Genomic DNA, 72,089 nt, shown 5'->3' with positions numbered 1-72,089 from the left:
TGGAACATTAAGCAGTTTTATCTTAATGAATTGATATATAGTTGGCATGATCAGTTTCATTTATATCACTATGTTCTATATTAGCATGTTTAATCCATGAATAATTGTTGATTATTCAAAATCTCCATAATCGGTTATGTTATGGGAATAACATGAATTAAGATTAATATGAAGTTTTGGTTATATTTATTGATGATAAATAGTTAACTTGTTGAGACCAAAATTCATATTTATTCATTGATGATGAATGTTGGAATGACCCATCCGAGATGTCACTACATGGATCATTGTCAGTTGATAATGCTAAAAACGAACATATATTTCATAGCATTATTCCTCAAGAAATACAAGCTTTTAGTTGCAATTGTTCTATTTAAAAGTGATATTCGTTTAAATAATAAAAGGTGAAGACAAAAGACAGATTCGACGAATTGAAGACGCAAACGACCAAAAAGATCAAAAGTACAAAAGACAATCAAAGAGGTTCCAATTATTGATAAGAAACGTCTCGAAATTACAAGAGTACAAGATTCAAAACGCAAAGTACAAAATATAAAATTGTACGCAAGGACGTTCGAAAATCCGGAACCGGGACCAGAGTCAACTCTCAACGCTCGACGCAACGGACTAAAAATTACAAGTTAACTATGTATATAAATATAATATAATATATAATTAATTATATTAATTATATATATATTATATATATATTATAAACCGTCGGCAAGAAAGACTCCAAAAGGGACTGAGCTGTAATTTCAAACTCCGCGACTCGCGGAGTTTGAAGGCAAAAATGCCGCGAGTCGCGGAGCCCCAAAAGTCGAAAATCCCTATAAAAGCAAACGAATTTTGATCGCAAAAATGACCAAAAATCCATCCATCTCTCTATCTATATCGTATATATTTATATTTATATTTTAATTTTAATTTTAATCCTAATAATAAGGGTATGTTAGCGAATGTTATAAGGGTGTAAGTCAAAATTCTGTCCGTGTAACGCTACGCTATTTTTAATCATTGTAAGTTATGTTCAACCTTTTTATATTAATGTCTCGTAGCTAAGTTATTATTATGCTTATTTAATCCGAAGTAATCATGATGTTGGGCTAATTACTAAAATTGGGTAATTGGACTTTGTACCATAATTGGGGTTTAGACAAAAGAACGACACTTGTGGAAATTAGACTATGGGCTATAATGGGTTTTATATTAAACAATACCTTGTTAATTTAATATACAAACTTATAATTTGACGTATTTATATATAACCACATACGCTTGACTGGGTACGGTGGGCGGGATATCTATAAATACCAATAATTATTCATTTTACCGGATACGGAACTGGATTAATAGTTAATAAACTTGTTGAAACAGGGGTGAATTACATTCAAGGGTAATTGGTGTAATTGTTAACAAAGTAGTAAAACCTTGGTTTACACGCAGTCGATAACCTGGTGTATTCATTAAACAAAGTATTAAAACCTTGTTACAATTTGAATCCCCAATTGGTTGGAATATTTGACTTCGGGAATAAGAATAATTTGACGAAGGCTTTCGCTCTTTATATTTATGACTGATGGACTATTATGGACAAATTCGTATGGACATATTAAATAATCCAGGACAAAGGACAATTAACCCATGGGCATAAAACTAAAATCAACACGTCAAACATCATGATTACGAAAGTTTAAATAAGCATAATTCTTTTATTTCATATTTAATTTCCTTTATTTTATATTTAATTGCACTTCTAATTATCGCATTTTTATTGTTATTGTATTTAATTGCACTTTTAATTATCGTACTTTTTAATTATCGTAAGTTTATTTTATCGCACTTTTATTATTCGCAATTTCATTATCGTTATTTACTTTATGCTTTAATTTAAGTTTTGTATTTATTTTTAATATTTTACATTTGGTTTTAACTGCGACTAAAGTTTTAAAATCGACAAACCGGTCATTAAACGGTAAAAACCCCCCTTTATAATAATAATATTACTTATATATATATATATATATATATATATATATATATATATATATATATATATATATATATATATATATATATATATATATATATATATATATTTGTATTTTTATAAAAGTAAACTAATATAGCGTTAAGCTTTGTTTAAAAAGATTCCCTGTGGAACGAACCGGACTTACTAAAAACTACACTACTGTACGATTAGGTACACTGCCTATAAGTGTTGTAGCAAGGTTTAAGTATATCCATTCTATAAATAAATAAATATCTTGTGTAAAATTGTACCGTATTTAATAGTATTTTCTGTAAAAATATAAGCTATTTTATATACTACTCTGCTAAAACATCAAGTATTTTTTGGCGCCGCTGCCGGGGAATCTCTTAAAAGCCGGAAGCGCAACGCTACATAAAAAAAAAAAATTATGTATTTTTAAGATTTTGTTAAATATTTAAGTTTTATAAAGTTTCTTTATTTTTATATAAGTTTTATTTAAGTATTTTGTTTTTATTTAAAAACATATAAAAAAAATATATATAAATCTAGTTTTAAGATTTTTATTTATAAAATTATAAAGTAATTCTATTTTTATTTAAGTTTTAAATATAAGTTTTTATTATACACATATTTTTTTTATATAAACAGAAAAAATTAAAAACAGAAAATAAAAAAAAAATAAATAAAGAAAAAACGCGTAAATTTTAAACTGTTTCAGAGTTGAATTTCTGAACCCCGCGACTCACGGGGTTTACTGCCTTGAATACCGCAACTAGCGGAGTAATCCTGACACGCTGACAGAAACCCTAAACTGAATTAATTACGGGGTAATTAATTATTATTATTATTATTTAACCCTAATTATTATTATTATTATAATTAGTTTTATTTTAACTTTTACTTTTTATTTAATTTATGTATTTAGTATTAATTAGTTTTATTAAATTGTAAAATTAATAGTTTTAATAAATAAATAATATAAAAATAATATTTTTATAAAAATTGTAATTTTTACAACTTTTTGTATATTTTTATATTTTGTCCCTTTTTAATTGTTTTACCGTAATATTTGTATTTTTAGCTCATATTTAGTTTTAAACTTAGATTTTGCCATAGTTATTTTTACTCCTAGATTTTTAGTCTTTGCCGTAGAATTCCTTAAGTGCTTTTTCTTTAGACTAAGATTTAGGTACTTTAGAATTTTGCGACGCCTTTTTAAGTTTTAGTTTCTTTTTAAGTTATTTCCATTTGGGATATAGTTTTACTTGTAAGCTTTAATATTTTTAGACGACTTTTACCTATGTATCAATTATCATTCCAATTAGTAATCTCAATTTGCGATTATAATTTTAAGTTAGTTGTAGTAATAAGGTTAGGTTAGTCAAGTATTTTTAAGTTTTATAAGTTTCTTTTATTTTTCCGTCACCTTTTATTTTTCAACCATTTTTCTTTTTCAATCTTTTTCCGACGAACTCTTTTTCTTTCTTATTTCTCGCTATTCTAGTTTTTAGGACATAGATTTTTATTCTACTTCTTATCTAAATTTCTTAAAATTACGAAAATTTATTTTAAGTGGTTAAATTGATAGACATAAAAATTTTCTGGTTCGTAGTAATAGTTGGATTTGTACGTAGACCGGGTTATTGGAGCCAAACAGTCCTCAATTATATTGAGACCAAACGAATCCTGCCCCTCTGCTGCATCTTTTGGCTATTCGAAACGTGGGTAAAATCAGAAAAGTCTATTGATTGGATAACTTATTATAATTTTTCTTTCCTTTAAAAAAAAAAACTAATAGGATATTCAGTGAATGCACCGAGCAAGACGTTCACCACCTTTTGTACGTTCACCACCTGTAACTAGATCAAGACATTTAGCAAATATTACTGCCGTTGATTTTTCTTTAGAATCGTCATCCAGTCGACCAAGTACTTCAGTTCAAATTTCCGATAATCCATTTTTTGAACCCGACCTCACAATTGAGAATCCGGAGAATATTCAGGAACGATTCGTAGATCCTGAACCACTAAACTTTCCTCCGGAACCACCAATCATTCAAACAGAGATTGTTGAGGAACGAACCATTAAATCAGAATCCTCTAGTGATTCTGATTCAACAAATTCAATTATGGAGAATCTGGAACCTTTAAGTATGGAAGACCGAATGAGAGCTAAACGCACTGGCCAAGGTCACGCAATTACTCATCCAGACATTAATGCGCCAGATTATGAAACCAAAGGACAAATTCTACACATGGTGACTAATCAATGCCAATTTAGTGGTGCGCCGAAGGAAGATCCAAATGAACATTTACGTACCTTTAATAGGATCTGCACACTATTTAAAATCCGAGAAGTGGAGGATGAACAGATATATCTCATGTTATTTCCCTGGACTTTAAAGGGAGAAGCCAAAGATTGGTTGGAATCGTTACCTGAAGGGGCGATCGATACATGGGACGTTTTAGTTGAAAAATTTCTTAAACAATTCTTTCCTGCATCTAAAGCCGTAAGACTTCAAGCAGAAATTGTTACGTTCACACAGAAACCGAATGAAACTCTATATGAGGCATGGACTAGATATGGAAAGTTGTTAAGAGGATGTCCGCAACATGGTTTAGACACCTGTCAAATAGTACAAATATTCTACCAAGGATGCGACATCACTACAAGAAAAGACATAGATATAGCAGCTGGTGGTTCTATTATGAAGAAAACCGAAACTGATGCTTACAAAATTATTGATAACACTACTTCCCACTCACATGAGTGGCACCATGAAAAAGATATCGTTAGATCATCTAAAGCAGCTAGAGCCGATTCTAGCCATGACTTAGATTCCATTTCCGCAAAGATAGATGCTGTGGAAAGACGAATGGAAAAGATGACTAAAGATATTCACTCAATACGAATTAGTTGTGAGCAGTGTGGAGGACCACATTTGACAAAAGATTGTCTCAGTATTGAATTAACAATGGAACAAAGAGAGAATATTTCATACATAAACCAAAGGCCTGGAAATAATTATCAGAATAGTTATCAACCGCCAAGACCAATTTACAATCAAAACCAGAATTATAACCGAAATATTCCATACAACAACCAACAAGGTCCTAGCAATCAACAAGTATCCAATAATACTTACAATCAGCAAAGACCTAATTTTCAAAACAAGCCACCACAACAAACCTATGATAAAAAGCCGAATTTAGAAGATATGATGACAAAGCTAGTTGAAACTCAAACACAGTTTTTCACATCTCAAAAACAAACCAATGAACAAAATGCTCAAGCATTTAGAAATCAACAAGCTTCTATTCAAAATCTGGAACAAGAAGTAAGTAACCTAGCAAGGTTAATAGGTGAAAGAAAACCGGGAAGTCTACCTAGTGATACAAATGCTAACCCCCGGAATGAAACAGCTAAAGCCATTACCACAAGAAGTGGTACAACGCTTAAACCACCAGAAATACCTGTAACTTCTGATGAAGCTATTCCTACTCCACAAGAACCACAACCTGATCAAGATAAGGAAAAAGAACCGGTAGTTGAAAAGGTTAATGAAGATAACACAGTTAAGGCTAAACCTTATGTTAAACCATACCAACCACCACTTCCTTACCCGAGTAAAATGAAGAAAGAGAAACTTGAAGCCGAGCAATCCAAATTCTTAGATATGTTTAAACAGATAAATGTAAATCTTCCTTTCATTGATGTGATTTCAGGAATGCCTAGATATGCTAAATTCTTGAAAGATCTAATCTCAAATAGAAAGAAAATGGAAGAACTCTCGGCTGTTACTATGAATGCTAATTGTTCAGCAGTGCTGTTGAATAAGATACCAGAAAAATTATCTGATCCAGGAAGTTTCACAATTCCATGTTTTCTGGGTAGTCTTAGTTCAATAGAAGCATTGGCAGACTTAGGTGCTAGTATAAATCTAATGCCGTATTCACTATACGCTAAACTAGACCTTGGAGAATTGAAACCAACCAGAATAAGCATACAACTAGCCGATAGATCAATAAAATATCCTAGAGGGATAATGGAGAACATGCTAGTTAAAGTGGGTACTTTAGTATTTCCAGTATATTTTGTTGTTTTGGACATGGAAGAAGATTCTCAAGTTCCTCTCATATTAGGAAGACCATTCTTAAACACGGCTAAAGCAATGATAGACGTGTTCGGTAAGAAATTGACCCTAAGTATAGAGGATGAGAGTGTTACCTTTTCAGTTGATAGAGCAATGCAACAACCACAATCTGCAGATGATACATGTTATTATATTCAAACTATAGATGCACATGCAGAATTATTAGAAGAATTTCCAGAACTACAAGGAACAGGAGAATGTTCTTTAGGAGAAGGTAATGAACCAATTGATGAAGCTGAAATGTTAGCTACACTTATAGCTAATGGATATGAACTAATAACAGAAGAAATTCAAATGCTAAAAGAAGAAGACAGATATCGATACAAATTATCAATAGAAGAACCTCCGAAATTAGAGTTAAAGCCACTTCCAAACCATTTGGAATACGCTTATTTACATGGTGAATCTGAATTACCTGTAATAATATCGTCTTCTCTTACTGAAAATGAGAAATCACAACTCATTTCTGTGTTGAAAGCTCATAAACCAGCCATTGCATGGAAGATTCATGATATTAAAGGAATAAGTCCTTCGTATTGCACACATAAAATCCTTATGGAAGAAGGTCATAAAACGTATGTGCAACGCCAACGAAGACTAAATCCTAATATGCAAGATGTAGTTAAGAAAGAGATTATTAAACTGCTAGATGCAGGTTTAATTTATCCAATTTCTGATAGTCCATGGGTAAGCCCAGTTCAATGCGTGCCTAATAAGGGTGGCATGACTGTCATTACAAATGAGAAAAATGAGCTTATTCCTACTAGGACTGTAACAGGATGGCGTGTATGTATTGATTATAGAAAATTAAATGACGCCACCAGAAAAGATCACTTTCCCTTACCTTTCATAGATCAAATGTTGGAAAGATTAGCCGGAAATAGTTACTATTGTTTCCTAGATGGATTTTCCGGATATTTTCAAATTCCAATAGCACCCGAAGATTAAGAGAAAACCACATTCACGTGCCCTTATGGTACTTTTGCTTACAAACGCATGCCATTTGGACTTTGTAACGCCCCTGCAACCTTTCAAAGGTGTATGATGGCGATTTTTCATGACATGATAGAAGAATGCATGGAAGTATTCATGGATGACTTTTCAGTCTTCGGTGATACATTTGAATCATGTCTAGTTAATCTTGAACGAATGCTTATTAGATGCGAACAATCAAATCTAGTACTTAATTAGGAGAAATGCCATTTCATGGTTAAAGAAGGCATCGTTCTTGGACATAAAATTTCAAAAGAAGGAATTGAAGTGGATAGAACTAAAGTAGATGTAATTGCTAAACTTCCACATCCCACCAATGTTAGAGGAGTTAGGAGTTTTCTAGGGCATGCCGGTTTTTACCGACGTTTCATAAAAGATTTTTCTAAAATTGCCACTCCTATGAATAAACTCCTAGAAAAAGATGCTCCATTCATCTTTTCAGATGAGTGTATCAAATCTTTTAATAATCTTAAAGAGAAACTCACTAATGCGCCGATCATGATAACACCAAATTGGAATCTACAATTTTAACTAATGTGCGATGCAAGTGATTTTGCAATGGGAGCCGTTTTAGGACAAAGGATTGAAAAACGATTTCAACCTATATATTATGCTAGTAAGACGTTACAAGGAGCACAAACGAACTATACAACTACTGAAAAAGAACTCCTTGCTATTGTCTTTGCTTTTGACAAATTTCGATCATATCTCGTTCTAGCAAAAACGGTGGTCTATACCGACCATTCTGCTCTTAGATACCTATTTTCAAAACAAGATGCTAAACCAAGATTAATCCGTTGGATCTTACTCTTACAAGAGTTTGATATTGAAATCCGAGATAAAAGAGGAGCAGAAAATCTCGCCGCTGATCATCTTTCTCGTCTTGAAAATCCTGAGTTAGAAGCTCTAAATGAATCGGCCATACAAGACAACTTTCCTGATGAATATCTATTGAAGATAGATTATAATGAAATCCCATGGTTTGCAGACTATGCAAACTACTTAGTTTGTGGATTCCTTGAGAAGGGATTATCGTACCAAAAACGAAAGAATTCTTCAGTGATATAAAACACTATTTCTGGGAAGATCCACATCTGTTTAAAAGTTGTCCAGATGGAATAATACGCTGATGTGTATTTGGAGATGAAGCTAGTAAAATTTTAAACCATTGTCACACAGGACCAACAGGAGGGCATTATGGGCCTCAACTAATAGCAAGAAAAGTTTATGATGCTGGATTCTATTGGCCTACAATTTACAAAGACGCACACCTACTTTGCAAATCCTGTGATGCTTGTCAAAGGGCCGGAAAAATAAGTCAACGTGATGAAATGCCACAAAATGTCATCCAAGTATGTGAAGTATTTGACATTTGGGGTATTGACTTTATGGGTCCATTTCCAAAATCTCATAATAATCTATATATACTCGTAGCCATTGATTATGTATCTAAATGGGCGGAAGCACAGGCTCTCCCAACTAACGATGCACGAGTTGTAGTCAACTTTTTAAAACGTCTTTTTGCAAGGTTTGGAACACCGAAAGCTTTAATAAGTGATCGGGGTACTCATTTCTGTAATAATCAACTTGAGAAAGTTCTTAAAAGATATGGAGTAACTCATAAAATCTCCACCGCATATCATCCACAAACAAGTGGACAAGTTGAAAATACCAACCGAGCTTTAAAACGTATTCTAGAGAAAACCGTAGGATCAAATCCGAAGGAATGGTCCATTAAATTGGAGGATGCACTCTGGGCTTTTAGAACAGCCTACAAAACTCCAATTGGAACCACACCTTTTAGACTTGTTTATGGAAAAGCATGTCATCTTCCAGTAGAAATTGAACACAAAGCATTTTGGGCTTTGAAGACATGTAATCTTGATTTACATGAAGCCGGACGTCTACGATTAAGTCAACTAAATGAATTAGAAGAATTAAGACATGAAGCATACGATAATTCGTTAATCTATAAAGAAAGAACGAAGAAATGGCATGATAAAAGAATCAGAAGTTCAAAAGAATTTAAAGAAGGAGACAGAGTTCTTCTTTTCAATTCACGATTCAAGCTATTTCCTGGAAAATTGAAATCAAGATGGTCTGGACCATTTATAGTCAAAAGAGTTTTCCCATACGGAACAGTAGAATTGATAAATTCAAATGGGAATGAATTTAAAGTTAATGGTCACAGAGTTAAACATTACATACATGGTCCGATGGAAGTTGACAACGAAGTTAATCACAATTTCGACACCACAGCTAACTAAGTGTGGGGAGAATCAAGTCTTTAAAGGATAATATGTATTTCTGTTAGAGTTAGATTATCTGTTTTCGTGTAGTTCTCGAAAATGGAACCCGAATGGTCTTTCCCTAGCAGACCCTAAAGAACTAGTCTTCTCCCCCCATTCTGAATTTTTATTTTTTTTTAGGTTTTTACAAAATGAAGACTGCATGTGAACTAAACCATGGTCTAATGCTACACGCTTTGATCACTAAACGAAATAACGTCGCAGTACCATACCATGGTAGACATCCACAGGTTGAGAGAAACCAACAGCAAGGTAATGTAGGAGGGGGGAATGAGATGCAAGAAATGCAAAGGTTTATAGCTTCTCAGGAGTACGAAAATGCTAGACAGAGAGCATTTGAAGATTGGCAAGTTCATCAGAACCAAATCATAGCTCATTACCAACATATAGGTAGAAACTATATTCCTACACCGAAACCCATCTTCCCTCCCTGGTCTATAGAGATGCAGCCACCGTATCCTACGTATAACCCTGCCGAAGCATTCTATAGCACCTATGGTTATGCCTGGAACCCCTATTGGTACCAGTATCATCCCTAGTATACTTATTTTTTTTTATTTAGTAATTTGTAATGATTGATACGTTTAATACTTTTGTTAATATTGTAATAGTTTTTATAATTGTCTAACTTTTATTCTTAGATTTTAATAATTTTTGAATGTGGGGTAATATACCAAACTTCAAAAATATGTATATATGTTTGCAGTTTATCTTATGTACACAACAGGGTAAAACAACGCATTTTCAAAGATTGGCATTAAGTTCAGCAAAAGCAACTAATTTTGACGACAAGATGCAAAATATATGTGAAATAACAACAAGACGGAATGAACAAATGATGTGCACCATTTATCATTCAGCAAACAAACGCCAATATGTTTGGAAACTTTGGTAAAATTTAATCAATTTCACACAAATCACCCTCAATAATTTAAATTGTTACTGATTTCTTGCAAATGAGGGCATTGCAAGATCTTAAGTGTGGGAAGGGGTTAAATTCTTTCGGATTTTAAAATTTTTTACTTTATACACATGGTTACCATTAAAAATACTAGTAAAGCAGTAGTTGTATTAGAATCTAGTGCTCTCCGATAACAAAGAACAGCCCTAGTCTTATATACTGACTACCCAATTCTAGTAAAATTTTTAAAAATTTTCAATTAAATGAACTCAAAATCATGTTTATACATATTTATGAACGATAAAACTAGGTTTTAACACCGAAATTATTGTTACCTCAAAAAGGACATAAATTGAGAAACAAACCAAAATGTTAAAATTCATTTAAAATGGAATAGGGGACGATAAAAAGGAAAATAAAAGCCAAGTGTGGGAATATTTACCAAGTTATCTTAAACATATGTCACATATATCTGTAACAAATAACTGAAAATACTTTTGCTTTGGACTAAACTAAACTGTTTTACCCGATGAAAGAAAAGAAGAGATGGATCTACACGATGAATCAATTCCATCATTAAAAGGAAGTAAAGTCTTCCGAAAAAGAAACGCGCTTCTTGATTTAGGTCATGAAGTTGTCGTCCAGACCAGCTGTAGGTTGACGAAAAATCTAGAAAAGTCATCACTAAAATCAGTAGGAAATCCACGGACCTCAGCATTAAACAGGGTCGCCAAGTGGTCAGATTTATCCTAACCATGAGAAGGATTTATCTCGTAAAATGGGGGGGCACCATGCAAATTAGCTTGATAAGACTAATGAATCAGATCCCCAGAAAGGATAATCTCCTTAAAAGATCAAAAATCAGCTTTTAAGCCTGATATTACTCAATCCTAGAGATTGACCTTAAAGATTGAGAATTCAAACTCATGGAATTCAATGATATCTAAACTCGAGCTTGAATGAGAAAATATTTTGATCAAAATTACAAACCGATTTGTTTTCTGAAAACCCATTTTCAATGCGTTCATTACCATTGAACGTAAAATCCTAGGAATTCACCTGGAATTCATTAGGTCACCTGAACTAAATCGGGTGTCAACCGTAAGAACGGTGGTTGCATAGTGGTCAAAGACAGTACCTTGTGCCATACCGAAAAATTATAAGGGTGAGCTTTACTATTGCTCCTACCAAGGATAGTAATTGCGTCCGACACGTTATAGACCATAATTAAAAGCATGTCAGGGGACATTGCCTTAACAGTTGCTTGTTTAACGCTTTCCTTTACAACCGGACGGTAGTTTACCGAAAGGTAATATACGGAGCAAGTAAACTGGACGTGTTGCTTCCCAAATACAAGGTTAGCAAGTGGGTGACACAAAACCGCAAGTTTTGAGCTAAAATTTTCAAATCTGAAACCCACTAAACCCACAAAAATATTTTGCAAACACCGGTAAAGGGTTATTCCGGAAAACTTATCTAGGGTAAAAACTAGATTTAATTTTCAAAAGATCAAATGTTTTCATAAAGATCCAATTTCCTTAATGGATCTAAATTTTTATAGTCATGTGGGACTGTAAACCATATCGTTACTACCATTGTTCATACCACCGTATAGAAATCACTGATGTACAAAGTGTGAAGAATAAAGAAGTGATTCTAGTATTTCAAGACGATATTGCTTGAGGACAAGCAACGCTCAAGTGTTGGAATATTAGATAATGCTAAAAACGAACATATATTTCATAGCATTATTCCTCAAGAAAGACAAGCTTTTAGTTGCAATTGTTCTATTTAAAAGTGATATTCGTTTAAATAATAAAAGGTGAAGACAAAGACAGATTCGACGAATTGAAGACGCAAACGACCAAAAAGCTCAAAAGTACAAAAGACAATCAAAGAGGTTCCAATTATTGATAAGAAACGTCTCGAAATTACAAGAGTACAAGATTCAAAATGCAAAGTACAAAATATAAAATTGTACGCAAGGACGTTCGAAAATCCGGAACCGGGACCAGAGTCAACTCTCAACGCTCGACGCAACGGACTAAAAATTACAAGTTAACTTTGTATATAAATATAATATAATATATAATTAATTATATTAATTATATATATATATTATATATATATTATAAACCGTCGGCAAGAAAGACTCCAAAAGGGACTGAGCTGTAATTTCAAACTCCGCGACTCGCGGAGTTTGAAGGCAAAAATGCCGCGAGTCGCGGAGCCCCAAAAGTCGAAAATCCCTATAAAAGCAAACGAATTTTGATCGCAAAAATGACCAAAAATCCATCCATCTCTCTATCTATATCGTATATATTTATATTTATATTTATATTTTAATTTTAATTTTAATTTTAATTTTAATCCTAATAATAAGGGTATGTTAGCGAATGTTATAAGGGTGTAAGTCGAAATTCTGTCCGTGTAACGCTACGCTATTTTTAATCATTGTAAGTTATGTTCAACCTTTTTATATTAATGTCTCGTAGCTAAGTTATTATTATGCTTATTTAATCCGAAGTAATCATGATGTTGGGCTAATTACTAAAATTGGGTAATTGGACTTTGTACCATAATTGGGGTTTGGACAAAAGAACGACACTTGTGGAAATTAGACTATGGGCTATTAATGGGGTTTATATTAAACAATACCTTGTTAATTTAATATACAAACTTATAATTTGACGTATTTATATATAACCACATACGCTTGACTGGGTACGGTGGGCGGGATATCTATAAATACCAATAATTATTCATTTTACCGGATACGGAACTGGATTAATAGTTAATAAACTTGTTGAAACAGGGGTGAATTACATTCAAGGGTAATTGGTGTAATTGTTAACAAAGTAGTAAAACCTTGGTTTACACGCAGTCGATAACCTGGTGTATTCATTAAACAAAGTATTAAAACCTTGTTACAATTCGAATCCCCAATTAGTTGGAATATTTGACTTCGGGAATAAGAATAATTTGATGAAGGCTTTCGCTCTTTATATTTATGACTGATGGACTATTATGGACAAATCCGTATGGACATATTAAATAATCCAGGACAAAGGACAATTAACCCATGGGCATAAAACTAAAATCAACACGTCAAACATCATGATTACGGAAGTTTAAATAAGCATAATTCTTTTATTTCATATTTAATTTCCTTTATTTTATATTTAATTGCACTTCTAATTATCGCATTTTTATTGTTATTGTATTTAATTGCACTTTTAATTATCGTACTTTTTAATTATCGCAAGTTTATTTTATCGCACTTTTATTATTCGCAATTTCATTATCGTTATTTACTTTATGCTTTAATTTAAGTTTTGTATTTATTTTTAATATTTTACATTTGGTTTTAACTGCGACTAAAGTTTTAAAATCGACAAACCGGTCATTAAACGGTAAAAACCCCCTTTATAATAATAATATGACTTATATATATATATATTTGTATTTTTATAAAAGTAAACTAATATAGCGTTAAGCTTTGTTTAAAAAGATTCCCTGTGGAACGAACCGGACTTACTAAAAACTACACTACTGTACGATTAGGTACACTGCCTATAAGTGTTGAAGCAAGGTTTAAGTATATCCATTCTATAAATAAATAAATATCTTGTGTAAAATTGTACCGTATTTAATAGTATTTTCTGTAAAAATATAAGCTATTTTATATACTACTCTGCTAAAACATCAAGTATTTTTTGGCGCCGCTGCCGGGGAATCTCTTAAAAGCCGGAAGCGCAACGCTACATAAATTTTTTTTTTTTTATGTATTTTTAAGATTTTGTTAAATATTTAAGTTTTATAAAGTTTCTTTATTTTTATATAAGTTTTATTTAAGTATTTTATTTTTATTTAAAAACATATAAAAAAAATATATATAAATCTAGTTTTAAGATTTTTATTTATAAAATTATAAAGTAATTCTATTTTTATTTAAGTTTTAAATATAAGTTTTTATTATACACATATTTTTTTTATATAAACAGAAAAAATTAAAAACAGAAAAAAAAAAATAAAGAAAAAACGCGTAAATTTTAAACTGTTTCAGAGTTGAATTTCTGAACCCCGCGACTCACGGGGTTTACTGCCTTGAATACCGCAACTCGCGGAGTAATCCTGACACGCTGACAGAAACCCTAAACTGAATTAATTACGGGGTAATTAATTATTATTATTATTATTTAACCCTAATTATTATTATTATTATAATTAGTTTTATTTTAACTTTTACTTTTTATTTAATTTATGTATTTAGTATTAATTAGTTTTATTAAATTGTAAAATTAATAGTTTTAATAAATAAATAATATAAAAATAATATTTTTATAAAAATTGTAATTTTTACAACTTTTTGTATATTTTTATATTTTGTCCCTTTTTAATTGTTTTACCGTAATATTTGTATTTTTAGCTCATATTTAGTTTTAAACTTAGATTTTGCCATAGTTATTTTTACTCCTAGATTTTTAGTCTTTGCCGTAGAATTCCTTAAGTGCTTTTTCTTTAGACTAAGATTTAGGTACTTTAGAATTTTGCGACGCCTTTTTAAGTTTTAGTTTCTTTTTAAGTTATTTCCATTTGGGATATAGTTTTACTTGTAAGCTTTAATATTTTTAGACGACTTTTACCTATGTATCAATTATCATTCCAATTAGTAATCTCAATTTGCGATTATAATTTTAAGTTAGTTGTAGTAATAAGGTTAGGTTAGTCAAGTATTTTTAAGTTTTATAAGTTTCTTTTATTTTTCCGTCACCTTTTATTTTTCAACCATTTTTCTTTTTCAATCTTTTTCCGACGAACTCTTTTTCTTTCTTATTTCTCGCTATTCTAGTTTTTAGGACATAGATTTTTATTCTACTTCTTATCTAAATTTCTTAAAATTACGAAAATTTATTTTAAGTGGTTAAATTGATAGACATAAAAATTTTCTGGTTCGTAGTAATAGTTGGATTTGTACGTAGACCGGGTTATTGGAGCCAAACAGTCCTCAATTATATTGAGACCAAACGAATCCTGCCCCTCTGCTGCATCTTTTGGCTATTCGAAACGTGGGTAAAATCAGAAAAGTCTATTGATTGGATAACTTATTATAATTTTTCTTTCCTTTAAAAAAAAAAACTAATAGGATATTCAGTGAATGCACCGAGCAAGACGTTCACCACCTTTTGTACGTTCACCACCTGTAACTAGATCAAGACATTTAGCAAATATTACTGCCGTTGATTTTTCTTTAGAATCGTCATCCAGTCGACCAAGTACTTCAGTTCAAATTTCCGATAATCCATTTTTTGAACCCGACCTCACAATTGAGAATCCGGAGAATATTCAGGAACGATTCGTAGATCCTGAACCACTAAACTTTCCTCCGGAACCACCAATCATTCAAACAGAGATTGTTGAGGAACGAACCATTAAATCAGAATCCTCTAGTGATTCTGATTCAACAAATTCAATTATGGAGAATCTGGAACCTTTAAGTATGGAAGACCGAATGAGAGCTAAACGCACTGGCCAAGGTCACGCAATTACTCATCCAGACATTAATGCGCCAGATTATGAAACCAAAGGACAAATTCTACACATGGTGACTAATCAATGCCAATTTAGTGGTGCGCCGAAGGAAGATCCAAATGAACATTTACGTACCTTTAATAGGATCTGCACACTATTTAAAATCCGAGAAGTGGAGGATGAACAGATATATCTCATGTTATTTCCCTGGACTTTAAAGGGAGAAGCCAAAGATTGGTTGGAATCGTTACCTGAAGGGGCGATCGATACATGGGACGTTTTAGTTGAAAAATTTCTTAAACAATTCTTTCCTGCATCTAAAGCCGTAAGACTTCAAGCAGAAATTGTTACGTTCACACAGAAACCGAATGAAACTCTATATGAGGCATGGACTAGATATGGAAAGTTGTTAAGAGGATGTCCGCAACATGGTTTAGACACCTGTCAAATAGTACAAATATTCTACCAAGGATGCGACATCACTACAAGAAAAGACATAGATATAGCAGCTGGTGGTTCTATTATGAAGAAAACCGAAACTGATGCTTACAAAATTATTGATAACACTACTTCCCACTCACATGAGTGGCACCATGAAAAAGATATCGTTAGATCATCTAAAGCAGCTAGAGCCGATTCTAGCCATGACTTAGATTCCATTTCCGCAAAGATAGATGCTGTGGAAAGACGAATGGAAAAGATGACTAAAGATATTCACTCAATACGAATTAGTTGTGAGCAGTGTGGAGGACCACATTTGACAAAAGATTGTCTCAGTATTGAATTAACAATGGAACAAAGAGAGAATATTTCATACATAAACCAAAGGCCTGGAAATAATTATCAGAATAGTTATCAACCGCCAAGACCAATTTACAATCAAAACCAGAATTATAACCGAAATATTCCATACAACAACCAACAAGGTCCTAGCAATCAACAAGTATCCAATAATACTTACAATCAGCAAAGACCTAATTTTCAAAACAAGCCACCACAACAAACCTATGATAAAAAGCCGAATTTAGAAGATATGATGACAAAGCTAGTTGAAACTCAAACACAGTTTTTCACATCTCAAAAACAAACCAATGAACAAAATGCTCAAGCATTTAGAAATCAACAAGCTTCTATTCAAAATCTGGAACAAGAAGTAAGTAACCTAGCAAGGTTAATAGGTGAAAGAAAACCGGGAAGTCTACCTAGTGATACAAATGCTAACCCCCGGAATGAAACAGCTAAAGCCATTACCACAAGAAGTGGTACAACGCTTAAACCACCAGAAATACCTGTAACTTCTGATGAAGCTATTCCTACTCCACAAGAACCACAACCTGATCAAGATAAGGAAAAAGAACCGGTAGTTGAAAAGGTTAATGAAGATAACACAGTTAAGGCTAAACCTTATGTTAAACCATACCAACCACCACTTCCTTACCCGAGTAAAATGAAGAAAGAGAAACTTGAAGCCGAGCAATCCAAATTCTTAGATATGTTTAAACAGATAAATGTAAATCTTCCTTTCATTGATGTGATTTCAGGAATGCCTAGATATGCTAAATTCTTGAAAGATCTAATCTCAAATAGAAAGAAAATGGAAGAACTCTCGGCTGTTACTATGAATGCTAATTGTTCAGCAGTGCTGTTGAATAAGATACCAGAAAAATTATCTGATCCAGGAAGTTTCACAATTCCATGTTTTCTGGGTAGTCTTAGTTCAATAGAAGCATTGGCAGACTTAGGTGCTAGTATAAATCTAATGCCGTATTCACTATACGCTAAACTAGACCTTGGAGAATTGAAACCAACCAGAATAAGCATACAACTAGCCGATAGATCAATAAAATATCCTAGAGGGATAATGGAGAACATGCTAGTTAAAGTGGGTACTTTAGTATTTCCAGTAGATTTTGTTGTTTTGGACATGGAAGAAGATTCTCAAGTTCCTCTCATATTAGGAAGACCATTCTTAAACACGGCTAAAGCAATGATAGATCATGTACGTGGACCGGGTTATTGGATTTGTACGTGGACCGGGTTATTGGAGCCAAACAGTCCTCAATTATATTGAGACCAAACGAATCCTGCCCCTCTGCTGCATCTTTTGGCTATTCGAAACGTGGGCAAAATCAGAAAAGTCTATTGATTGGATAACTTATTATAATTTTTCTTTCCTTTTAAAAAAAAAACTAATAGGATATTCAGTGAATGCACAGAGCAAGACGTTCACCACCTTTTGTACGTTCACCACCTGTAACTAGATCAAGACATTTAGCAAATATTACTGCCGTTGATTTTTCTTTAGAATCGTCATCCAGTCGACCAAGTACTTCAGTACAAATTTCCGATAATCCATTTTTTGAACCCGACCTCACAATTGAGAATCCGGAGAATATTCAGGAACGATTCGTAGATCCTGAACCACTAAACTTTCCTCCGGAACCACCAATCATTCAAACAGAGATTGTTGAGGAACGAACCATTAAATCAGAATCCTCTAGTGATTCCGATTCAACAAATTCAATTATGGAGAATCTGGAACCTTTAAGTATGGAAGACCGAATGAGAGCTAAACGCACTGGCCAAGGTCACGCAATTACTCATCCAGACATTAATGCGCCAGATTATGAAACCAAAGGACAAATTCTACACATGGTGACTAATCAATGCCAATTTAGTGGTGCGCCGAAGGAAGATCCAAATGAACATTTACGTACCTTTAATAGGATCTGCACACTATTTAAAATCCGAGAAGTGGAGGATGAACAGATATATCTCATGTAATTAAGAAGATACTTAATTAATTTGGTGATCTAATTCAGTTCTAAGATCGAGAAACAAAATTGTTAAACAAATGAGAATGACCGATGATCCATATCTCAAGTTTAACTAAAGTATCTGAAACAAAAGGACGAATGACATTTAAAACTTACCATAAACAGTTTTGAGAAACTACCCTCACATGAATTTGGGGACAATGACGTGTTGCTAGACGCTTACCATTGTTTGTATAGTTACTTGGTGTTGTGTCATGCACAAGTGGGAGTCTGTAGGATTAATGTGCAAGGTACAACATATAACTATATGGCCAACATCATTTGAGCCTTTGGGGTCACACACATATACACCGAGACGTCAAATAAAATATATATATGATGTATATATATTACTCAAGTAACAAAATAGTAAATCGAAATTAATTCATTTACTATTCATATGAAAAGTAAATGAATTGAAATTAATTAATTTACTATTCACATGAAAGCGACATGATAGAAATTATTAATTATAAGTTACATAACATACCCCTGAAGTATTTGAGAAATACGACTTTATGATACATATATTTCGTAATTTGAATTCACGGGTTGATTTAAAAAAAGGTTCACGGGTGAAATATTAAAATAAAATATATATATGTATATATTGTACCATATTAATTCATATCTCATTCTTCTTTCGATGAACTAAAAATTTTGATTTCATAATATTAACCAAAGGTTGATTAATATTACTTGGGTTTGGACTAGCATCCATTGACGGTCGTTTGAAGTGTAGTGTGGACTATCCAAAGAGACGGTCATACTTTTGATCGTAAGTTTCTCTCCGTCTCATCACTCCAAGAAAGGTATATCGTCAACTCCTCTTCTGTTTTATATTAATGACCATTATTATGGTGTAACTGGATCATTGGGAAATATTAATCGTATGCATGTTTCATTAAATAAGTGAATATTTATCTTGTAAAATTTCGCTCATAAAATAATAAAAGATTATTATTTTAACTATCCGCTGCGTTAATCTGACTAAAAGTACACACGATTTTACATCATAGGTGAAGTCGAGACAGATCCAAACAATACATACAAACTAAGACAGACGAACTAAACGCGCGATCTTTTTTTTTTATGTTTGTTTTTTCTACCTTTTTTTTTTTTTTTTTTCTTTTTAAAGCCTTCAGTTTATCTCAAAAAGTGTTGATTAAACCATTTTTAAGAGCGTGACTTTTATGGGCATCAATGATGTGGAATTCAAGTTGGCAGGTTGGTGACGCCTCTAATGGACGTCACTCGTTACATTAAATGAGTGTTAGTTAAGAATCTGACAAAACGAATTGGCGTGAGATTTTTCTCAGCCAACACACACACAAACACAAACACACACACACACACACATACACACACACACACACACACACACACACATATATATATATATATATATATATATATATATATATATATATATATATATATATATATATATATATATATATATATATATATATATATGCATATTATAATTTTTTTCTCACCAAACTTTCAATCAAATTTTCCCACATCGTACAAAATCTTTTTAGTCAAATTTAACACTTACTATTATTTACCTTGACTCCATAACATTGCCACATCATTCAGAAAGTGTATTTGTTGGTCCCTTGATTAACAAAATGAGTATTGTAGAGGGGGTGAATACAATTCTTTACAATTAACTTAGGTGTTATGTTAATTAAGTATTCAAACAGATAACTTAAATAAGAGTCAAGGGTAATTTTCAACGATTATTCTTTGTTGATATGAATCACAAAGAATCACAACTGTTCTTGGCGGAATAACAGTTGGTTGATTACAGATTAGACCTAAATATAGCTATAGAGGATATCTTAAAGCTATTACACGTTTGGACTCCATTTAAATAAACCCACACCACTACTTGTTACAATAGTGAATACTTCTATTTATAGTAGTCCTTTGATCCATGTAATTGATCTATTGTCCACTGGTACATAGGATGCCTGTACTTGTGGGGATAAATGCATCAAAGAGAGTGCTCTCTTCTTTCCTCTTTGGTAGCTATTTGTAGGAGCACCCCAATTCGGTTTGGCACCACTATTTTAATAAATAAATAGAATGTTATGTTCCCTAGGTGTTGACAAATAATTACACTTGTATGCACATGCATTAAACTTCTGCATTCCTACGTGGTCTTGTAAGGTCACTTGTCAGCCGTCGACAAGTGTCCTTTTCTGTTCAACTTTGTCTTCGAGTTCTGTTGAATAGTACCATTGATGTAGACCACTCAGGAAACTACTATGCTTGTAATGGAGCATAGCTGTCTAAGTGTTGTATACTGCTACCAGCTATGCTGGTTCTTCTATACTGGATCACTTGATCTTCATAATTTTCTGGGCACTCATCCTGTGCTAACTGAAGAATACTGTCTACCTTGTGCTGGTAGACTAGGCAGTATAAACGAACACTCGACACAGCAACAAATGTTGTCTATACATAAATAAACCTATGATGGTTGCACATAACATTTTAGTGTACATAATTGTTGTTTTGTCATAATTAAATCCTTAATTATTTTGGGGACTCAACAATCTCCCCCAATTTGATGACAAATAAAGAAAACATTAAAGCCAGCACTAAGGGACTTAATGAAAATAGGTAGTAAATTTGTCCCTTTTAGGTTTGTTTTGAGATCGTTTGCTGAGTTATCTATATCTTATAAATTGATATTATTTTGAAGATAAACTCATTTCATAATCATTATATGAATATATACAGTATTTACAGACCAATACAATGAATATGAATTTATCAAAAGATACAATTAACAACGGAAGGCTATCTATTTTTATCTTTCTCTTTTTGTCTTTTCTCTTCAGATAACTCTTCTTGTTTTACCTCCCAGGCTTCAGGAAACAGTTCAGGCTGGTCTTTAATCTTGAAAACAGGAATTTGAGGAGGTAGAATGATTGGATCGCTGCTGTGTGGGCCAGCACTAATAGATTCTTTCTCTTTTTCTTTTGAGATAGTACCTCTTCTACTATTACCACTGGTGCATTCCCATACTTAGTTGCTTTGTCAAATAGATCTTGTAACTCAAGCTTCGGTGTATCTTTGAGATTACTTTGACATTTATCAATGAAGTACTGCAGCATTTCTATCCATTCCTCAAATCCAAAAGTTCTCAGATCTCTATAGTCTACCTTCTCATGAACATTATTATCTCTGCTGTTACTGAAGGTTCTCTGAGTTCCTTTGTGACATTTGATTATCTTACCAAGATTAGATCTTCTAGTCATCACATCAACATATTTGCTTCTGAAGAACTGATCAGATAGTTCTTTTGTTCGTTCAGTCTTAAGTGGAGTCACTTCAGGTACCTTTTCAGCAGCTTCAAGCTTGTCTAGAACCTTGTCCTGTGCTTTGATAATGGCTTTTGCTAATTTGATTGATTTTGCTTCTTGTATCTTATCAGCAGCCAATTTTACTTCCTGTTCCTGAAGCCTCATTCTTTTAGCATACTCAACATCATCCCTTCTTTATCATTCTAGTTGAATACTTGTAATGTACTCAGATCTCTATAGTCTACCTTCTCATGAACATTATTATTTCTGCTGTTACTGAATGTTCTCTGAGTTCCTTTGTGACATTTGATTATCTTACCAGGATTAGATCTTCTAGTCATCACATCAACATATTTGCTTATGAAGAACTAATCAAATAGTTCTTTTGTTCGTGCAGTCTCAAGTGGAGTCACTTCAGGTACCTTTTTAGCAGCTTCAAGCTTGTTTAGAACTTTGTCCTGTGCTTTGAAAATGGCTTTTGCTAATTTGATTGATTTTGCTTCTTGTATCTTATCACCAGCCAATTTTGATTCCTGTTCCTGAAGCCTCATTCTTTTAGCTTACTCAACATCATCTCTTCTTTATCATTCTAGTTGAATACTTGTAATGTACTCATTTACAGTAATGTTCATGGAACGTGCTGAGTGAATCAATTCCCAGACCTCATTAGTAACCATGAGGTTGCAGTATTGTTCTAAATCCATGCCCAGCTGCATAGCTCATAGAAAATTACTTTTTTCTATCATTATGGAGTCTCTGGCCACTATTCCTTAAGTACTTGCCAATGTCAATGTTGTAATCCATAGCATTAATTTAGAATTATTGATCCAAAGTGTTGGAATTCATCATATTAACAAGTTTCATGTAGTGCATGTCAAAACCGATTTGAACATAAAGCGGAAGCATATTAATATAAACAAATTAATATAAAGTTTAACCTTTTAAACATGAATTCCAAAACCATATCAAGTCAAGAAAATATGCTTACAAATGTAAAAGAGCTAGATTAGGATGTACCTACTCCAAGTTAGGAGGTAAAAGTGGATGAAGATGAAGATGATGAACTAGCAAGCTTCTTACTTGAAGCCTCAAGTTTTGTATACCCACAAGCCTTTTGTATCAACACCCTTGAAACTAGGTTAGGATTTAAACACCAAATGAAAGTAAAATCAAAATGAAGAACACCTTGTTCTTCCTCCCTAAATTTCGGCCAAGAAGAGAAAAGGAAGAGAGATTTTGATTTTCAAAAATCTAGTAAATGTGTGTGTGAGAGAGTGCAAGTAAGCATGCATGTAGGTAGAGTGTGTTATTAACTAAAAGCAAGCATGGGGTGGCTCTCTTGGAGTCCCCAAAACCGCCACCACCATCATCATCCTTTTTTTTTTTTTGCTTTTCCTTTTAATAACATAAAACTTGCACTCTTTGTTTATTTAAATACATGCACATAATTTTATCTTTATAAACCACTTATAAAGTTCAATATGTTACTTTCACATTTAAATATAATTTTATAAACCACTTTATAAAATTATAACACACATATAAGTTTAATCATATAAATAATTAAACTTGCACTTATAAATATCCAAATAATTATTTCTTGCATTTTATCTTTAGAAAACCAATTTCTAAAGTCTAAGTGTCAAGTATTCATTTTAAAGATCCACTCATTAAAACAAATACATAAAAGTGTTGACGGCTTGTTATTGGGTATGACCCGACTTGGATCATAACATATTGGCCACATTAATTTATTATGTCTCTCGGGCATATGAAATACCTTCAATCTCCCACTTGCACGAGAAACATAAGGAATTAATGCAAGTGACGGATACCACCTAACGACCGTCCATCACCCCCAATGTGTTATGACTTGGTGCCATTCAATAACATCATCCCTTTCGAGTTCCCATCTCGAACATGATTAGGTGAATCTTTCAATATATCCTTTTAACCTAGATGTCATGTTAAACCCAAGAGGCATAGAGCGATCACCCTCTTATAGATTTAACTTTATCAGGCCTTAGACATCTGACTCTCAACGAATAAGAGGGACAAATTCCATCTTGACTACATACGTCCTAGACACTACACTTCGTACCATACCTGAAGCCTCCCTTATGAGCTACCTTTTCAGAATAGCGAAGGAAAGAATCAAGGCACGATATTCGGTGAATATCTGAACCCAATATGTATCTCAGGTCAGAGGATACAATGATATTCTCCTTTTACTCAAGATTACATGTGATCAACCACAAAGGCTCCATACTGTAAATCTTGAGAGCGGGTCTTCCAATATTTGTGTCCCACAAATATCTATGAACCTTGGTTGCAACCTTGCCCCACATTCACTATTTGAATGTTAACCAATCCAAGTTCATAATAGTCTAGACCTCACACTTGTTCCCACAAATGTGATCAACTACGGAATTTAGAATAATTGTTTATTCTTGGATAAAATATGCAAAATTGGAACATAACTCAAAATTAAATTAATACCATAATTATATTAATGAGTTTGAACTAATTCGTTCCGTTACAATACATAAAATAGATCATGTCCAATCACTAGAATATCGAAGCCCTAATGCACAAACATGTCCCTCATGTTTTGGACCATGTAAAAGCTTCGTGAGTGGATCCGCAACATTATGATCTGTGTGAACCTTGTGAATACATATCTTTCCCTTTTCAACCTCATCCCTGATGTAGTTGAATCTCCGCTCAATGTGACGAGTCTTTTGATGAGCACGAGGTTCCTTGATTTGAGCAATCGCACCCTCGTTGTCACAAAAGATCTCAAGAGGGTCCTGAATGGAAGGGACCACTCCTAAGTCGTCGATGAATTTCTTCATCCATGCAGCTTCCTGAGCTGCCAGTGAGGCGGCAATGTACTCCGACTCTGTAGTGGATAACGCAACAACATCCTGTTTTGAACTCTTCCAAGAGACCGCACCACCATTTAACATGAAGACATAACTGGATTGTGATCGAGAATCATCTCGATCAGTTTGGAAGCTAGCGTCCACGTAACCTTTTACAGCGAGTTCCTCCTCACCAGACCCATATATTAGAAACATATCCTTAGTTCTCCTAAGGTATTTCAATATACTTTTAGCAGCAACCCAATGACTGTTCCCTGGGTTATTCTGGTATCTACTTGTCAAGATTAGAGCGCATGACACATCCGGTCTAGTACATATCATTGCATACATGATAGACCCAATAGCAGATGCGTATGGGACATTTTTCATCCTCTCTTGTTCATCTTTTGTGGTGGGACACTGAGATGAACTTAGAATGGTTCCTCTTTGAATAGGTACCAAACCTTTCTTAGAGTTTTCCATCTTGAACCTTTTCAAGACCTTATCAATGTATGTACTTTGACTTAAACCTATCAATCTCTTGGATCTATTCCTATATATCCCTATCCCCAATATGTATTGTGCGTCTCCAAGATCCTTAATGGAGAAACAACTCTTTAGCCAAGTTTTGACTTCTTGCATTGTGGTTATATCATTCCCAAATAATAATATATCATCCACATATAGCACAAGGAACATAACAGAGCTCCCACTAGCTTTCTTGTATACACAGGCTTCATCACCATTTTTAATGAAGCCAAATTTCTCCGCCTCCTTATTAAAATGATGATTCCACATTCTAGATGCTTGTTTCAATCTGTAGATTGATTTCTTTAACTTGCGTACCTTTTTAGGATGTTTTGGATCAACAAAACCTTTGGGCTGCACCATATAGACATCTTCCTCAAGATATCCATTTAGGAAAGCGGTTTTGACATCCATTTGCCATATTTCATAATCATAATGAGCAGCAATGGCAAATAATATCCTAATAGACTTTAGCATTGCCACAGGCGAGAAGGTTTCATCATAGTCAACTCCTTGAGTTTGAGTGAAACCTTGTGCCACAAGTCTAGCTTTGTATGTATCCAAGTTTCCATGTATGTCGGTTTTCTTCTTGAAAAGCCATTTGCAATCAACTAGCTTAGAGTTACGAGGTTGCACAACAAGTTCCCAAACTTGGTTTTCATACATGGATTGCATCTCGGCGTTCATGGCTTCCTGCCATTTGTCTTTATCAATCCTTGATAAAGCATCTTCGTAGTTTGTGAGTTCATCCAAATCCACCATATAGAAACCATCCACGAGAAAACCATATCTCTCAGGAGGATTACTAATCCTACTGAATGTCTTGTGTACTTTGATCAACCACTTGATCATTCTCAACATTTTCATGTTGAGTGCTAGGGTCAACCAATTGTGTATCATCTATTTGATCTTGAACCTCTTCAAAATCTATCTTCCTTTCACTATTTCCTTCCATTAGGAACTTAGCTTCTAGGAATTCCGCCTTTCAAGCAACAAATACATTTTGCTCGGTCGGATCATAGAAATAGTATCCCATATCATCCTTGGGATATCCTATGAAGATACACTTCGTGGATCGAGCATGCAACTTATTAGCATTATAGCGCTTTGGGTAAGCTTCACATCCCCATACTTTCAAGTATGAAAGAGAAGGAGGTTTACCAAACCACATCTCGTGAGGAGTTCGTTCCACTTTCTTGGTTGGGGCCATATTTAAAATACGGGCCGCGGAGCTTAGACAATAACCCCAAAATGATAGAGGTAACGAGCTTCTTGCCATCATAGATCGAACCATATCCATTAGGGTTCGGTTCCTCCTTTCGGAAACTCCATTTAGTTGGGGTGTTCCGGGTGGAGTAAGTTGTGAGATAATCCCACAACTCCTAAGATGATCTTGGAAAGCATCGCTTAGGTATTCACCTCCTCTATCGGTACGAAGTACCTTAATTGTCTTATTGAGTTGATTTTGTACTTAGTTTTGATATTCTTTGAATGCTTCAAAAGTTTCGTCCTTGTGTCTTAATAAGTAGACATATCCGAAACAACTAAAGTCATCAATGAAGGTAACAAAGTATCTTTCACCATTCCTTGTCATGGGCTTAAAGGGTCCACACACATCCGAATGTATTAATCCCAATAAGTCTTTAGCCCTTTCATAGGTTCCTTTGAAAGGTGCTTTAGTCATCTTGCCTTGTAAACAAGACTCACATACATCAAACGAATCCATTTCATTTGATTTCAAAAGTCCATTCTTTTGAAGTTTATGCATTCGGTTCTTGTTTATGTGACCAAGGCGACAATGCCATAAGTAGGAATCACTCAAATCCCTTTTGAGTTTCTTGGTGCTAGTATGGTATATTGAGCTACTAGATGATGTGTCATCATGAACCAATTCATAAATTCCATTTGAAGGCGAAGCCTTGAAATAGAATACATTATCTAAATAAACGTGGATATCATCATTAACAAAATTAAGATTAAAACCACATTGTTTCAAACGGGAAACGGAAATAATGTTTCGACATAAATCGGGTGCATACAAAACATCATTCAAAATAAGTTCCAAACCACTTGGAAGTTTTAACTCAAAGTCTCCTTGAGCCTTCACCTGCACTTTGGCTCCATTACCCATGTAGAGACTTGATGTTCCCGTTTGCTTGCTACTTCTTTTGAACCCCTGCAATGAATTGCAAATGTGAGTTCCACATCCAGTGTCTAATACCCATGTATTAGAAGAAGTAATACTAAGCTCTATATATACCATATATATATTACCTGAGGATTGCCCCGCATCCCTCTTTTCCTTCAACTCCTTAAGGTAGACCGGGCAGTTTCGTTTCCAGTGACCCATTTCACCGCAACCGAAACATGGGTCTTCCTTGGGGTTTGCTTGTCCGGCAACCTTTTGCTTCTTGTTCTTGTTTTTGGTTGGGGTAACCATCTTCCCCTTTCCCTTGCCTTGATGGGCGGGTCCTTTCCTCTTAGCCGCCTTAGGCTTAGAGGTGTTATTACCTTTGGACCCACCATCATTGATCATTAGCACGGGTGAAACCCTTTTACCCATGCTAGTTTCGGCCGTCCTTAACATGCCATGAAGTTCACCAATGGTCTTATCCATCCCATTCATATTGTAATTAATTACAAATTGGTCAAACCTCTTTGACAAGGAGTTTAGGATAAGATCGGTGGCTTGCTCATTAAAAATGTTAAGGTTAAGACGGTTTGCGCGATCAATGAGGCTTTTCATTTTGAGGACATAAGAGGAGACGGATTGGGTGTCATCCATACGACATGCATGTAGCGCTCGAACCGTTTCGAAGCGCTTGACACATGCTTGTTGAAGGAACATCTCCTTCAATTGCGTAATCATGTCATATGCACTATGATGTTCGAAATCCTTTTGGAGTTCGGGTATCATAGTCCCAAGCATTAGACAAGCGACTTGCATCGAATCGGCGCAATACTTGTCATAATAAGCCATGCCCTCTAGATTTTCCTCATCCGGTTGGTCGGGAATAGGGTCCTCCAACACATACGCTTTATCCTCAAGTTTGAGGACAATCCTAAGATTACGGAACCAATCCATAAAGTTTGTATGGTTGAGTTTGTCTTTCTCGAGGAGAGACCTTAATGATAGGTTGTTTAGGTTAAGTGGTGCATTTTGCATGTTGTTGTTATTGGCGGCCATCTACAAAATTTAACAAAGTTCATTTAAGTATCGATTTTAAATTTAATAAACAATACCCTTTTATATTATAATTGTCTTATTAAATATTAGAATCCAACGGTAAATCAAATTCCGGTTAGGTGACCTTTATCCCGTTATTTGATTTAGCTAGGTAGTCATTTATATGACAATTGAAATCCTTTTGAAACTTCTAAATTATGGGATCATGCAATCCTTTTGCATGGCATATTTATCCCATCAACGCCTATTTGTTCCTCATGCTTCGGTGACCCTAAGTTCATGATTCCCAAATCAAGTCATCCTACTTGTGAAAACATGTAAAATTAACACACAAGTGGTTAGGTGACCTTTATCCCACAAGCAATCCGAATTTTACCTTAACCATATTAGTTAGCTCATAACGGTTAGGTGACCTTTATCCCATCATGAGTTTCCTACTATGTTCAAGTGTCCCACAAAAGGATGGCGTTTAACTTGTTTACCTTGTTTTCGTAAAGGGATTTTAAGTTTTCATTAATTCTAGTTTAAGAAAACATTTGCCATACACCAACATGCATTTGTTGTATAGTATATTATGCAAAACCAATTTTCATGTCATATTAGTAAAGCCAATTACTTGATATAAACCATTTCATATACATTGTCATCATGTCCTTAATAACCATTTATTAATGTCCTTTTGTTGTTTTAATTATAACCAATTATAATGTCATTTTGTAAGTTGTTTTATGTGATATTCATGTATCAACCAAGCATACAAACACAATAATCATACAAGCATGCAAAACAAGAATGTCCACAATCAAGCCAAAGTGGTGAACACTGGTTTAGCCGAAAACAAGTGTTACCGGTAAAGGGTTAATCCACAAAGTAAGAGATTTACAAATCTCCCACTAGCTCTTACATCCTTCTTGTGTTCTTCATTCATCTTCTTGAATCTTCTTTTCTTTTACAAAAAAATATACAACCTAATACATTTTTTCTAGGAAAAGAAATTACAACCTAATCTATTTTACATACCAAATATAAAATAAATTACATTGCCAAATTACAAGATTATTACAAATCAAATGAATGAATAATTATTACAAACCATAAGAATGAATAAATCAACCAAATCATACACACATGCAACCACAAGGCCAAGGCTTGATGGTGAACAACAACTAACAACAAAACTAGACCAAACTTGAAGTTCCAAATCCATTTTGGAACCCCATAAATTCGGCCATTTTGACATCCCACCCAAAACCCAAAATTTTTTACATTCTAGTTTCATGCATGTTACTAGATTGTAGTCAAAATGGGTTTTCAAGCCAAATACAAGAAGCATAATTCTATGACCTCGGCTCTAGATACCATTGTTGGAATTCATCATATTAACAAGTTTCATGTAGTGCATGTCAAAACCGATTTGAACATAAGCGGAAGCATATTAATATAAACAAATTAATATAAAGTTTAACCTTTTAAACATGAATTCCAAAACCATATCAAGTCAAGAAAATATGCTTACAAATGTAAAAGAGCTGGATTAGGATGTACCTACTCCAAGTTAGGAGGTAAAAGTGGATGAAGATGAAGATGATGAACTAGAGCTTCTTACTTGAAGCCTCAAGTTTTGTATACCCACAAGCCTTTTGTATCAACACCCTTGAAACTAGGTTAGGATTTAAACACCAAATGCAAGTAAAATCAAAATGAAGAACACCTTGTTCTTCCTCCCTAAATTTCGGCCAAGAAGAGAAAAGGAAGAGAGATTTTGATTTTCAAAAATCTAGTAAATGTGTGTGTGAGAGAGTGCAAGTAAGCATGCATGTAGGTAGAGTGTGTTATTAACTAAAAGCAAGCATGAGGTGGCTCTCTTGGAGTCCCCAAAACCGCCACCACCATCATCATTCTTTTTTTTTTTTGCTTTTCCTTTTAATAACATAAAACTTGCACTCTTTGTTTATTTAAATACATGCACATAATTTTATATTTATAAACCACTTATAAAGTTCAATATGTTACTTGCACATTTAAATATAATTTTATAAACCACTTTATAAAACTATAACACACATATAAGTTTAATCATATAAATAATTAAACTTGCACTTATAATTATCCAAATAATTATTTCTTGCATTTTATCTTTAGAAAACCAATTTCTAAAGTCTAAGTGTCAAGTATTCATTTTAAAGATCCACTCATTAAAACAAATACATAAAAGTGTTGACGGCTTGTTATTGGGTATGACCCGACTTGGATCATAACATATTGGCCACATTAATTTATTATGTCTCTCGGGCATATGAAATACCTTCACAAAGGATGATACAACATTCTGATTTGGCGTATTCTTTCTGTTCTCCTTGCTGCCTGTATGCTCAGCAATTCATCAACAGAAATTTCGAGCCTATGAGCCTTCCTTTCATATGGATTCGTCTTCCTAGGATCAGACCTCTTGTGTACAGCTGGTTCATCTTCCCAAATAGTATGTTTATCATTTTTCTTTAGGGAAGATGGAGGATATTCAAATGGGAACTAGGGATGAAGATCACCCAGTGTCCTATCAAAGTCAGCACGAATGACTATAGGTAGTGGAGATAAAACAAAGGTTGAGTTACCACTACCCCAGACAGTAAAATCAGCAGCAGCAGACTCATTATCAGTTTTAGCTCCTAACTCATCCTCATTTGCTGGGTCTTCTACTCTTCTATTACCCAGCAGCACACTTCTGGCTGGGTCTTCTATCACATCACTCATTGCTGTGTCTTCACTACCAGCTGACTGATTAGTATCAGCTGGTATAACAATTTCCACAGTATCTTCATCAGCTGCCTCGAATAAGGGATCTTTCCTTAGGGGTTGGTTAACCCTGGGGGTTGATTTTACCCTTTATTTAACAATGGGATTGGGTTCAGCTGATGGTTCTTGTGTGGATACTGATTCTTGTGTAGGCAGTAGGGGAGTTATAACAACTTTCTCCCCCTCAGTAGCAGATAGATTTGTCTCTACTGGCTTCTCTTATTCGTCAGATAGATGAATCACTTCTACTAGCTGTGGTTGAGTTGCTGGTTGAGTAGGGACTACTGGCTGAGAGGATTTACTGACTTGCATCATGCTAGCTAGCCATTGTAGGAATACATTAGTCTTTTCTCCTCTGGACCTATCAGAATCCATATATTTTTAAGTCTTGCAGCAGTCATATTTCTTATCTTTTCAGCTCGCTCAGCATACATTTTAGCTTTTTTCCTGTCATACTTCACCATAAACTTGGCCTTTCTTTTTCTTTCAGATTTCTTGTGTTGCTATTCATACGATTCAACTCTCTCTTCCCGCATCCTATTCTCTTCATTCAAGAATCGAAACCTTGACCTCTCAAGATCCAACTCTGCTTGAACTCTGGTGATATGATCAGTATATTCACCAGAGAGACCTTTTCTATGCTCAATTTCCTTGTGATGACCCGTCCAAATCCATTTGGACGAATACATTATTCATCGATTTTATAGTGAGATACTGACCTCTACATGATACGTTTTGTAAACATTGCATTCTTTTGAAAAGGCACACCATAATTGAATATCAAATTCCAAGGTTTTTGATGTTTGATGATTTCTACATATAGACAATCACCGTAAATAATAGTTTACAATACTACATCCGTTGATAATGCAGTCAAAATGAGATACATGGTGATGATTTTGTGAATGCAATGTTTTCTCGAATAATGCATGTATGACTCTATGCACATAGCTTGTATCACATATAAGCAAACAGAGGAAGACTTTTAGGAACTTGAGAATAAACATGTTTAAAAGTGTCAACACAAAGGTTGGTGAGTTCATAGTTATAATGTTGCGCATAATCTGTATATAAAGGTGGATCACAAGATTTCAGTTGTTTCATCCAGAAATGTTTATCAAAATATTCTACAAGATTGAGCACCCTGGTAACTAAACTTTAACGTTATAATAAGTACCCCTGTTTTAACATACATGCAACCAACATGTACAATACATGCAATCCAACGTGTACTAAACTCAAAAAGTATACATCTGTTTTATAGTTCATGCTAGGGTTTCTATACCTGAAGCAGACGGGGATGTCAATCCCTATGGATCCATATATAACTACTCGCACCCACCAGTTCTTATAACTGGCGGTTACTAGTTACCAAAGCTAAGGGATTTTCGGTTCAAACTCAGTGTAGAATTTAGTATGTACTTGTATCCATTGCGTTTAAAATAAAGTGCATGTATTCTCAGCTCAACAATATAGATTTCAAAAATAATTAAAAAGGGAGCATATGAAACTCACCTTAGCAGCACATAAGGTCATTCACCGAAATGTGACCGAAACTCGAAATGCAAAATAACCTTAGATCTCAACCTAGAGAACATATCTTGGTCAATACATGTCTAACAAGCTAGGTCAAGTCATGGTATATCACAATCCTAATGCTCGAGACCGTCATACAAAAGTTAACCAAAGTCATCTTAAAAAGTCATCCTGACCCAATATGATCTTTAAATCTATACATGTTTATTATATTAACATATTATAAGTCTTGATAGTTGAACGAATTTATAGTTTATCAAACTCAAAACATTATTTATTTCAGGAGTTATATTATATTTGAATGATCATGGCAATTGAATATATTTTAGCATTTCATATAGTTTCCCAATACTCGTAAAATCAGACTATAGTTTTTATAAGGCTTTAAAATATGATAAAAACAGTCAACTTGACAATTGTTCAATGAGACGTGTCTTATATAAGAATTCATTTACTCGACTAATAATATTTGGAAATTCAATTTATCAATCTCATAAACAAGTTGTTTAAATATCAATTTACAGTTTCAAATACAATTTCAATTAATATTAATCATAATTCAGTTGACCATAACTTTTAATCCATTTATCGAAAACACACGATTTCTAAATGAAAAGTTATTAATTTTTCGACAGCTTTCCAACGACATGTATATCATATACCTTATATCAATAACACATGTATCAAATTCGTGATTCATCATAAACTATCTAACGACAATATTAAAGCATACAAGTATGCATAAGCATATATACTCGAGCACTAGACATGGATACACTATTAAATATATAAAAGATAGGATATGAATGCTCACGTATCAATATTGTGATTCAATATTGCAGGAAAGTACGTAGACGCAATGGAAAAGATAAATGCTAGGTTGACCTTTGACTCACGATCATAATCGATAACCTCCTTAGCGATAACCTAAAATTTTCTTAGCTTTGACTTGCTTGAAGACTTGTTTAGAAATCGTTTGGGCATAACCTCATCGTAATATTTTATGTATAATAATAATAATAATAATAATAATAATAATAATAATAATAATAATAATAATAATAATAATAATAATCCTAACTATAAGATTAGTAATAATATTAATCTTAATAGTATTAATAATAATAATAATAATAATAATAATAATAATAATAATAATAATAATAATAATAATAACAATAATAATAATAATATAAATATATATAAAGAGAGCAGAGAAATGTGAGGATATGTGTGTGTGTGTTCGAGCAAAAACGAATTCAATTTATAGATCAGTCCTGAAATCTGACCCCATGCGATCGCATGGGTTTTATGCCCATTTGCCATGCGATCGCATGGCTGCTCCTGCCAGCTCATTTGTGTTTTGTTTTCTTGTTTGTCGACATATTATAATATATATATATATATATATATATATATATATATATATATATATATATATATATATATATATATATATATATATATATATAATTTATATTAATTATATATATTTTATTATATTCATGTATATAGTTGACTTGTAATTTTAGTTCCGATTACTTGTATGTTGTCATTTGACTTATGTCCTGGTTCCGGATTTTCGAACGTTAGTTCGTATGTTTTAATAACTTGTACTTTACGTTTCGTGACGTGTACCTTTGTCAAAATATAGTCTTACATTACCAATAACTATGTTACCCGAAGTGTATATTGTACGTTCGAGTGTTTTGGTCATTTGCATCTATAAATTAACGTCTTAATATATAATAATATTATTTTAAATCAAAACATTTTATATCTAAGTTAATATTATATTTTATAACATTTGTAAAATATATATACATTTTCATTTTGAAATAGTGTTTTACTGTAGCAAAATGATATTTACTGTAGCAAATAGTGGTTTTCGAAAACACTGTAGCTTTTCGGGTACCGTTGCAATTCGAAAATATTGTAGCAAATTAGTTTTTTTTACTTGTTCATCTTAAACGTTTTAGTTAACTTATCTAAATATCAATCGAATCAATAAACGAATGTTACTATCGTTTACTAAATAACTTGAAATTATATATATGTATATATCTTTATTTAATATACATAAATCAGTTTTTAAATACACATTGCTAGTTATTTATAATTAATTTTTAATAATTAATATTCCAACTTATTGTATATATATATATATATATATATATATATATATATATATATATATATATATATATATATATATATATATATATATATATATATATATATATATATATATATATATATATATATTGTTCGTGAATCATCGGTCAATAGTTAAAGGTTAACTGAATATATAAAATTAGTTCAAAATTTTTGAGAATCAATATTACAGACTTTGCTCATCGTATCGGAAACATTAATCATTTAAAGTTTAAGTTTAAATTTGGTCGGAAATTTCCGGGTCGTCACAATACCTACTCGTTAAAGAAATTTCGTCCCGAAATTTGAGAGGGGTTTTCATGGTCGACAGTTAGAACATTTTTCATGCCGAATACGAGTTGATAAGTAGAATTTTATTACGATTGGGTAATATGGATAAAACAATTCGATTACTCGAGGCGTATGAAAGAAGTTATCGTAAAAGACTAAAATAATGAAATCAAGGTTCGTCTTAACTCTGGACGTAGTCATGATTGATTTCCGGATTTCAAGGAAACTTTCATAATCTATATAAGATTTGATTATCCGAGAATTAAGGAGATTAATATTTTCTTTGATTAAATGCGTAATCTGCCTCGATTGCTATGTCTGATATTTCGCTATAAATTAACCTCTTCCGTTCCATTATTTTCATCACTCCTACATCTTCTTCCTCATTTCATACTTCCCAATAGGTTGTGAAAATATTAAATCCAGTCCTGATTCTTGATATTTTCCTGGCTATCGTATCCTTCATTCTTCTTTTTCATTTACCTCCCGAGGAAGTTATTTCCTTCTACTATTACCTTGGGGTTATAATGTTTTTAATTCTCCAGTGTCTTTATGTTACAATACGTATTGATATACACGGTTTGTAATTTAGGTGTTGTTGTCGGGCTTTATCTTTTCCTTTATATTTCGGAGTTCCATGCTTTTGTTTCTTCTTCCTGACTTCAAGTCAAGCGAATAATGGTCCAGAATTCGTAGGTATGGAGTTCTGAATGAACATAATATACAAAGTAGAAATGAAAGGTAATAGCACGATTTAATTTGTCAAATTACCAGAATATCAAAGACCGAATCATCAAGAATAATATTTTCTTAATAGTTTAGAGGTTAAATAGAATGAAAGAGTTATGTAACATGGTTTATGATGAGGGTATGATCTGTGAACCTTTATCACATTCCATTAGAAACTCAGCATGACTTACTGTAATATAATCACGTTGATCAAGTGTCATTATATTATACTAACTCATGCTTCAATTCCCAACATTACTTCAAAAACATCCATTTTTTGAATTTTTTTCAGAATTTAGAAACTAAAATAGTTTCTTTTATGATGTAACACAGATAGCGCGAAGAGATAAATAATTTTGGATAATAATAGTTATGAAGATATCTTCAGAAATATAGAAGATATTTATAATGAAAGATATGATGATATCTTAGAATTTCTAATATCGAAGGATGATGAAGAAGATTTGTTCGTAAAGGCTTAGAGTCAAGAGCAAGGTATTCGTTAATGATTTCAGCAGATACTGAATCATTTGGATTCTTTGAAGGCAGGTTTAGTCTTTGTGATTTGTCCACAGCCTCCTTCATGGTTTGCTCAATCCGTTTTCTAGTTCCAAACCTTCTCTTTTTCTGAGCTTTAACAATACACTATTCTTTATCATCAACCTTCGACTGTTAAGGTCGTTTATAGTTTTTGATGCTTCCTTTAGCTTTTTCAACATTCAGAGTATTGATTCGTAGATTGGGTGCTTTTCAGAATTTCAGAATGAAAGATCATAATTCTAAGAGATGAATGTTATATGTATACATATGATGTTCTAGTGCAGTTTTGAATTCAAAGTATGGCATTTGAAAGATGTAAGAATCTAAGAGTGATATTTTCTATTAAATCTTGGCTTGGATTCTGATTTTTCAAAATCAGAATATGTAATCAAATTTGGATGCGAATGGTTGTTTTGATTTCTAGGAAAGAATGTATATCGTTGTGAAAGTAGTGAGTATAATTGATGATTTACTAAATCAGAATCGAAGAATGTAACATATTAATTGTGAATTTATATATCTTTCGAGTATTACCTACCCGTTAAAAGTTTCACAAGTAATATTTTGTACCAGAGAATTTTATTACAGTCTTTATGAAAATATATGTATGTATATTTTCTTCAGATGTAATACAGATTTAATGAGTTAATATCCTATTAAGTTCATTTGATTTTCGGCTGGATTAGAAATGAATAATCTCTAAAACATTAAAGATTTAATAATCTTCGCGGAGTATTTCACTAATGTAATCAATACTTCGTTATTCAGTTTTATTGATATTTCCTCCGTGAATCATGTTGGTGCTCATGGAACTCTTGCTAACGTCGCAAGGTACGAATGATATTTTCTGGAAAGTTTCAAGTACATCGAAAATAAAAGTGTAAAATCAAACATGTATTTGAATAATACACTTGATTTATTATGAAATGGAATCTATTAAGTCGAAGCAGAGATTATAGTTAATGATTGTTAAGTCATTAATGAAGGATGTACATCATAGCATATTAATAACATGAACTAACCGAGTAGTTAAGATTCACATGTAATAGCTTAGTACGAAAAAATTTATTTTGATTTAAAAATTCATATTTATATAAAATATTCATATAATTTCTTTAGGGGAAATGAGTTAATAATTCATAACTCGTTGATACGATATACGCATTGTTGATTTGTGATGATGTTGGTGATTATGGAACTGGCTGAACTTGTGATGTTGTAGATGCTGCTGGTGCTGGTGATGCTGTTGGTACTACTCGTGCTGCTTGTATAACAAATCTATTTTGTAACGCACGCACCATTCTTGTCAGAGTTTCTATTCTCCCTTCTATTATCTCTATCCATCTGCTTATCTTGATTAACGATTATGATTAGAATAAATAATATCTAAAACTTTAGAGATTACATAATCACCGTATAATATTTCTCCAATGAAGTTATGAATCAATACTTCATCGTTTGTTGTTATTGGTATTCCTTGGTATCTACAGGGTGTATGACGTTGATGCTCGTGGGACAGATTGTGATGTTAAGGCTTGCGGTGTGGATGTTGTTGGTGGTGGTAATGGTACTGTTGGTGTTGATGCTGGTGGTGAAGTTGGTGGTTGTGGGGCTTGTGATGCTTGTAAGTTCTGCGTCATATTCTCCAAAGCCAATACTCGAGCGCGAAGCTCGTTGACTTCTTCTATTACACCGGGATGATTGGCGATTGGAACGAGCGGATGAATAAGATCTAGAAGCTTAGATAATATATAATCGTGGCGAGATACTCTGGAAATGAGAGAGAAAATGGTGTTTCGGACTGGTTCGCCGATAAGTGCTTCAGGTTCTTCGCCAACAGGGCAATTTGGTGGGTGGAAAGGATCGCCTTCTTCTTGTCTCTATTGACTGAGTCGGCTACGAACCCATCCCCAATCCATCCAGAATAGTTGATGGCTAATGGGTTGATCCATTCCGGTTACACTGCTTTCGTAGCTCAGGTGGATATCCGTATCGGAATAGCTGTCGGAATCCGATGAACTTGAACTAGTCGAGGGATCCATCTCGTACGATCAGGGAAATGAATTTTGATATGTAATAGATTATAGGATTTAGTTCGGTATTCTCCGATACATAATTTACATTTGTATATATAATACCAAAATCCCATAAGTTACGTAGGAATTTTCGGAAAGTGTAAGACAGAGTTTACTGTAATAGATATGTTTAAGATATGAAATTTGTCTATACACTATCTATGCAATAAATGCAGTAAGATGTGTTTAGACTTAAGATGATAAACATGTAATTTCCAACAAGAAATGATAAGCAAAAATTGATAAAAACAGATACGGTCATAGTCCAGACTCACTAATGAATCCTAACAATTACCAGGTAAACACATTAATACAAATTCTGGTTCCCTATGACCTCAAGCTCTGATACCAACTGTAATGACCCGTCCAAATCCATTTAGACGAATACATCATTCATCGATTTCATAGTGAGGTACTGACCTCTACATGATACGTTTTGTAAACATTGCATTCTTTTGAAAAGGCACACCATAATTAAATATCAAATTCCAAGGTTTTTGACGTTTGATGATTTCCACATATAGACAATCACCGTAAATAATAGTTTACAATACTACATCCGTTGATAATGTAGTCAAAATAAGATACATGGTGATGATTTTGTGAATGCAACAGTTTCTCGAATAAAGCATGTATGACTCCATGCACATAGCTTGTATCAAATATAAGCAAACAGCGGAACACTTCTAGGAACCTTAGAATAAACATGCTTAAAAGTGTCAACACAAAGGTTGGTGAGTTCATAGTTTCAATGTTGCGCATAATCTGTATATAAAGGTGGATCACAAGATTTCAGTTGTTTCATCCAGAAATGTTTATCAAAATATTCTACAAGATTGAGCACCCTGGTAACTAAACTTTAACATTATAATAAGTACCCCTGTTTTAACATACATGCAACCAACATGTACAATACACGCAATCCAACGTGTACTAAACTCAAATAGTATACATCTGTTTTATAGTTCAGGCTAGGGTTTCTATACCTGGAACAGACGAGGATGTCAAGCCCTATGGATCTATATATAACTACTCGCGCCCACCAGTTCTTATAACCGGCAGTTACTAGTTACCAAAGCTAAGGGATTTTCGGTTCAAACTCAGTGTAGAATTTAGTATGTACTTGTATCCATTGTGTTTAAAATAAAGTGCATGTATTCTCAGCCCAAAAATATAGATTTCAAAAATAATTAAAAAGGGAGCATATGAAATTCACCTTAGCAACACATAAGGTCATTCACCGAAATGTGACCGAAACTCGGAATGCAAAATAACTGTAGATCTCAACCTAGAGAATATATGTTGGTCAATACATGTCTAACAAGCTAGGTCAAGTCATAGTGTATCACAATCCTAATGCTCGAGACCGTCATACAAAAGTTAACCAAAGTCATCTCAAAAAGTCAACCTGACCCAATATGATCTTTAAATCTAAACATGTTTATTATATTAACATAGTATAAGTCTTGATAGTTGAACGAATTTATAGTTTATCAAACTCAAAACATTATTTATTTCAGGAGTTATATTATATTTGAATGATCATGGCAATTGAATATATTTTAACATTTCATATAGTTTTCCAATACTTGTAAAATCAGACTATAGTTTTTATAAGGCTTTAAAATATGATAAAACAGTCAACTTGACAATTGTTCAACGAGACGTGTCTTATATAAGAATTCATTTACTCGACTAATAATATTTGGAAATTCAATTTATCAATCTCATAAACAAGTTGTTTAAATATCAATTTACAGTTTCAAATACAATTTCAATTAATATTAATCATAATTCAGTTGACCATAACTTTTAATCCATTTATCGAAAACACACGATTTCTAAATGAAAAGTTATTAATTTTTCGACAGCTTTCCAACGACATGTATATCAAATACCTTATATCAATAACACATGTATCAAATTCGTGATTCATCATAAACTATCTAACGACAAAATTAAAGCATACAAGTATGCATAAGCATATATACTCGAGCACTAGACATGGATACACTATTAAATATATAAAAGATAAGATATGAATGCTCACGTATCAATATTGTGATTCAATATTGCAGGAAAGTACGTAGACACAACGGAAAAGATAAACGCTAGGTTGACCTTTGACTCACGATCATAACCGATAACCTCCTTAGCGATAACCCATAATTTTCTTAGCTTTGACTTACTTGAAGACTTGTTTAGAAATCGTTTGGGCATAACCTCATCATAATATTTTATGTATAATAATACTAATAATAATAATCCTAACTATAAGATTAGTAATAATATTAAACTTAATAGTATTAATATTAATAATAATAATAATAATAATAATAATAATAATAATAATAATAATAATAATAATAACAATAATAATAATATAAATATATATAAAGAGAGCAGAGAAATGTGAGGATATGTGTGTGTGTGTGTGTGTTCGAGCAAAAACGAATTCAATTTATAGATCAGTCCTGAAATCTGACCCCATGCGATCGTATAGGTTTTATGCCCATTTGCCATGCGATCGCATGGCTGCTCCTGCCAGCTCATTTGTGTTTTGTTTTCTTGTTTGTCGACATATTATAATATATATATATATATATATATATATATATATATATATATATAATTTATATTAATTATATATATATTATATTATATTCATGTGCATAGTTGACTTGTAATTTTAGTTCCGATTACTTGTACGTTGTCATTTGACTTATGTCCGGGTTCTGGATTTTCGAACGTTAGTTCGTATGTTTTAATAACTTGTACTTTACGTTTCGCGACGTGTACCTTTATCAAAATATAGTCTTACTTTACCAATAACTATGTTACCCAAAGTGTATATTGTGCGTTCGAGTGTTTTGGTCATTTGCGTCTATAAATTAACGTCTTAATATATAATAATATTATTTTAAATCAAAACATTTTATATCTAAGTTAATATTATATTTTATAACATTTGTAAAATATATATACATTTTCATTTTGAAATAGTGTTTTACTGTAGCAAAATGATTTTTACTGTAGCAAATAGTGGTTTTCGAAAACACTGTAGCTTTTCGGGTACTGTAGCAATTCGAAAATACTGTAGCAAATTAGTATTTTTTTACTTGTTCATCTTAAACGTTTTAGTTAACTTATCTAAATATCAATCGAATCAATAAACGAATGTTACTATCGTTTACTAAATAACTTGAAATTATATATATGTATATATCTTTATTTAATATACATAAATCAGTTTTTAAATACACATTGCAAGTTATTTATAATTAATTTTTAATAATTAATATTCCAACTTATTGTGTGTATATATATATATATATATATATATATATATATATATATATATATATATATATATATATATATATATATATATATATATATATATATATATATATTTACAAATAGATGTTCGTGAATCAACGGTCAATAGTTAAAGGTTAAATGAATATATAACATTAGTTCAAAATTTTTGAGAATCAATATTACAGACTTTGCTCATCGTGTCGGAAACATTAATCATTTAAAGTTTAAGTTTAAAATTGGTCGAAAATTTTCGGGTCGTCACAATACCTACTCGTTAAAGAAATTTTGTCCCGAAATTTGAGTGGAGTTTTCATGGTCGACAGTTAGAACATTTTTCATGCCGATTACGAGTTGATAATTAGAATTTTATTTATCATAATTCAGTTGACCATAACTTTTAATCCATTTATTGAAAACACACGATTTCTAAATAAAAAGTTATTAATTTTTCAACAGCTTTCCAACGACATGTATATCATATACCTTATATCATTAACACATGCATAAAATTCGTAATTCATCATAAACTGTATAACGACAAAATTAAAGCATACAAGTATGCATAAGCATATATACTCGAGCACTAGACATGGATACACTATTAAATATAAAAAAATAAGATATGAATGCTCACGTATCAATATTGTGATTCAATATTGCAGGAAAGTACGTAGAAACAACGAAAATGATAAACGCTAGGTTGACCTTTGACCACGATCATAACCTATAACCTCCTTAGCGATAACCCATAATTTTCTTAGCTTTGACTTACTTGAAGACTTGTTTTGAAATCGTTTGGGCATAACCTCGTCGTAATATTTTATGTATAATAATACTAATAATAATACTCCTAACTATAAGATTAGTAATAATATTAATCTTAATAATAATAATAATAATAATAATAATAATAATAATAATAATAATAATAATAATAATAATAATAATAATAATAATAATAATAATAACAAATAATAATAATAATAATAATAATAATAATAATAATAATAATAATAATAATAATAATAATAATAATAATAATAATATAAATATATATATAAAGAGAGCAGAGAGATGTGAGGATATGTGTGTGTGTGTGTTCGAGCAAAAACGAATTCAATTTATAGATCAGTCCTGAAATCTGACCCCATGCGATCGCATAGGTTTTATGCCCATTTGCCATGAGATCGCATGGCTGCTCCTGCCAGCTCATTTGTGTTTTGTTTTCTTGTTTGTCGACATATTATAATATATATATATATATATATATATATATATATATATATATATATATATATATATAATTTATATTAATTATGTATATATATATATTATATTATATTCATGTGCATAGTTGACTTGTAATTTTAGTTCCGATTACTTGTACATTGTCATTTGACTTATGTCCCGGTTCCGGATTTTCGAACGTTACTTCGTATGTTTTAATAACTTGTACTTTACGTTTCGCGACGTGTCCCTTGGTCAAAATATAGACTTACATTACCAATAACTATGTTACCCGAAGTGTATCTTGTACGTTCGAGTGTTTTGGTCATTTGCGTCTATAAATTAACGTCTTAATATATAATAATATTATTTTAAATCAAAACATTTTATATCTAAGTTAATATTATATTTTATAACATTTGTAAAATATATATACATTTTCATTTTGAAATAGTGTTTTACTGTAGCAAAATGATTTTTATTGTAGCAAATAGTGGTTTTCGAAAAACTGTAGCTTTTCGGGTACTGTAGCAATTCGAAAATACTGTAGCAAATTAGTGTTTTTTACTTGTTCATCTTAAACGTTTTAGTTAACTTATCTAAATATCAAGCGAATCAATAAACGAATGTTACTATCATTTACTAAATAACTTGAGATTATATATATGTATATATATCTTTATTTAATATACATAAATCAGTTTTTAAATACACATTGCAAGTTATTTATAATTAATTTTTAATAATTAATATTCTAACTTATTGTATATATATATATATATATATATATATATATATATATATATATATATATATATATATACAAACAGATGTTCGTGAATCATCGGTCAATAGTCAAAGGTTAACTGAATATATAAAATTAGTTCAAAATATTTGAGAATCAATATTACAGACTTTGCTCATCGTGTCGGAAGCATTAATCATTTAAAGATTAAGTTTAAATTTGGTCGGAAATTTATGGATCATCACATTTCTGCTTCTTCTTCTCAGCATAGGCCTCAAACTTGATGTTAAAGGCATCATTGATATCCTGCTATTTCTTCTGGTGTCTCTCCAATTTTCTTTTAAGTCTCCTTTCAATAGTTTGAGAGACAGCAAAAGATTCATCCAGCTCAGTAGAAACACTTTTACTAGTCTTACTGCCAGAACCAATATCATCCACAGATGTGGCAGGCATGTTAGGTTGATATTCACCAGCACCCTTAACACCTGCTTCAGTATGAGCGTTGTTGGGCATAGGGCCAGTCCTTCCTTGGACATCACCATCTCTCTTCTGCTGTGTTGGAGCTTTTTCATGCTCGTGCTCCCCCTCAAATTGTTTTTTTTTCTTTTGTCTTCTAGATTTCTTCTCTCCTTTTTTGTCATCAGCAGGGGCAGAAGTGGAGCCTGGGGAACATTAACATCTAGATCACCGTCATATTCAGACATGGAATATGCAAAGTTGTTCCATTCAGCATCAGCAGGAGTTAGGTTAGCACCAGGGTTAACACCATATTGATGAAGACAAAGGTTGGATGTTCTTACTTCATTTCTTAACACACCCATGGCAATTTGATCAACACTTGCACGAACATAAGCTTGTATATCAGCCATTCTGTGCATTGTCTCAACCAATCGAACATAAGCATAAACACGAATCATGTTGGCCATTTGCTGTTCCTCCGGTTGGTTATCGATAGGTTGTTGTGGATGTTCTGCCATTGTTGATTACAGAGAAGATGACTGCTTGAAGATATGAAGATTTAGGGATTTTGAGAGAGAATGTGAATATTGAAAGTTGAATAACCGAAGGGTAAAATGGAAAATGGATTACCCTATTTAACCTTTTGGAGTAGGAGAGAGAAAATGGCAACTGTCATCTGTAGGCGCCTGGGCAGATGTCACAGTCTGACATGTTTTTGAGAGACATCATACTATTGACATGACGTTTAATCAGCTTGGACACTTATGACCTCCATTAAGAATTAAATGCAATAGGTTTTAATTCAAATTGAAGTTAAAAACCACAAGATAATTTCTGTATTTAATTACAAAATTTATTGTTACATTTAATATGTCGTAAATTTAATTTAAATCATTGGAGTTAAATGAGGTCCATTTTAAGGTATCAATTTAATGTCGAGAGCTATTTATTACTTCATTTTACACATCTATAACCATCATAAAAGACCTTGTTGTACTGGATGTTCTACATATAGGCAGTAGACAAGAAAAGTGTGTCATACTAGTTTGCCCTACATGTTGTTGAACCAGCACACCAACAAAGTTGTCTTTTATTTTAAAGTTCAAGCATACCTAGCTCAGAGATGAGATAGTTAAATCGTTTCTCATCTAAAGGCTTTGTGAAAAGATATGATAACTGTTGATTTGTTGATATGAAGTGCAGCTCCACATTTCCTTTTTGAACACGATGCCTTATAAAATGATATCGAACATCGATGTGTTTGGTCCTTGAGTGCATCACAGGATTGTTGGTAATGGCAATTGCACTGGTGTTGTCACAATAGATTGGAGTTTTTGTAACATGAACATCATAGTCCTTCAGCTGGCTTTGCATCCATAGTACTTGAGCAGTACAACTACCCGCAGAAACATATTCTGCTTCAGCAGTAGATGTGGACACATTATTTTGCTTTTTTGCTTGTCCAGTTGACTAGCCTTTCACCCAGCAACTGGCAACTACCAATAGTACTTTTTCTGTCTATTTTACATCCTGTAAAATCAGCATCTGAATACCCAATTAGTTTAAAATCCTGGTCTTTGGGATACCAAAGACCACGTTTGGCAGTACCTTTGAGATACCTATGTAAGTAACTAGAGGGGGTGAATAGTTACTTAGTCGATTTTTAAAAATTTCTTTACCTTTTCTTGAACTTGAACTTGATATAGTGTGACTTGAAATGTTTGTTCTCAAATAATACGTATAATATATATATATATATATATATATATATATATATATATATATATATATATATATATATATATATATATATATATATATATATATATATATATATGTAATCAAAGAGATAAAGGAAGAGAGAACAAACACAATGATATATAGTGGTTCGGGAAGATGTTAACTAATCTTCCTTAATCCACTCCCTAATTCTACGAATTGAGATTTTTCTTCACTATGATACTCCAAACTCGGTGGAGTATCCGAATACAACACTAGTACTTCGATAAGCCGCAACTTGTGAACCCTTACGTCCCTTTGAATACTTCATAAACACCTAAAGCTCTTACCACAAGATCCTAATGCACAATCCTAGTGAAAACACAACTACCTTCTAGATCCCTTTAAGAAGATAGTTTACAAGTAAACTTACAACTTAATCTTACAAGTACTCTTGCTAGAATCATTCTAACAGATTACAATGAATTATAAGAATGATATCAGAAAGTATTAGAAAATATGAGTGCAAGAGGTGAGTCTTCAAATGCTCCAAGACTTGGCTTTTATAGGAAAGAGAAATCTGCCTGAAGCTGTACGGCTCACTGCACAGTCGACCGTGGTTCGACCGTATACCTCTGACATCTGATTCTTATAGCCGTTTTTGTCCTTTGAAAATTGTCATTTTCCCTTGTTGAATAGTTGCAACTAAAAGCCAATTATCTCTGAAATTATCTCCATTACCCCTTGTTGAATAGCTGCAATTAAAAGCCAATTAGATCTACTACGTAAGGCTAATACACATACACATGCTTCTCCTACTGTTCTTAAAAAGGAAATAGATCATAAGACTTTGAATCAGTCTGTTCCTAAACATGTTTCTACAAGTCTGCATGGGATTCGAAAAAAGGTTAAGGGTAACATAATTTTAAATCCAAAACCCATTACTATTCTTAAGAATCCTTTAAGATCTCAAAAGAAGGAAAGCATTTCAAATGATTTGTCTTCCAAACAAGTCATTGTTCAAAAGATTCATCATCCAAGTGGTACACATTATGTTAAAAAGATTCCTACGTCTTTATTGTCAAAACAAACATGAGAAAGTCTTTTAAAGAAATCAGTGAAGTCTTCAAAACAACACACGAGTCCAAAACCTGATTTGAGTGAGTATGATGCAAAGGAGCGAAAAATCAAAATGGAAATTTTGAAAAATCAATCTATTCAAATGTCAACTGAAAAGTTTGGACGTCTCACTAACAAAGGTGTTTTTCGTGTCACAGATTATAATCCAAACTTGAATTACAAGTCTTTATGGGTTCCTAAGTCAACGGCTAAGAAAGTAGCAAACCAAACCAAGAAATCTGCTAGTCGACCTAGGAAGTCATCACATGTTTTTCAATTCTCTTCCGTGAACAAAACATCTACTTGGAATAAGTTGTGTGTAAAGACTTCTGATGATTATGTAAACCTTGATATTGCTTATGATGCTTCATGTAATGTGGTTTTAGATGATACTTTAATGTTTAAATTGCATGCTGCATTACGTGATACATTAATTTGTGATTCAAAGTTTTTTGTTGGTACTTACCATAGAGGACCCAAGAAAATTTGGGTACCTAAATTCAAGGAAACTTAACGTTTATAGGGTTTCGACTTCTGTGTGTGGTATATCGACTCCGGTTGTTCTCGACACATGACAGGCGATAAATCCGTGCCTGTTAATTACGTTGACAAATTCCTAGGAATAGTTACATTTGGAAATGACGAGATTGCAGCGATAACGGGATATGGAGATTATGTGAAAACTGGCATAACAATCAAACGGGTCTCGTATGTTGAGGGTTTGAGGTGCAGTTTTTTTAGTGTCAGTCAATTCTGCGACGGAGATCTCAAAGTTTTTTTTTTAACGTCGTCAATGATCAGTGCAATCCACCGATGGAAATGATCTCCTTGTTGGTAAACATTGTACTTCACTATACACTATTTACCTAAATGATGCACCATCACATGGAAACATGTGTTTGGCTACTCATTCCACAAAAGAAAATTCGTGGTTATGGCATTACCGGATGTCACACCTGAATTACAAGGATATCAAACGACGTGTCTCTAAAGACTTAGTTGATAGTATTCCCAGCTTTCAATATGATAAGCTTCATGTGTGTCCATCATGTGCAAATGGGTAAGCTGAAACGGACTAATCTTCCGCTTAAGCAAAACCACATTACTTCATCGTCTTTGCAATTATTGTATATGGACTTACGTGAACCCATGAGAGTTTCTAGCCTTGGTGGCCGGAAACATGTGCTTGTCATTGTAGATGACTATACTCGCTTTACATTGATTTTTCTTTTGAGAACCAAATCTGAAACCCTCGCCATTATCGTTGATTTCATCAAAAAGACTCAACGCTCTTTTAACAAACATGTTAAGGGCATCAGTTCTCTGCTGCAAGAACCCCCAACAGAATGAAGTAGTCGAACTACGTAATCGTACGTTGTGCAAGGCAGCTCGAACGATGCTTGCCTACTCCAAACTACCTCCAAAAATGTGGTGGGAAGCCATTTCAACTGCATGTTATACCCAAAATCGCTGTATCATAAACAAACGCTTTGATAAGACTCCTTATGAGTTACTATATGGTAGACGCTCGAATGTCAAATATTTTCATTTATTTGGTTGTATATACTATGTGCTTAACGATTTTGACAGCCTCGAAAAGTTTGATCCTCATGGCGATCAGGCCATATTTTTCGGTTACTCGTCAAACAAGGTTGCTTATCGTGTCTATCACAAAAGGACAAAGGGGATTAAGGAAAGCATTAATGTTAAATTCGATGAGTTATCGGAAATGGCTTTTGAACAAATCAGTCCAAAATCCGATCCTAACCTGGCTATTACTTCTTCCGCGCAAAACTCAATTTTCTTGAAGAAGGGTGTTCCTACGGTCACAACCGAGGAACTGGATATCTTGTTTGATAGTCTTTATGCTTCTCAACGGACATCAGATGTTCATGCCGTACTGGAAACACCATCACAATCAACTACTGTGATGCCCCGTACAAAATCATCGTGTACGGATCATCAACAACAGGATCATTACAAGGTCAAACACTATATACTGTTTAAAAACCAGTTTTGCATTCATGAAAAGATAACGTCAAAAGTTTTACAAAAGATAACGTGCTTCTATGAATAGAAAGCATAAACATAAGTACGTGACTCAAAGGTCATTACAAAGCCATTATTCAAAAATAACATAAGTTGTGAATGCAAGATAAAAGTTCCATGAATGAGACATCTCTAAACAATGCAGCGGAAGTCTAACACAGCAGGTCTAACAGCAAGTCTAACAGCAGAGGCAACAACGTCTAAGCACCTGAGAAATAACATGCTTTAAAATGTCAACAAGAATGTTGGTGAGGTATAGTTTTGTTGTAAACAATAATGTAATGTAGACCACGAGATTTCCTATAAAAAAACAGTATGAAAAGTATATGATAAAGTATATGCTTATCCACGGGCACCCGGTAACTAACTTAACGTAAAAATAATATATTACCCCCTAAAAGTACACTTGGCGAGTGTGTATGTTCTCGAAGTATTAAACACCCGTTAAATGCTAGCGCGACTAGTCCGAGTGGGGATGTCAAACCCTATGGATCCATATCAAAGATTCACGTCTACCGGTTTAAAAACCAATAGTTAAACGTTACCGTGCTAAGGGGAAAGTTTATGCCGTTATATAACCCACACATATATAAAGTTTAAGTACTCGTGTCAAGTAAGTAAAACATAAAAAGCGCATGTATTCTCAGTCCCAAAAATAGTAAAGTAGAAAGGGAGCTATAACTCTCAGTGAATGTGCGGTGAAAGTCGATATGAAAAGTATGCAAGTAGTAAGTCGGTCCGAAAGGTCCTCAACCTAAGTCAAAGGTTACTAATTCAGTATATTGTCCGAAAAGGTTCTAAAGTAAATAAGTTAAGTCTTAAGTATCATCATCATCATCATTCGTAAAAGATAAAGTAAGTTTTCAACAAGAATAGAGATTGAAACAAAAGGCTGACTTCGGTCACCTGCTACGACCTCTATACAAACTGAAAAGACCTGTGGTCAGTGGCCAAGGCTCAGTATGTGAGTACTCGTACCGCTGTCCAATTTTCAGATCCTAACACGATGTCGTTTGACCGTGGCAATGGTTCAAGCGCGAGTAGGTCAGAATTTTCAGCACGTCGTTACAAAGGCGTAGTGATTTTCGGAAGGCTATAAATCCTAAACCGTATATCAGATTTAGGCGAGTCTTAAATGAAAAGTCATCTAATCGAAACGAACTATCTGAAAATCACCTTTATAGAAGTTCCAAGTGTCTGATCAGACCCCGAAAAACAGTAAACAAGTGCTCCGGTGGGTTTCTTGGTGCTTGATGCTCATCACGGTTCTCATCCTTGATGCGTGTAAGCTTCAAGTATACAACTCTTTGATGTTTTAGTATCACTTTGACCAAGTTTCAACCATAAACACACAATGTCCAGACTAAGAAGTAATACAACTCACTTAAGAGTTTTAGAAGGATGATGAACCAAGGTTACATCGTGTTCTTATTCTTAACACAAATACAAGTTCTATTCAAGATTAAAGCTACAAACTTTGATTCAATCAAACAAGCAAGTCATAAATTTGATCAATCAAAGTAATGGAACCCTAAGCTAGAGAGCTTGGATCCTTTAACAATTAATTATGAGATTTCAAAGCTAGAAAGCTTGAATCTTTTATGTTCTTGAAGATCTTTAAAGCAAGAAGCTAGATCTTCAAGTCTTATGAAGATCATAAATACAAGTTTTGATCTTTTAGCAAAAACAAAGTGATCTTAAGCTATAAAACTTAGATCCATCAAAGTAATGAAGATTCAAAGCTAGAAAGCTTGAATCTTTTATGTTCTTGAAGATCTTTAAAGCAAAAGGCTAGATCTTCAAGTTTCATGAAGATCATAAACACAAGTTTTGATCTTTATAACAAAATAAAGAGATCATAAGCTAGAAAACTTAGATCCAACAAAAGTAATAATGATTCAAAGCTAGAAAGCTTGAATCTTTCATGTTCTTGAAGGATTCAAATCAAAGTTTGAATCTACAAGATATAACAAGATCAAAAAGCTAAAAAGCTTGATCTTTCTATGATGATGACGTCGTGATTATGAGAAGAAGAAGAAGAAGAAGAAGAAGAAGAAGAAGAAAATTAAAAACTTACAATTTTTAGTGTGAGAAAGACTAGAGAGAAAATTAGAGAGCAAGTGTGTGTAAAATGAGAAGGAGATCAAGTGTGAAATGGTAAATAAGGTTGGTATTTATAGTGGTGGTGAGGTGGTGTAGGCCGTGGGTTACATGAGGGGACAAGGGGACAACTTTTTACTTTTTGCATGGTGGTGGTCTAAAGGTGGTGCTTGTTGTTGGGATCCCATGCAACATGTGTGGTAATGGTTAACAAAAATGCTAGTATGTTGGCTTATATTAATGGGTTTTTGTCCTACTTCTTAATGGGTCATAATCCATTTAAAATTGGGCTAACTTAAAAGTCCATTAGCTAGAGTAGGGTGGGCCTAAGTCCAATAAGGTAGAAAGTCCAATAAAACTAACTAGTGTGCATTAGTAAATTACTAAGCATAATTAAGCAACTAATAAGTCAAGTAATTGTCATTAGAAAATAAAAATTAGTATTACGTATTCATAATATTCCAATTTTGATAAAAGTTAAACGTGTACCAAAATACATAGCTCGTTCTAAAAGTCAAATGACACTAACGGTCATAAAAGCATTCGAGGATCAAGTTAAGTAACTACGTACTTAATAACACATTCTAAAATATAAATGAAAGTAATCAACATGAAATAAGATCCCAGAATATAATCTAACATAGTACAGAAAAATACGAAGTTTCGTGAAAATATAAAGCACAAATATAAGTCGAAAAAGTCGGGTCGTTACATTACCCACCTGTTAAAGAAAATTTCGTCCCGAAATTTTAAGCTGAGGTAGATGGTAGAGTTGTGAAGAGGTGAGGATACTTCTGCTTCATCTGATCCTCTCGCTCCCAAGTAAACTCGAGTCCTCGTTTAGCATTCCAATGGACTCGGATAATTTGAATCTTGTTGCGTTTCAAGGTTTTGATCTCACGGTCCATAATTTCAACAGGCTCTTCCACGAAGTGGAGTTTGTCATCAATCGTAAGCTCCTCAAGAGGTATGATAAGTTCTGGTTCAACAAGACATTTCTTCAGATTCGACACGTGGAAAGTGGGATGAACTGCGCTCAACTGAGTCGGAAGATTCAAACGGTAAGCAACGGGTCCAACACGCTCTAAGACTTCAAAAGGACCAATATATCGCGGATTTAGCTTCCCATGCTTTCCGAAGCGGATTACACCTTTCCAAGGTGCGACTTTCAACATTACACGGTTACCTACTTGAAATTCGCGATCTTTAAGTTTAAGGTCGGCATAACTCTTTTAACGATCACGGACCATCTTGAGCCTCGCTTGAATTTGAACGATCTTCTCGGTTATTTCCTGGACGAGTTCGGGTCCGGTGATTTTCCTTTCACCTACTCGGCCCAACAGATAGGAGAACGGCATTTGCGGTCATACAAAGCTTCGAAAGGTGCGGCCTTAAGGCTCGCGTGATAGCTATTATTGTAAAAGAATTCGGCTAGCGACAAATGCTTCTCCCAAGCTTTCCGGAAATCAATAACACATGCTCGTAACATGTCCTCCAAGGTTTGGATCGTGTGTTCGCTCTGTCCATCGATTTGCGGATGATACGCGGTACTCATATATAAACGTGTTCCCAAAGCTTCTTGCAAAGAACGCCAAAATCTAGAAGCGAAACGGGCATCTCGGTCTGAAATATTCGATAAGGGTACACCATGAAGAGATACAATTTCCTTTATGTATAGCTGTGTGAGTCTCTCCATTGTATCAGTTTTCTTCATGGCTAGGAAGTGAGCAGATTTAGTAAGACGGTCAATAATAACCCAGATGGTATCATATCCGCCTACCGTCTTCGGTAGCTTCGTGATGAAGTCCATCATTATTCCTTCCCACTTCCATTGCGGGATTTTGGGTTGCTGAAGTAACGCGGATGGCCTCTAATGTTCGGTTTGATCTTGGAACAATTTAAACACTTTCCAACATAAGTAGCAACATCCCTTTTAAGGTTTGGCCACCAATATTGTTCCTTGAGATCGTGGTACATCTTACCAGCTCCTGGATGAATCGAATACCTTGACTTATGGGCTTCGTCTAGAATAAGGCTTCGTAAATCCCCATAACTAGGCACCCAAATTCTTCCAGAAAAATATCGGAGTCCAGTCTCCTTAACCTCGAATCAAGAGACGAGAATGTTCAAGTGCTCATGAGAAATATTCTCCTCTTTGAGATCCTCCTCTTGAGCTACACGGATTTGGCTATTGAGATTCGTGTGGATGGTGATGTTCAAGGCTTGGACACGAAGAGGTACCATTCTCTCCTTTCGGCTAAAGGCATCAGCAACTACATTTGCCTTGCCAGGATGGTAACGAAGTTCACAATCATAGTCGTTCAACTTCTCAATCCACCATCGCTGTCTCATGTTCACCTGCTTCTGATCGAAAATGTGTTGGAGGCTTTTGTGGTCGGTGAAGATAGTGCTCTTGATTCCATACAGATAGTGTCTCTATAGTTTGAGTGCAAAGACGACAGCTCCAAGTTCGAGATCGTGAGTTGTGTAGTTTCACTCGTGAATCTTCGGTTGTCGAGAGGCGTAAGCAATAACTTTCTTCCGTTGCATCAATACACACCCAAAACCTTGTCGGGAGGAATCACAATGCACAACGAAGTCATCACTGCCTTCGGGAAGGGACAAGATAGGTGCGGTTGTTTACTTCTGCTTCAGGGTTTGGAATGCCGACTCTTGCTTGGTTGCCCAAATGAACTTCTTCCCCTTGTGAGTTAACGCGGTCAAAGGACGTGCACTCAGAGAGAAACCTTCGATGAATCTTCGGTAATAACCGGCGAGGCCTAAAAATTGGCGGATATAAGTTGGAGTAGTGGGGGTTTACCACTTGCTAATGGCTTCGATCTTCGCGGGATCGACTTTGATACCCTGATCGCTCACGATATGACCAAGAAATTGAACTTCCTTCAACCAAAATTCATACTTGGAGAATTTGGCATAGAGTTGCTCTTGTCTTAAGAGTTCAAGCATGAGTCGAAGCTGTTGCTCATGTTCTTCTTCGCTTTTGGAATAGATTAAGATATCATCTATGAAGACGATAACGAACTTGTCTAGGTAAACACGGCAGGTGCGTTAGTTAAACCAAATGGCATCACGAGAAACTCATAATGACCATAACGAGTTCGGAATGCAGTCTTAAGCACATCGCTCTCCTTCACCCTCAACTGGTGATATCCTAATCGCAAATCGATCTTGGAGTAAACGCTGGATCCTTGCAGCTGGTCGAATATATCGTCAATCCTGGGAAACGGATACCGATTCTTGATCGTCAACTTGTTCAGTTCACGATAATCGATACACATGCGGAAAGACCGTCCTTCTTCTTCATGAACAAAACAGGTGCGCCCTAAGGTGATGAACTCGGTCGAATAAATCCACGGTCTAGCAATTCATGCAGTTGACTCTGCAACTCTTACAGTTCAGAAGGTGCAAGTCGATAAGGTGCGCGAGCTACAGGTGCAGCTCCTAGCACTAGATCAATCTGGAATTCCACTGATCGCGGCGGGGTTAATCCTGTCAACTCTTCTGGAAAGACGTCGGGAAATTCGTTCACAATTCGTACATCATTCACGCTTTTCTCCTTAGTTTCTAACTTCTTCACATGCGCCAAAATAGCAAAACGTCCTTTTCTCATGACCTTTTGTGCCTTCATGCAACTAATAAGGTTCAGCTTCGGGCTACATCTCTCCTCGTAAACAATTAGTGGCTCACCACCTTCGCGAGTGATACGAAGAATCTTCTCTCCACAGATAACTTCGGCTCTTACCTTGGACAACCAGTCTATACCGACTATCACATCAAAGCTCCCCAACTTAATGGGTATCAAATCAATCTCGAAATCCACACCAGCTAAGTTTATAATACCACTTCGGCCGATTTGGTCAACTTTCTCAAGTTTTCCATTGGCCACCTCGACAAGTATACTCTCATCCAAAGGAACTAACGACCAATCTATCTTAGAGCAAAAGTGTCTACATACATAACTCCTATCGGCACCAGTATCAAACAAGACTGAAGTTAATAGTTTATTGATAGTGAATGTACTTGTAACCAAGTCAGAATCTTCGCTGGCATCTCTGGAGTTCATGTTGAAGACTCTTCCAGGTGCTGGCCCGCCATCCTTCTTCTTGTTAGGACATTCATTCTTGAAGTGGCCCTGCTGACCGCACTCAAAACAATTCCTTGGTCCATTAGGGTTTGTCCTCACATCTAGGGCGGTGATCTTACAATCTTTGCCGACGTGTCCAGTCCTTTTACACTTCTCACACACTACGTTGCAGTATCCAGTGTGATGCTTATAGCATCTCTTACACTGAGGAAGGCTACCTTTGTAGTTAGGGTTAGGGCTAGGGGTACTCCAGTCATTGTTTCCCTTAAAGTTCTCATGCCTCTTAGTTGGGTTCTGATCAAAACCTTTTCCCATACTTCCGTCCCACTTACGTTTCCCATTACTAGCACCCGATTCTGATATCACCTTCTCTGGCTCTTGGCGGGTAATTTGATTCATCAGGGCGTGCGCCATGCGCATAGTCTAATGCCCTGTCCAAATCCATCTGGACGAATACATTATATTTGGTTACATCGCGAGGTACTAGATCTCTACATGATACATTTTACAAACATTGCATTCGTTTTTAAAAGACAAACTTTCATTACATTGAAAGTTGACGGCATGCATACCATTTCATAATATATACAACTATACATGACTTAATAATATTCTTGATGAACTCAACGACTCGAATACAACGTCTTTTGAAATATGCCATGAATGACTTCAAGTAAAATCTCTAAAATGAGCAAATGCACAGCAGAAGATTTCTTTCATACCTGAGAATAAACATGCTTTCAAGTGTCAACCAAAAGGTTGGTGAGTTCATAGGTTTATCTTAAAACAATAAAATTCATCATTTTGATAGACCACAAGATTCAAATACAGTACACCTATGTCGTGTATGAAACCATTTTCATAAATCTTAGTAACCGTACACATATCTCGTGTACAAAAATATCATACACATAACCTGTGTATAAATTCATTCTCTCGATACATAACATTCATTTTCCATTCATTGCTTGGCTTGGTAACCGACCTTAACATATAATGCGCATAAATAATATCCCCAAAAATAGAACATCTCGTCTGTATAATATATAAACCTCGAAGTACTAAACACCACGCCTACTAGTTCTTCCGTCTAGTGAACATTCTGGGTGGGAGTGTTAAACCCGGTAGCTACCTTTAGGATTCGCATGAATTAGGGCCATACCCAATTCTAATTCTTAGGTTACCAAGAAATAATAATCAGGGGAAAAATTCATATCAATTAGTGGCAATTATCACGTCCAACTAATTCAATCATAATCAACAGAACTTCTGTCTGCATAATAATTCATTCGAGGAATGTTTTGCTTGTGTTTATTTCGTCAAACATTTATAAAAGCATTTCATGTAATCTCAGTTAAAAATATATTTCAAAAGCATTAAATAAAGCAGTTATAAAAATAGCGCATGTATTCTCAGTCCCAAAAATATAAAGAGTAAAAGGGAATCAAACAAACTCACGATATGATATTTTGTAGCAAAAATATGCATACGACGATACTGAACAATGCAGGGTTGGCCTCGAATTCACGAACCTATTTCAATTATTTATATTAATACACATAATATCAATTAAACAAGTTTATATATTATTATTTTTATAAAAGCCTTACATAAATTTCTAGTATATACTTTGTTTGTATGTATCTTAATGTATATGTTATTTTAATACATATCTTAAATATATTTATTTTCAATATTTGAAATAATTAGTTATTACATATTATTAATGTAAATTCAAAAGGTATGTTAAATTTTTATTTAAATAATTTCAATAATAATAATCATAAAGATGATAATAATAATAATAATAATAATAATAATAATAATAATTATAATAATAATAATAATAATAATAATTATAATAATAATAATAATAATAATAATAATAATAATAATAATAATAATAATAATAATAATAATAATAATAAGAAGAATTAAGCTACCTCAAAGAATAGTCAAAAAAAATAATGCCATTGCCAGGACTCGAACCCGCGACCTCTCAAAACCCAACAACACCCATAAACCATCCAGCCAATTCTGCTTTTCTGATCTATATCCGAATTTAATTCTATTTAACATATATTCCGTGTTCATCTTCTTCCTCAAAACTAAAAACCCATTTACAACCCCATCATCAAATTTGATCTATCTATCATTTTCGTTTATAATTACCATCATCATCTTTTATCTTATCTATCATAATCATACTTCATCACCATTAGTCTATTACTAATATCAATTGCGAAGGGAAAAGATAAACAAGAAAAAGAATAGCAGCCAAGTGGCTTTTACGACCAAAATAGAATTTATGGAACAAGGCCCAAAATACAGCCGAAATATGGCAGCCCAACCATTTAGATTTCCAAGCCCAACGATTTGATATCCCTTTTAACAAATAAGGAATCCATAGTGTAACACAAGATTGAGTTTGTGTCTATTACTTCAAACGCATAGGAATAGAAACCAGGAAAAAGAAAAACGTAAGCATCACTTTAATCAGAATTCAACAAGTGGTTGTGGTGGGGTTATCTATTTAAAAAGTGTCAGTCACAAGGAAAACAAAGGGGCATTCTAAAGTGATTCCACTACTTGTTTTAAATAAATATCGCTGAATTTGTATTCCTATCCGCCCGTTATCACAGAAGTAGAAATAGAAGACAAAAATAGCAGCACTTCGAGATTATAGCAGTGACAAGAGAATTCGAACCATAACAACAAGTGTTCAGGTGTTTTTGTAATCAGAATAGGATAGAATATACCATGGTCTTCATGTTTGTTCGAAGATGGTTGTATTAGGATTGTTTCGTACACAGTAAAAAAAAAATTAACTAGATGCGTCGATGGTGTAGATGATTGTTTGCAGGGACTATAAACAGAAGAAAAGGGTTGTTATTACAGATCGAATATAGCATCATTAATGGAGTCGAGTGGTGATATTAGTTTTCCGGCCAAAACTGAAAAAGTGAGTGGTAGTTGCAGTTGCCCAGTAACTAGGATAAACGGTTACAGGAACCATTAATAATGGTTTGGGTTTATATCGAGCATGTGATGAAGTAGCCATACGGTTGCGGTGTTGGAGAAGAGGAACAAGAAGAGTTGTCGTGTGGTTTTCTTGGGTTGAACGAGGGTGATCGACAAAAGGAGAGAAATAAAATTACAAAGGTGGTGGTGGAAGGTTGTGGTTTGTAGGTGGATCACGCTGGTGCAAGGTGGTGGTTCGATAGTGGTCAATAGGTGATTGATTATAGTAGTTGAAAGGACCCGTCCTAATCCATCCGGACAAAGTCCACATCGATTACAAACGATTCACAATAGTTGGTTACATCGCGAGGTACTTGACCTCTATATGATACATTTTATAAAAATTGCATCCGTTTTGAAAAAGACAAACTTCCTTACATCGAAAATTGACGATATGCATACCATTTCATAATATATCTAATTATAATTATCTTAATAATAATCTTGATGAACTCCACGACTCGAATGCAACGTATTTTGAAATATGTCATGAATGACTCCAAGTAATATCTTTAAGATGATCAAATGCACAGCGGAAGATTTCTTTCGTACCTGAGAATAAACATGCTTTCAAGTGTCAACCAAAAGGTTGGTGAGTTCATTAGTTTAACATAAATAATCATTTCATAATTTTTAATAGACCACAAGATTTCATATTTCCATTTCTCATAAACATACGTCCCATACATAGAGACAAAAATTATTCATATGGATTGAACACCTGGTAACCGACATTCACAATATGCATATAAGAATATCCCCATCATTCCGGGATCCTCCTTCGGACGTGATATAAATTTCGAAGTACTAAAGCATCCGGTACTTTGGATGGGGCTTGTTGGGCCCGATAGATCTATCTTTAGAGTTCGCGTCAATTAGGGTGTCTGTTCCCTAATTCTTAGATTACCAGACTTAATAAAAAGGGGCATATTCGATTTCGATCATTCAACCATATAATGTAGTTTCGATTACTTGTGTCTATTTCGTAAAACATTTATAAGAGCGCATGCATTCTCAGTCCCAAAAATATATATTGCAAAAGCATTTAAAATGGGAGTAATAAAACTCACACATATAAATATTGTAAAATAGTTATTAAAACATTGCATGTATTCTCAGCCCAAAAATATATATAAAAAGGGAATAATGAAACTCACACATATAAGTATTGTAAAACAGTTAATAAAGCATTTGCATGTATTCTCAGTCCCAAAAATGTAAAGAGTAAAAGGGATTCAAATGAAACTCACCTAATGTATTTTATAGTAAAAATACATATGGCGACATTGAACAACTGAACAATACAGTGTTGGCCTCGGATTCACAAACCTATATCATTTGTGTATTCATTAATATATATATAATCGTAATCGAATAAATATATATATTATTATTAGTGATGTAATTTTTATATTAGTAACTTATATATATACTTCATTATTTAATTAAATGTATTCATTTTGTATAAAAATCTTAATATAGTTATATTAATATATTTTTGGTTAATATTGTTTTAAGATACTTAATTTGTTATTTATATGAATATCCATATACAAATGTTAATAATAAAAATTTATATTAGGATTTATATATGATGACAACATATATTTATATATTAGTTGTTTCATTTTATATATAGTTTAGTTACTTTCATTTTAGTAAAAATATAGTGTTATGTATTATTAGTATTAGTGTAATGTATTTTTATGTAAAAATATATATTTGTCATAATATTAGTAATGATACTTATGATAATAATAATAATGATGGTGATAATAGTAGTAATGATCTTTATTAATGATAATATTAATAATTGTTTTAATAATAAATCTTATAATGATAACAACAGTAGTTTTTAATAAAAAGTTTAATGATATTAAAAATAATACTTTTGATAACAATACCTAATATTTAATAATAATAATTACTATAGCAACCTTATTACTAATGATAATATTATAATACTTATGTTACTCATAATAATTCTATTATTTATTAAATAATACAAATTTTTAATAATCATATTGTAAATAATGATATTGTTAATAATTAATAATACCGTAATACTAATCATTAATAATAACAATAATAACAGTAATACTAAATAATACTTGATTTTGATAATAATGCTAATAATAACAATATTAGTAATAAGTATAATTACTACAATTTTAATAATAATAATTATATTAACAATATGCATAATCACAATAATAATATTAAATGGTAACAATTACTTAATAATAATCATAATAATAATAATAATAATAATAATAATAATAATAATAATAATAATAATAATAATAATAATAATAATAATAATAATAATAATAATAATAATAATAATAATAGTAATAATAATTTAAATTTTTGGAAAACTACCTCCATATGGCCTTAAAAAAAATAGTTGACATTCCCAGGAATCGAACCCGAGAGCTCCCGTTCATATCAAGCACCCCTTAACCATCAAACCGTGACCATTTTTCTGATTAGAACCCACGATAGTATTCATATAACCGGTCTGCTATTTCTGCTTCCCTTCTTCTTCATCCCAATTTATTCAGTCGACCAGGTTCTAATCAAATTTATAATAGCTAAATACTTTGTTTGGTTTATGACTCGGATTAAAATAGAAACAAAATCAATTATCATTTACTGATAAAACACATACAGAAACTTGAATTCGATTGAAGCATATTCTTTGACTTTTTGACAATTTAAGTTTGACTCTGAAATTTGAGTTCAATATAGAAAATTGGCAATCCAAACCTTGCAGATAGTTTAAACTAAAGGTTCCTAACATCTCTGCATAAATAGATTTTAAACATTGATTTGAAATCAAATTATGGACAAAAATTTGGAACGTACAGGGTAGTTACCTGTTTTCATATTCAATTTATATTTAATTCAATAATTTACAGCTGGAAACTTTTATAATTGAGAGTGAGTATGTAAAGTCAATTGAATGTGATAATACTCCAATGAATTTCTTTGTTTTATAGCAATTGAGCATCGACAGAGAGATACCATCGTACATATTGATAAATAAAAAAATATTTCAGAACATGACTGCTAACTGATTTGGCTTTAGTTGTTGTAATTAAATCATTTAGCAGATAGATACAAAGAATTGAATACATTAAGTCAAGGATATAAATCGAATTTGGATTCTGTGATGGAGTAATTCAGTAAAAAAAAATAATAACAATAATTCTGTTTTATATATAAAAGTCTGTATGTGAGTTTATTTATCAGTATATGTGTATAATTATATACTCTATATATGTATTTATATATGTATAACTATATTTCGTATATATACATGTATCTGTAAATATATATGTGTATTAATAATAATATTAATACTAATAACCAATATATAAATAATAATAATAATACAATTAGTAATGATAATAATAATAACTATAAAATTTAAAAATAATAAGATTATTATTATTAATAATATTGATTATCATAATACTAATATTATTAATGATTGATAATATTAGTAATAATAATATAATAACAATTTATATATCGACTTTATATTTATTTTACATATATATATATATATTGAAAATAATAATAATATTCTAATAATGATACAAATAATAATAATTTATCATAGAATTCATATATATAGTTATATATATAGATTCATTTTAAATTTAAACTCAATTACTTTTGATAAGAACAACATATAATATTTCAAATTATATTTTCAATCATTATTATTTATATATGCATACACACACACACACATAACTATATACAATCAATTGTTCGTGAATCGTCAATAGTAGTCGAAGGTTAATTGAATATAATGAAACAGTTCAAAAGTTTTGAGACTCAACATTACAGACTTTGCTTATCTTGTCGAAATCATATAAAGATTAAGTTTAAATTTGGTTGGAAATTCCCGGGTCATCACAGTACCTACCCGTTAAAGAAATTTCGTCCCGAAATTTGAGTGATGTCGTCATGGCTAACAATAAATATGTTTTCCTGACGAATTTGAGTTGATAAATAGAGTTTTAGCACCAATGTATAATTTGGATAAAACGATTCGATTTCTCGAAGTGTATGAGTGAAGCTATCACAAAAGAATGAAATGAACAATAAAGATTTGTTTTAACTTTTGACGTAGTCAGGTTTGAATTCCGGAATTCAAGGGATTTAAAGAAAATCTTCGAAATCTAAAAGATTTGATTTTTCGGCGAGTAACAAAATTGAGATCTCTATAATTAAATGCGATGATCTGCCTTGATTGCTCTGTCTGACATTTCCATTATAAATTAAACTCTTCTGTTCCATTATTCTCATCATTCATATACTTTCTTTCTTAGTTCATACATCCAAACAATTGTGAAAATGCTTAATCCAGTTCTGATTCTTGTTCTTATCCTCACTATCACAACAATCATTCTCCTTTTTCAACTTCCACCGGAGGAAACTGTTTTCTTCTACTTCACCCTTGGGTTATAATGTTTTTAATTCTCCCGTGTCTTTATGTTGCAATAAACATTGATATACACGATTTGTAATTCCTGTGTTTGTGATCGACTTTTTTTTTTTTTTTCGGAGCTTCATGCTCTTGTTTTCTCTTCCCGACTTCAATGCAAGCGAATAATGGTCCAGAATTTGTAGATATAGAGTTTTGAATGATTATAATCTTCTAAGCAGGAAGGAACGTAATAGCACGATTTGATTTGCCAAATTACCAGAATCCTTGAGGATGGAACTATCAAGAATATATTTTCTTGATATGTTCAGAGGTTAATTAGAATGAAAGAGTTATGTAACATGACACATGATGACGTTATGATCTGTGAATCATCACTTTCCATTTAGAAACTCAGCATGACTTACTGTAATATAATCACGTTGGCCAAGCGTAATTATATTATACTAACCCATGCTTCAATTTCCAACACTTATCCAGAGTTCATTCATAATTTATACTTAGATTTTACAGAAGTTTCCAATATAATGGAATACAGAAAACACGAAGCGGTAGATAATTTTGGACAAGAATATTTATGAAAATATCCTCAGAAATATCGAAGATATTTATGATGATATTTTGGGATTTTTAAGTTCGATGGTTGATGAAGTAAAATTTTCCGCAAGATTTTAACATGACTTCAGAACAGGATATTTTCTAAAGATTTCATCGGATTCAGATTTATCTGCGTTCTATGAATTTAGGGTATGTTACTTGTATTTCTCCTTGGGTTCCTTCATGGTGTGCTTAATTCGATTTGCAGTACCAAATTTTCTATTGAGCGTTCCTAATACTCCCTTCTTTATCATCGAACTCGTGGCCATTTAGGCCATCTACGATTTTACTGTTTCCTCTGCATTTAATGCAGTCATATCTGAATCGTTGGTTATTAATCCGAGGTGGTTTCAGGGGAATTATGTTTTAAGATAATTAAACGCTGATGGTAATATGGTGGAATATAAAAGTTCTCTGGTAACAATAAATGAGTATGTATATATTCCGAGGTTATAATAAGGTTGTTTCGAAAGAAAAGTCGAAATTGATTTATTGGAGCTGTGACAAAATTGGCTAATTTGGAAAGGGATTGCAAAGTTATTTTCGGTGATAACAACGCTAAAGGAGCTAGCACATATACGTGTTAAACGTTTACTCAGGTTCCGAGTGTTTTCAGGTGCATAACTATATGCATCAATCTCTTCTTCCATAGTTGAAGTGCGGTTGGTTCATCCTCTCAATTGAGGTGTTTTCAAGAATCATGAAAGGTTTGAACGCAGATTGTAATTGTAATGATACGAATGGGGTTTAAAATGAATTCAAGTGGCAAACTTGAAGAATTGTTTAGTTTCATATGTTATAATCAATATTTTAATTCATTTTAATTGTCCAGTGTTGGTAGTCCACAGTTGATAGTCCATAGTAACAGTCCAGTAATTCATATATAGTTTAATATATAATATTCGAATTAATTAATAAATATTGTGACCCGTGTACATGTCTCAGACTCGATCACAACTCAAAGTATATATATTATTTGAGAATCAACCTCAACCCTGTATAGAGAACTCGATCATTACTGCATATAGAGTGTCTATGGTGATTCCAAATAATATATATAGATGCGTCGATATGATATGTCAAAACCTTGTATACGTGTCCCGATATTTAAAGTGCATAAAATAAATAACAGAAATTAAATGACGATAATTAAAGTGCGTAAAGTAAATAACAGAAATTAAATGACGATAAATAAAATTGCGAGAATGTAAATTGCGATAAATAAACTGCGATAAATAAATTGCGATAATTAAATGGTAATACGGAATTAACAGTTAGCTAGGATTTTGTTAGCGTGGATTCTTAATAGAATTTCATATTGTTAATTAATCTGTTTCTAATCAATTTTTATTGTGTCCATTATTTCTTCATTATGCCACTTGTTGGATTCTGATAGGTCAAAATCCAAATATGTAATTGGATGAATATGGTTATTCTGTGGTGAATGGATTTGTATATCAGTGGATGTAAGTAGGATAGTATATGACTGTTGAAATAGATTCGAAGAACGTACAATGTAACTTATTAATGTGAAATTTAAATAGTCCTCGGGTATTACCTACCGTTAAAATATTTTCACCATTAACAGTTTGTACAAGAGAATTTTTAATTACAATCTTTATGAAAACATATATTTACATATATATTTTCTTCGGATGTAATCATAGATTCAATGAGTTAATATAATATTAATCTCATTTGATTTACCGTTATAACTAGAATACATAATCTCTAAAACATTACAGATTACATAATCGCCATGAAGAACGAAGATAATTGATGTAGAATGATACGTAGAACGATGATTGTATTCGAGGAACTGAATGAGATGTTGAGGCATGGATTGTTGATGGTACTGGTGATGTTACTGATGGTACTGTTGGTACCGGTGATGTTGTTGAAGCTGGTACATTTTGCACCATATTTTCCAAGGCTACAACTCGGGTGCGAAGTTCGTTGACTTATTACTCCGGGATGATTGTTGGTCGGAACGAGCGGATGAATAAGGTTTAGAATTTTAGATAGAATATAATCTTGGCGAGATATTCGGGAAATGAGAGAGAAAATAGTATTACAAATAGGTTCGTCGGTAAGTGTTTCAGGTTCATCGCCAAGAGGTACATTCGGTTGGTGAAAGGGATCGCCTTTTTTGCGTCTCCATTGATTAAGTCGACTATGAATCCATCAGATGAATTGGGGATGGATGATTGGTTGATTCATTCTGGTGTCGTTGCTTCCGGAGCTTAGATGACTATCTATTCTGAATAACTGTCGGGATAACTATCGGAATAGCTGTCGGAATCCGAGGGACTCGAACTAGTTGAAGGATTCATCTCGTACGATCAGATGAAGGATTTTCAATAAGAAATAGATTATAGGATGTAGATTAGTACCCTGCAATACATAATTTACATATGCATATATAATACTAAAATCTCATAAGTTACGGAGGAATCTACGGAAGCTGTCAGGCAAAGGTAACAATAATAGATACGCTAAGATATGATTTTATCTATACACTGTTTATGCAATCCAGGCAGTAAGATATGTCTAGATTAAGAATGATAAGCAAGTAATTTCCTAAGGATGATAAGCGGATGATTTTCGACACGAAATGATAAGCAAAACTTTTGACATGCTGACACGGTCAAAGTCCAGACTCACTAATGCATCTAAACAACTACTAGTTAGACACGCTAATGCAAGACCTGGTTCGCTAAGACCACCGCTCTGATACCAACTGAAAGGACCCGTCCTAATCCATCCGGACAAAGTCCACATCGATTACAAACGATTCACGATAGTTGGTTACATCGCGAGGTACTTGACCTCTATATGATACATTTTATAAAAATTGCATTCGTTTTGAAAAAGACAAACTTCCTTACATCAAAAATTGACGATATGCATACCATTTCATAATATATCTAATTATAATTATCTTAATAATAATCTTGATGAACTCCACGACTCGAATGCAACGTATTTTGAAATATGTCATGAATGACTCCAAGTAATATCTTTAAGATGATCAAATGCACAGCGGAAGATTTCTTTCGTACCTGAGAATAAACATGCTTTCAAGTGTCAACCAAAAGGTTGGTGAGTTCATTAGTTTAACATAAATAATCATTTCATAATTTTTAATAGACAACAAGATTTCATATTTCCATTTCTCATAAACATACGTCCCATACATAGAGACAAAAATCATTCATATGTATTGAACACCTGGTAACCGACATTCACAATATGCATATAAGAATATCCCCATCATTCCGGGATCCTCCTTCGGACATGATATAAATTTCGAAGTACTAAAGCATCCGGTACTTTGGATGGGGCTTGTTGGGCCCGATAGATCTATCTTTAGAGTTCGCGTCAATTAGGGTGTCTGTTCCCTAATTCTTAGATTACCAGACTTAATAAAAAGGGGCATATTCGATTTTGATCATTCAACCATATAATGTAGTTTCGATTACTTGTGTCTATTTCGTAAAACATTTATAAGAGCGCATGCATTCTCAGTCCTAAAAATATATATTGCAAAAGCATTTAAAATGGGAGTAATAAAACTCACGCATATAAATATTGTAAAATAGTTATTAAAACATTGCATGTATTCTCAGCCCAAAAATATATATAAAAAGGGAATAATGAAACTCACACATATAAGTATTGTAAAACAGTTAATAAAGCATTTGCATGTATTCTCAGTCCCAAAAATGTAAAGAGTAAAAGGGATTCAAATGAAACTCACCTAATGTATTTTATAGTAAAAATACATATGGCGACATTGAACAACTGAACAATACAGGGTTGGCCTCGGATTCACAAACCTATATCATTTGTGTATTCATTAATATATGTATAATCGTAATCGAATAAATATATATATTATTATTAGTGATGTAATTTTTATATTAGTAACTTATATATATACTTCATTATTTAATTAAATGTATTCATTTTGTATAAAAATCTTAATATAGTTATATTAATATATTTTTGGTTAATATTGTATTAAGATACTTAATTTGTTATTTATATGAATATCCATATACAAATGTTAATAATAAAAATTTATATTAGGATTTATATATGATGACAACATATATTTATATATTAGTTGTTTCATTTTATATATAATTTAGTTACTTTCATTTTAGTAAAAATATAGTGTTATGTATTATTAGTATTAGTGTAATGTATTTTTATGTAAAAATATATATTTGTCATAATATTAGTAGTGATACTTATGATAATAATAATGATGGTGATAATAGTAGTAATGATCTTTATTAATGATAATATTAATAATTGTTTTAATAATAAATCTTATAATGATAACAACAGTAGTTTTTAATAAAAAGTTTAATGATATTAAAAATAATACTTTTGATAACAATACCTAATATTTAATAATAATAATTACTATAGCAACCTTATTACTAATGATAATATTATAATACTTATGTTACTCATAATAATTCTATTATTTATTAAATAATACAAATTTTTAATAATCATATTGTAAATAATGATATTGTTAATAATTAATAATACCGTAATACTAATCATTAATAATAACAATAATAACAGTAATACTAAATAATACTTGATTTTGATAATAATGCTAATAATAACAATATTAGTAATAAGTATAATTACTACAATTTTAATAATAATAATTATATTAACAATATGCATAATCACAATAATAATATTAAATGGTAACAATTACTTAATAATAATCATAATAATAATAATAATAATAATAATAATAATAATAATAATAATAACAATAATAATAATAATAATAATAATAATAATAATAATAATAATAGTAATAATAATTTAAATTTTTGGAAAACTACCTCCATATGGCCTTAAAAAAAATAGTTGACATTCCCAGGAATCGAACCCGAGACCTCCCGTTCATATCAAGCACCCCTTAACCATCAAACCGTGACCATTATTCTGATTAGAACCCACGATAGTCTTTATATAACCCGTCTGCTATTTCTGCTTCCCTTCTTCTTCATCCCAATTTATTCAGTCGACCAGGTTCTAATCAAATTTATAATAGCTAAATACTTTGTTTGGTTTATGACTCGGATTAAAACAGAAACAAAATCAATTATCATTTACTGATAAAACACAAAACGAAACAAACAAAAAATCATACCAGTTGTTTGAAGAACACGAGAACCTCAATCATGATATTCAAATCTAGGCACTTTTAGGTAAAAGTTACAATATGAAATCGATAGTAATTCGTTATTGGAAACTTTTTAAAGCATCAATTGAAATTGAAACACATACAGAAACTTGAATTCGATTGAAGCATATTCTTTGACTTTTTGACAATTTAAGTTTGACTCTGAAATTTGAGTTCAATATAGAAAATTGGCAATCCAAACCTTGCAGATAGTTTAAACTAAAGGTTCCTAACATCTCTGCATAAATAGATTTTAAACATTGATTTGAAATCAAATTATGGACAAAAATTTGGAACGTACAGGGTAGTTACCTGTTTTCATATTCAATTTATATTTAATTCAATAATTTACAGCTGGAAACTTTTATAATTGAGAGTGAGTATGTAAAGTCAATTGAATGTGATAATACTCCAATGAATTTCTTTGTTTTATAGCAATTGAGCATCGACAGAGAGATACCGTCGTATAGTTTGATAAATAAAAAAATATTTCAGAACATGACTGCTAACTGATTTGGCTTTAGTTGTTGTAATTGAATCATTTAGCAGATAGATACAAAGAATTGAATACATTAAGTCAAGGATATAAATCGAATTTGGATTCTGTGATGGAGTAATTCAGTAAAAAAAATAATAACAATAATTCTGTTTTATATATAAAAGTCTGTATGTGAGTGTATTTATCAGTATATGTGTATAATTATATACTCTATATATGTATTTATATATGTATAACTATATTTCATATATATACATGTATCTGTAAATATATATGTGTATTAATAATAATATTAATACTAATAACCAATATATAAATAATAATAATAATACAATTAGTAATGATAATAATAATAACTATAAAATTTAAAAATAATAAGATTATTATTATTAATAATATTGATTATCATAATACTAATATTATTAATGATTGATAATATTAGTAATAATAATATAATAACAATTTATATATCGACTTTATATTTATTTTACATATATATATATATATATATAGAAAATAATAATAATATTGTAATAATGATACAAATAATAATAATTTATCATAGAATTCATATATATAGTTATATATATAGATTCATTTTAAATTTACACTCAATTACTTTTGATAAGAACAACATATAATATTTCAAATTATATTTTCAATCATTATTATTTATATATGCATACACACACACACACACATAACTATATACAATCAATTATTCGTGAATCGTCAATAGTAGTCGAAGGTTTATTGAATATAATGAAACAGTTCAAAAGTTTTGAGACTCAACATTACAGACTTTGCTTATCTTGTCGAAATCATATAAAGATTAAGTTTAAATTTGGTTGGAAATTCCCGGGTCATCACAGTAGTAGTTGTTACAAGTGAGATGATGATGTATATGTATGTGTGTGTGATGTTCATGGTGGTGATCGGGAGCTTGATGAACGTGGGTTTTGGTTCATGAATGAAGAAAACATAAAATGATTTGTAGTGATGGTATTTCCTGGGGTTTCGATGGTGATAAGTGGTATGAAGAACGAATTAGAACAGAGAATGAAGATACTGTTTTAAAGGTGGTGAGGTTGTGGTGGTTTTTATTCAAGTAATTCACAAAAGTGGTGATTGATTAACAAAATAAGTGTGTATCATAATTGTAGGTTGATAGTGATAAGATTATGGTGATCGATGTTTATCTAAGAGAGGAGTAGAGAAAGGTAGCAGAAAAGAGACTAACATGGATAGTTGGGTGAGACTGAGAACTCATTCCTCTGTATCTTTATATATAATATATATAGAATTACTTTGTGGATAAAAGAACAGAAGTACACAATAATTCAATCACCAAAAGTTGGGTTCCTTCAATTCACCGAATCAATTAAGAATATATATATATATATATATATATATATATATATATATATATATATATATATATATATATATATATATATAATAATAATAATAAATGTGCATCTAAATTAATATCTTACCGACAGTTTTTATGGACTGTGTTATTTCGCATTCCGTTGAGCAATCAGTGGCGAATAGAAGTGTTCAGAAAAATCTCATATTTTTAAATTAACTATATTTATTTATTTTGGTCATTATGGTATAAAATTCGGTCATTAATTTAATAAATAAAAATTACATCAACTGTCCCTCTCATTTATGGATAAAATATAAAAATTGTTAAAATTAAATAATTAGATCCTAAATATACTTTTAATAAGCCTATAACTTATATAACTCATTTCCGGATCACCTTTTATTTTAAAATCATATAAGTTGAATTTAACTTACTTAATATCAATTGAAACATCAAACGAGTATTAAAATCATTTAATATTTATTTTTAATATACTTTATTTATATATAGAGATATATTTTAAATAATAATTATTATAATATCCTATTTATATTTTTATTAATTATTAATAACAGCAACATATAATACTTCAAATTATATTTTGAATTATTATTTATATACACATACACACATATCTATTTATAATTAATTGTTCGTGAATCGTCGGAAATAGTCAGAGGTCAAATGCATTCATATAAATTGTTCCAAAATTTTGAGACTCAGCTTTATAGACTTTGCTTATCGTGTCGGAATAATAATAAGATTAAGTTTAAATTTGGTCGAAAATTTCCGGGTCGTCACAGTACCTACCCGTTAAAGAAATTTCGTCCCGAAATTTGATTGGGATATTCATGGTTGACAATAAGTATGTTTTCATGATGTATACGAGCTAAAAATTAGAGTTTTATCATCATTGAGTAATATAGATAAAACAATTTGATTTCGTGAAGAGTATGAGTGAAGCTATCACGAAAGAATGAAATGAGTAAATGTAGGTTTGTCCTAACCGATGATGTAGTCACAGTTGATTTACGAAATTTCAGGGATTTAGAGAAAATCTTTGTAATAAGATTTGATTCTTTGGTAATTAAGGTAATTAGGATCCTCTTTGGTTAAATGCAATAATCTATTTCGATTTCTCTGTCGGGTATTTTACTATAAATCCACCCCCCTTCGTTTCCTTATTGATACAGCTCACATCTTCTATTCTTTCTTTCTTAATTCAAACGTTTGTTTTCTCTTCTCGACTTTAAGTCAAGCGAATAATGGTCTAGAATTCGTAGGTCTGAAGTTTCAAATGAACATGTCTAACATTCTAAGAGAGAAATTGTAATAGCACGATCTTGATTGGTTAAATTA

Source organism: Rutidosis leptorrhynchoides, chromosome 2, assembly GCF_046630445.1.
Source record: "Rutidosis leptorrhynchoides isolate AG116_Rl617_1_P2 chromosome 2, CSIRO_AGI_Rlap_v1, whole genome shotgun sequence".
NCBI classification, from domain to species: Eukaryota; Viridiplantae; Streptophyta; class Magnoliopsida; order Asterales; family Asteraceae; genus Rutidosis; species Rutidosis leptorrhynchoides.
The sequence above is the reverse complement of the archived record's forward strand: the minus strand, read 5'-3'. Positions refer to the sequence as shown.